Raw genomic sequence first — 71543 nt, 5'->3', positions numbered from 1 at the left:
AAGGCGATCACGACGATGGCGGCGATGATGAGTTTCATGGTTGGAGTTTGGATGAGACCTAGGAAATTAACTGAGCATTAATTTAGAACACAGGTGGCAAAACTATGGCCTGCGGGCCACATGCAGCTCGTCAGGCTTTTTAATCCAGTATTCCAGACGAAAATATTAAAAATATACAGGGATTATATACTGTATAAACAGGGTGTTTCAAAAACTTCAATATTCTTTGAGACTTAAATATCACAGAAAGTACATTGTTAAGACAAATGAAATTAAAAAGCTTAATGCTTAAGATCATAAAATGTATTCTTCCAAATTGAATAAGAAAAATTCAAAAGCATGTAAATTATGCGCACCGCCTGAGACATGACATTCTTTAAGTCGGCAATTTAACTAAGGAATATTTTGGGTAACAGTCTCTAGCATATATATATATATATATACAGTATATATACTTATATATATATATATATATATATATAAAAGTATATATATATATATATATATATATATATTCACAAATCATCTGCTCGTGAGTTAGTACAGGGGAATATATGTATTTATGATGATAATAATTATTCAAATGATTTTAAAAAACTAAACACATTGTATATATAAAATGGTAAAGTACTAGAGAAAACTTTTTTGGGTTTTGTTGCCACTCTTGTTCCCATGTTTGTATTCCCCCCGTAGAAAACACTCATATAGCATGCTACATTTATCTGCACTTATTTTTTTCAAATCATGTATTTTATAAATACATTTTTAAAATTTTATGCATTTTGACTTTTTCAATGCGGTACTTATAATCAAATATTGTGCTTGAAAAGTGGGACATATCATCATATTGTATAACATAATTGGTTTGATTATAAATGTTTCAAAACTAAGTTGATTAAATAGTTTATTTAAATGTACGATTAGATACAAGGTGTTTGATGTCCTTTGAATATTAATAAATAATGATTATAATAAATATAAAGTAAATGTATTTCTCTGTATTAACTCACAAGCAGACCATTTGTATTTAAAAAGAAACAAATAGTTATGTGCTGGAGACTGCTACCCAAGATTAACTTCAGTGTGTTTGGCAGGAACAGGATTGCTGTCTTGTACATTTGTTTCCATGATCCACATGCTTTTTTATTTCTCATACAGATTTGGATGAATATATCATGTATTCTTCAACAGCAATACTTTTAAATTTAATTTACTCTAATAATGTACTTTCTGTGATATTTACATCTCGAAGGGGTATCAACGTTTTGGAAAAAACTTTTAATACATGTACACGCAAATGAGAAGAGTTTTATAGATCTACATGATACTTTTCCCTGAAGTATCGCCGACGTATCGGATCTGAGACTATCGGCAGAAACAGAAAAATCAAATCATTTCTTTCCCTCAGGAAATTTTTTAACCCAATGTGGTCCAGAACGAATTAAGTTTGCCCGCCCATCACTTAGTATAACATAAATACTTCAGTCTTTCGACTTGGACTACGTTAGGATACAATTGAAACTAAACCAGTGCTGCACAATTTGTCAAAAACATGCAAGTGTTTAAATATTTTCACAGTTCAAGGAATAAAATACCCACACCTACCCTCCCAATTGCGTAAATAGCTGTCTCAGCAACATTCATGACAAAATGCATAATGAAACCTACCTTTGTCACAAGAGGATTGGGACCGGATGATGGTGCTTTCTCGGCCGGTTGGGACCCTTCTTATAGCCGCTTTAGCAGGGGCAAGGGTGTGCAATCCGGCTTTCGATTGGAGGAGATAAAGATAAGCAGAGGCGATTGGACAGTTTGCAGTACTGATAAAACATTGTTGTGACCCTTGTTGCTCTGAGTGCCACTTGGCCTATATCAAGCAAAGTCCAAGTACGCGTACGTTTCTGCATGTTTTCGTGTATTTGTGTTGTGTATTTTGTGTGTGCAAAGCGTTCTTATCATGTTGATGAAAGCGATGACTTGTAGGTGGATGATGACGCAGGGGCCAATATGTACATGCGTTTGTGCCAAATCAGCTTTCCCAAAGAAACAGATTGCACCATTTCCGCTTCTGTGTCATGAGGTTTTTTATTTTTCGATTTACATTCATTTAGTTATTATATTCTTCTGGTGTTAAGGCTTTCATAAATGTACTATAGCGAGGATGTTAAACTTCGTTGCGTTCTGGGGCCGGATCCAGACCTTCTGTTCTCAGGCGGGCCAAGCCAGTAAAAGAATGTCCACTCCTAATTTTTAGCTTCATTTTTCAGTATTATGCTTTATAATTCAGCCTACGTGAGTAACCTCCCCTACATATTATAATCATGGATGATGAAGGATCTTTTCTAAACATATTTATTCAAAAACAATGTGGAGAAAAAAAGAGATTTTCATGTTTGGCATTGAATGTGTCAAATGTTTGGTTTGAAAAGTTTAGTAAATGCAGTTTTGACTGCCTGTAAAATATGTTGTTGATACTCAATATCATTATGGCCTGGGAGAGTGGAATGTCGTTCTATGAAAAAAATATGCTGTAATCAACAAAACTAAAAGTGTAGAGTCAATTTTTGGGGCATTTTTCCCACCTAGAGTAACCTATCTGACTGCCTGTGAAAGATGGTCGTCATACTTCGCTACAAGCACCCCTAGGGCATCATGTTCATCTGTTAATAAACAACGGGGTAGACTGCTGGAAGTGTGAATTTCCCTACCGGGATGAATAAAGTATCTATCTATCTATCTATCTATCTATCTATCTATCTATCTATCTATCTATCTATCTATCTATCTATCTATATATTAGCAAACTCCCCTTTTCTTGGGTAAACAGAAAAAAAATAAAAATAAATATATATATATATATATATATATATATATATATATATATATATATATATATATATATATATATATATATATATAGTATATACTTAGAACCCAGACTTAAACATCATCACCAATGTGATAAATGTGAATACATCCATCAATCCATCCATTATCTGCACCGCTTTTCGTCGGTAGGGTTGTGGGGGTGCTGGAGCCCATCTCAGTTGTCCTCGGGCAGTGGGCAGGGGACACCCTGAACTAGTTCCAGCCAGTCACAGGTGAATATGAATACATAATACTGTATATTTTTATAATTGTCAGTATGAGCCATCTGACAGTATATTCCCTGGCACAATCTTCAAATCGTCGTCCTATGTTCATTGTTATACAAAATAATGCTTTTTTTGGTAAGGTTTAGCCATTTTCTTTTGTAATATTGTAATCACAATATAATCTAAAAAATAACATTATTACCCTCCCCGGTATGCGTTCATGGGGCTTCCACACTTTACAAATCAAGTATTGGGGCTGGGGGGAGTGCTGGAAATTGACGTCATGCTTCTCCCCACATGGTTTTTTATTTCTATCTCTCAATGTAGCATGAAAATGGTGAAGGTGGGAAAAGGCCTGCCTCAAGTACATTCCAAATGCCAACCTAAACCCCCAGAAAGATGGAAAAAGTAAAAGTGAAACTGTTCGGGGTAGAGCACATTAGGTTCGAGGAATGGGTGCTGGGGGGGTGCCGGAGAGTAACGTCATGCTTGTCCCCACAGGTTCTTTATTTCTATTTCTCAATGTAGCATGAAAATGGTGAAGGTAAGAAAAGCCTCAAGTAGAGTCCAAACGCCAAGATGGAAAAAGAACAGTTTGTTTGAGCGCATCTAAGAAATGCACGTACTTGCACGTGCATCATGAATGAGCTGACTGATGCTGCAAAGCTAACAGGATGACAAGGTTCCAATTTCTACACTGCACCTTTAAAATGTTAGTGTTAATAAAATGTAATCCATTAAAATAAACAATATTAATTTGATTAAAAAGCAAAAATACGTGAACCATTGTATAAAATCGCATTTGTTTACATACTGGTTGGTCAGGAAATGTGTATTTATTTTATACGAGTCTCAACTAGAGTGCTAAAATATGAAATACCATTGCCCGAAAAGTTGTGGATGTGGATGTAAACCTTCTACCTTTGCTTTCCAGGTGTCCTCTCCGCTCTCTATCTTTACAACTGCTTGTAAAACGTCATTAATTGCCGATGGCCTCACCTTATTTCTCGTATTTTTTTCGACCGCAGCAGCCGACGAGCGATCGTAAATAAAACCTCTGGCGATAAATCGCCTTTGTTCGCTGAGGCTTGGTAATGAAAGCCAGATGTTGGTTGGAATGCACAGCTTTTTATGGTCCAACACTAGCCTAGATGCCTTCATAGACAAAACAGTTGCTGGAATTTGAGTTTGTAACGTGGTTTGTTCGATACAATCGGTCGTGCGGTTTATGCACAGTACAATATTAGCCTGACGCTATTGTTGTTGTGAAGTGTTTTTGTGTTTGAATCCTATTGCCGAAAGTTTTGCTACGTGTGCTATCATCAAGATAGCATAACATCAACATCGTTGTATGTCTACTTTGACAACAGATTCATGCATTTTTGTGCAGAATTGTTCACTGTTGGGAAGGGAGCTGATTTGGCCGCCAACATCTGTTGCTCGTCTCCAACATGTGTTTGCCTCAAATGACATTGGTGTGTTTTCCTCCCCTAATCGGCCATTTTTACGCCAAGGTTGCACGCATCCATGTTAAACAGAATGCAAGCTTTTGCAAAATATAGAATGGCGGCTTTCAACGACAATATCAGCCTTCTTGTCATTGCTTTTGTCAAGACCAGCACGAAGGGTAGACCCAATCGCGTAATGTTTCTCACAAGTTTATTGAGATAAAGAGTAAAGGCGGCGCCCGCGATCTGGCAACATTTTTGAAGGGGCGTTGCTACTTCGTGGTTCCACGTTCGCAGGGTCAGAGCTTCGCAAGTCCAAAAAATAATAATATTAAATTAAATTATTAAAAAAAAAAAAAAAAACATTTTTGAAGGGGCGTCGCTACTTCGCAGATTTTCACTTTTCGCGGGTGGTTTTGGTCCCCATTAACCGCGATAACCCAGGTCCCACTGTATATCCATGAACCAGGGATGTCAAACTCAGTTTGGCTCCAGGGGCAGATCCAGACTTTCTATTCTGAGGCAGGCCAGATGAGTAAAGTAGAGTCAGCTCCAAATTTTTAGTTTTGTTCTTCAGTATTATGCTTTATTGTTCAGCTTACATTAGTAGGTGACCCTACATATTATAATCACGGATGACGAGGGAGATTTTCTAAACACAACACATTCATTCACAAAAAATGGGGGTAAAGGTGTTCATGTTTGGCATTGAAAAAGTTAAGTGGTGTATTTTAACAATTGAGTAAATACAGTTTTACACCTGAACTAGCTCACCATGCTATACAGCAGCAGGAGAGGTTCGTATTTACTTAAAAAAAAATCATAACTTTTGATAAAAATGACCAAGAGCAGGGGTCACCCACCTGCGACCTATGGGGTGTATTGCCTGCCAGATGACGCTGAGAGAAGCATAAGAAAGAAAACAAGCCGCTTCCAGTTAGACAATGAACTGTCATGTTTGATATATCCACTGGATGTCAACAAAGCCACGCGCCACTCCACCCTTTTGTCATTATTACTGATGTGTCTCAGCTGTGCCCGCTTCTTTGGCGCCAACTGCCGTGGGCTCTGATTGGCTCCCAATCAGTATTTACCCAGTCCTGTCGTCCACTTTTGTCAGTCTGTCTGCAAACCTCAGTTTAGGCAAACCTTTTTTGACCCTGACTCCCACCTGTCCCATTTTTTGCTACCGTCTGTCCCCCGGCTTTGACCCGTTTTTGATCCTGACCACGTCTACTCTTCCGTCCCGGCTTTCGACCTATTTTTGTCTCCAACCACATCTTCTTTCCTATTCTGGCTTACGACTCGCTTACGACCCCGACCACGTTTTGGTTCTTCTGTCTCAGCTACTGACCCATTTTTCCGTCCCCGACACTGCCATCGCTCGCCACGGAAGAAAATATATTTCTCATTGAGTTCAAGACCAAAATTCAATAGCATATTTTCTGTAAATGATTTTTTAAATCACTTGTATTTATCAAGATATTAATTTTCATGCAATAAAAGATTTTTGAAGTAACCCTATTGCATTAAGTTTTTCAATGAAAATGATCAATTTTAGTGCTTAAAAAGGGAGAAATTACTTTGCTATTACTCTTGACCAAAGTTTTTATTTGTGAATTAATAGATTTGTGCATTTTCCAAAAATAATTGGATGAAATGGTCCCTTCGTGAACAAAAAGACTGTGTAACGCAACTTTGGCTGGTAAATGTAAAAAAATGGATTCGTTTATTGGATCGATTTTCTTCATGTATCGCTGAGGTATCAGATTTAAAACTCTTTACCGGCATTTACTAAATAGAAGTGCATCAATCATCTATTTCTGTCCACTGTGACACCTGACCTAGAGGCTTGCTTCTTATTTGATAAACTCGGAATTTTTTAGCGGCTGGATTAGTCAGGCCGGATCCAGCCCGTGAGCCGTATGTTTAACATAATTGGCTTGAACGGATACTTCGAGGCCAGGTGACCGATTCTGTGAATATTTGCTGAAATGTATTTTGTTTATCAAATCATGCTTGGTTAAACTTCCTTCCTTTTTATAGGAAACAGTTTTTGGGGGCTGACTTTCCAAAACAGCAAAATAGAAAAAACAAATCGACGATGCGCATTGACATCATCTCAATCGCAATGTGGATCTCTTTAAAACAATGTTCCATCTTTCCTCTTCTGGCCTCCGACCAGACCACAAAAAAATGAACTTTTATACAAGACATGTGGTGGGAGGCGGGTAGGGGCCAAGTCCCATTTCCTTCTGTTTATCCCATCACAAAGTGGGGGGTCCTGGAGAATCAAACATGAGTCGCCATTATCTTTACCACTCATTTTCACGTTTTGATGAAATGTGTTAAATGAAAACAGAATGCATTGTGGAGAGTTTTGGTGGAGAAGCAGGGACATTTGTAGGACGGGGTGGAAGGAACAGGGGGGGCTCGAATTTCTTGGCCTAATATTTCTGACTTTCCAGTGTTGCCTTCGGGTAATATATAAAAGTCGGACAGATTTTAACGTGTTTTTCAATTAAGTTTATTTCTCCTAGAAAATAAGATAATAAAGTAAAAACTAATATTTATCGAGTATTTATTTTTACTTGCGTGTAAAATTACTTAAATTGATAGTAAACAAGTTTATTTGTGACACGTGATTTATGACTGGATCGTTTTGTGAAGTGTCTCTGAAAGCAACTCGGCTAGCAGTCCAAGCAGGCAGTAGTGATGGGAATCTCGGTTCTTTTGAGAGAAACGGCTTTTTCGGCTCAGCTCACTAAGAAATAGGGGGCTCTTTCGGCTCCATTCCCATTTTAATGATGTATGACAAAATTTTTGGTTGATGCAATGCAGTTGTATTTTTTGTGGTGTGAATCTCCCCGCCCCAACTACATATTTTTTCATTTATTCATGAAAATAAAACTTATGCCCCAAACTAACTAGATTGAAAACTGTTTCCGGTGGCAGTGGTTAGCCTATTCGTACAGCAGGCGAAAGGTCCCCAGTTCAAGTGGAAACATTTGTTAGCCTGGGGAGGGATGGGTTCCACGAGGATGTACTTGCCCAAGACACACCACAGGGAATAGTGCCCCTACCACCTTAGTGACAAGGATCCAACCCAGAACGTTACGCAACTTTACTAAAACATCCTTTATTGTTTTAATATACAGTGAACTTTTACAGAATCCAAACTTGAAAATGACAGAAATAGAGAGAGAGATAATAATAGAAAGAGAGGAAAAACAGAGAGAGAATGAGGGAAATAAAGAGAGGGGGTAGAGAGGAAGAAAGACAGTAAAAAAGCAGATAAAGTGAACGATAGTAAGACGGAAAGAGGGAGAAACATGGAGAGAGAGAGAAAGAAAGAAAGAAAGAAAGAAAGAAAGAAAGAAAGAAAGAAAGAAAGAAAGAAAGAAAGAAAGAAAGAAAGAAAGAAAGAAAGAAAGAAAGAAAGAAAGAAAGAAAGAAAGAAAGAAAGAAAGAAAGAAAGAAAGAAAGAAACAGGGGAAAGTTAGCAATAGACAGAATATGATAACGTGAAAAGAAAGAGAGGAAGATAGGGAGAAAGATGGGTTGATGGAAGGAGGGAAGAGGGAGATGGAGAAGAAGAGAGAAAGAGAAAAAAATGATACAGAAAAAAATAACGAAATGCAGAGAAAGAGTGAGAGAAAAAATAGTCAGAGGCAGGGAGAAGGATGGCGAGAGGAAGAGATAAGGGCGAACACAGAAAGTGAGAGAAGGCTTCGGTCGTTCACTCCCGAGAGCCGGCTCATAATGTCGTTACGTTCGCGAACGACACATCACTAGCGTGTAGGCAGGATGCAAACCAGAACAACAGTCAAGTACAGTTCTGGTCCCCGAACGGACAAAACCCCCATATATTCATTCTAATTTCTTTTTATCTTTTTATTTGAACTCCCCAACAAAAACTTTCCTCTAGCACGTACTGATACAACTAAACCCGATTGGGAAGGTCGCGTTTCGGACGATGGAATCTCACATTCTCCCGATCCACATCCGCCCGCAGCGGCTTCAACCTGGCATCGGCTTCGGTTCGGGGCCCACCGTCGGCGGGACGCTCCGCTCCTCCGCCGCCGCTTCGTTGTCCCTCAGGCCCGGCGTGACGGTCCCCGTCCCTCCGCTGTTGCCTTCGCCGCCATCGCTGGCTGCCTGCTCGGGCCCTCCGCCGCCGCCACCGCCTCTTCAGTTCCACAGTCTGTACAGCGGAGGCGGGGGCGTCGCACCCGGCCTGGGGTTCCCCGCCGCCGGCCATTCGAACCCGGGGAACCCGGCGGTGCTGAAAGAAGCGGTGGAGGCCGTTGTTCGCAGTTTCGCCAAACACACTCAAGGTTACGGTCGTGGTAAGTACTTTTACATACGTTTTCGACACGTTTAAAACTTTTGGGGTCCCGAAAAAAATATTCGAACCAACATCAAATTTACCACGTGCCACACTTCAACCCGACATTTCGTTTGACTGGTTCTCAAGTTTGACACTATTTTACACCCATAAAAGAACAAAATAAAGCACTGAAAGGTGGGGCGCATTGTTTGAGTTGTCCATAATAAGTTGAAAGTTTTTATTATTTCTTTTTTAAGGATGTGTCAACGATGTCCACTGCGTCCAAAAGCTTTTTTTACTTTCAGTAGAGCTGTCCGGGGCAGAACACATTAGGTTCGAGGAATGGGTGCTGGGGGTGAGGGCTGGATAGTGACGTCATGCGTGTCCCCACAGGATTTTTAATTATTTTTCTCAATGTAGCATGAAAATGGTAAAGGCCTGCCTCAAGTCCAAACGCCAAGATGGTAAAATAATAGTTTGTTTGAGCGCATCTAAGAAATGCACCTACTTTCACGTGCATCATGAATGAGCTCACAGAGGCTGCAATGGTTACACAAGCCAGGAGACGGGGACAAAGTTCCAATTTGTATACAGCACCTTTAAAAAACATAACTGTACTGTACTTAATATTTTAGAGAAACATTTTATATTATTTAGCACCTCCTTAGTGGTAAAAAAAATAATTCACTAAAATAAGAAATATTCATTTGATTGATGAGCAAAACTACATGAACAATTGTATAAACCTGTATTTGTTTGGATACTGGTTGGTCAAGAAATTTGTATTCATTTTATATGAGGCTCCCGAGAGGGAGCATCTTGCTGCTAAGGGTACCCCTGAAAAACAAAAACCATCCAAAATGGGTGAATTATTTAAAATAAAAATCGTACCTTACTGTAACTTAAGTGTTTCCATAGTTTGTACACTTCCTCGTGTTTGGAAGCACCCGTTTTCGGTTGCACTATACAATACAGCAATATCTAGTAGTCAAATATTACAGTTTTCCTAAACAAATTAAACAGTGGCAACAAAGCTGTGTTTTTCTACTGTCTTTATTGAAGTCCGTAGATATTTTGGATACCACTAGACTAGAGGGAACAATGTACCTACATTTACAGAATTTCATACAAATATTCGTATTGTATTCCAATTGATGTACGTTGGAAAAAAAATGTACCTGCACTTTGTAAAACCTTACTGAAAATGAAATAAATTATACGTTCATTTGAGTAGACAGCAAATGTGCCCTAACCAATTTTTCTTATTTGCCAACACGAATACTTCATTCACATATGATGTTCTTCTAAACTAAACTAATCCACTAAAATGATATTTCACCATACATCTGTAAAGCTGTGCATTTAAAACGTTCAATTTTTGCTAATTCCAGGTTCATTTTTAAGTCCGTGTAACATATGTTCTAATTCATTATCAGATTAACTGCTAAATCCTAAAAAGGGATTACATTTAAGATCAATAAGCTTCTGCAGTCAATTAGGAAAACACAAGCATGGGGGAATCCAAAAATGATATGGTTTCAATTTTATTTTTAGTACTATTTATTACTTAAGTCTGTAATTTAATTGAAGTTGTAAATATTTGTGTTCTTTACTGTGGGTGTGCTACTACTGCGTAAAACCACTGTGCATCATCACTGCAGGTTTACCTAATAAAATTTCCGGCAACAACAGAGAAGAATTTTTTGACATATTGCCACATTGAGGGCTTCAAACTTATAGATAAAATACTCAAGAATTGAAGAATCAACCAAGACACAATTGTGAAAACAAACTACATTTGTTCAAAAATGTATATTGTGCTTACAGATTTAAAATGGAAAAATAGCTGTTGCAAAAAATATTGGCGACATTTGTGTATTAGTTATGTACAACCTCTTTTTGCTGCCATCACAGCCACAAGCTTTTTTGGGTATCTTGAAACTGAAATATTTGCCTATTCTTCTTTACAAAACAGCTCATGTTCCCAAAGGTTTGGTGGTGATTGTTTGTGCACAGCATGTTTTAGGTCATTCCACAAATTTTATATAATATCGAAGTCTGGACTTTGGCTTGGCTGTTCTAACACCTTTTATAGTGTTGATTTAAAAGCTATTGTACATTTTGCCTTATGTTTAGGGTCATTGTACATGTTATATGTGTCTCCCATGTGGTTTCTTGCGAACACCAAACGGGCCTTTTTATGGTATTCTTTCAGAACGGGCTTTCTTCTTGCCACTTAAAGGACAGATTTATGTAGAGTATGACTAATAGTTGTCTTATGCACAGATTGTCCCACCTCAGCGGTGTATGCCTGCAGGTCAACCAGTGTGATCATGGGGCTCTTGGTTGCTTCTCTAATTAGTTTTCTCCTGGTTTGGGGCGAAAGTTTAGAAAGACGTCCAGGTGTTGGTAGGTTTGCAGTGGTTTTATGCGCTCTCCATTTTGATATTATTGCTTGCACAGTGCTCTGTGAGATGTGTAAATGTTGTGAAATATTCTTGTATCTTATTCCTGCTTTGAACTTATCCGGACCTGCCTGGTGTGTTCTTTTGGTCTTCATAATGCTGTCTGTTCTCCAATGTCTGCTTTCACAGACCTCTGCGCCGATTACAGAGCAAATGCATTTGAACTGACACTTGATGACTCAAAGTTGCACACTGTTTGTCATTATTAGTCGTTTAGGTCAACATTGGATCAATCAGAAGTCATCAGGGAACTTCTGGGGTCTGTTGGCTGAGCTGAGAGAACTCAGGGGCAATAATTTTGCAACACCTACTTTTCAGTTTTTTTTCCTTGTAAATATAATATCATAAGTTTGAAATAATTTGGTTTCACTTTATGATTGTGTCTGTCATTTAGTGATTCTTGCAAATATTTGTAATTTTTTTTTTAGCATGAAGTTTAAAGCCTGAAATGTGGCAAAATGACGAAAAAAATTCTCACGGGGCAATACTTTTACTAAGCACTGTAAATGTACAGTAGGTCTTCAACTACTAAATGACAACGACTATAATACCAGGGATACGGATCTTCATTATAAGTTAGTGAGACGTGTTTTGGGCGCCACCGTGATTTACGGTGCGATTCCTCCGATGTCATCCAGCTACCGCTCGATCCTGGAGCCAAAAGGAAGCATACCGCCCACGTTGGCAACACGCCACCGCGCCAACATTAGTCACTTTTGACAGCGCTGTCGTATCATTCTGCTAGGCTCATCCAAAACATTTTTAGGACTGCTTATTTTTGCTGACTTTTGCATACTTTTATGATCATCGAAGATTGGCCTTTTCCTGAGTCCCACCCATTAGATTGTCAGCGGTAGGAATCTACGAAGTGGAGTACCTCTACATTCAAGTTTAAATACCAGTTCCAGGACTGTGCTCGTAGCTCGATTTGCTCGTACAATGAGCTTATTTTTTCCCTGATATTAAATTATATTAAGCTAAAGGCCTCTTCCCGACCTCCTAAAAGGGTCAACGTGAAGCCTAAATCGTTATGAAACACATCATCCTAATAACTAAACACACATTCAAATAACATATAAAAACATATCAAATACAGTAATAAGGTAAATAAGATGATATTAGTGGAAGAAAAGATTATGAGGGAGTCGCCGTAAAGAAGGTGATGCAGAGGTGTGTAGTGACGGCACATGACTTTGATGATAGGTAAGCACTTTCTGTACACTTCAAATTAAAGTTACTACAACTTTAAATGAACGTGAAAACAAAATTTTTGTACAGCAAATTTTTTTTTTTTTTTTTTTTGCCTGTTTTAATTTTTATTCATCACTTTCTTTTGCTCTTTTATATAGACTCTCACCGCTATTACTTTATACATGTCTTTTTGAAAAGAAAGAAAAAATCCGAACTGATTTGTTTCTCCTTTAAAATGTTACAAAGAGAGTTGGTCATCTTTTCAAAAAGAAAAAGCTTGAAGCGTTAACAAACTGTTATCCACATGTACGCTAATCTGACCACACTGCTTCACTACGCCTACACTCGCCCTACGGGGTCGCCCTACACTCTTCAATCGCTAGATACAGGAAGCAAGACTAAGGAGTTGGGGCTGCCTTGATGTGTGGACATAGATAGATCAAAGCCACACCTGCCATCTAATCTTCCGGGCTGTTTTTGTCCAATGAATTCAGCACATCCTCCCACTTAGCAAGCACCTCTCTAATTTCTCTATCTATTTTTTCTAATGTTGTGTTTTCAAGGATTGAAAAGTGCTTCACTTTTGGGTAAAGTGCTTGTAAAGGTTTGAAAAGTTTGAAGTCTGCTTGTAATGATGCGGACATTGCTCTGTGGTGGCTTCGCTTTGTCATTGCATTTTTTCTTCCCTCGTAATGATGGCAGCTGGCATTAGTTTGTATGGCATTGTCCTATGGTCGCACACTTAACTTCTTCTTTTAAGGATACTGTAGAAATAGGTAACTTGGCTTTAAAAGTCCTTAAAAGTGCTTGAATTTGGCCATGAAGAGGCTGTACTAATCCTGTATAAAGAGGTATTCTGTTACAGTGCTTTTAGCAAATGTCTTCTCGTTTAATTTCACATGTAGAAAAATCCCTGAAATCACAACTGTAACAAAATGATAGCGCTTTTACCCCTTTGCTGATGACTTGCTGGTTTGTGTTTTTGTTAGTGAATGTGGTGGAGGCTTTACAGGAGTTCTGGCAAATGAAGTTGAGCCGTGGTGCCGACCTGCGAAACGGAGCACTGGTAGTATATGAGATGGTGGCGTCCAGCAGCCCGCCCTACGTCTGCTATGTCAGCCTCCCGGGGGGCAGCTGTTTTGGAAGTTTCCAAGTACGGAACCCTAGCCCAGATCTTTTTTAGCGAACTTCCTTCGCCAGCAATACCATTTTGATTTGTTTCTTCTCCAGTTCTGTCCGACTAAAGCAGAGGCCCGACGCAGCGCGGCCAAGATCGCCCTCATGAACTCTGTTTTTAACGAACACCCATCAAGACGCATCACCAACGACTTCATTGAGAAGAGCGTCAGCGAGGCCTTGGCTTCCTTCAATGTAAGTCAGTGTGCCAGGGTCAAGATTTGGACAAACACTCCTGAAATAAATGGAAAAAACAGATTTAGTGAGAGTGGATGGGGTGGTAACTTGCAGAACCTTTTGTTTGGAATGGTTCTATTTAAGGAAGAGAAGGAGTAATAAGAAAGAGACTGAGGGGGTTTTGAAGAAGCAGAGTGGTAGAGCCAAGTAAAGAATGTAAATGAACCAAGAAAAGGACCAGTGATGGATCTGTGGGGTACCCCAGATTTGAAAGGTCGAGTGTTTGATTAAACTTTGTATAGACCCAAATACATTTCTAAAGGTCTAGTGTGCTTCCCTGGGTTATTTTGCCTAGTTTGCTACTGTTACTAAATTACTTAAAGTTCTGTGAAAGGGACAGTGTGTAATATTTAGCGCCTATTAGTGGTAAAAATGAAAACAGCTTATTTCATTAAAAAACAAGATTGATCCGAGTAATAATAAAAAAATACACAAATTATCATTTAATATATACATATGTACGTGCATTTTTTAAAAATACTCTTAGGTCGAGAAAATTGTATTTACCTTACATAATATGAGATTCAACAAAAGAGAGATGACATGATTGTCCGCCATCTTGCAGATAAGGCTACACCCATAAAATAAGAGAAGTAAAATGATGCTGTTTTGTCACTTTGAGTCGCCGTAGTTTGTATTCTTCCTTGTGCTTTTAGCACTCTTCGCGGTTGCACTACACAATACAGCTACATCTAGTGCTCAAATATTACTCGTGTCCCTCCAAATATTATTTTCTAAAGATTACTTTGTTGCTAGCTTTATCACACATTCAGTGCTTTTGACGGATATAGATGTCAGATGTTTGAATGATTTTTTTTTTTTATACATTTCTTTTGAACATTTGTAGAAAGAAACCCTCTTTTTTGTAGAAATAAAAAAATAAAGAATAATATTATGACAGCGACAATAACGAATTGGTTCAAAAGCAGGGAAAAAAAATCGTATTTTCAATTACAGAGGAACCTCGGTTCTTGACCATAATCCGTTCCAGAACCCTGTTCGAAAACCGATTTGGTCGATCACCGAAAATAGTTTTTGCCATTAAAAGTAATGTAAAATCGTTTTAATCCGTTCCAACACCCTGAATGCTTACCATGAACGTAAACATGAAGCTAACCCAGGCTAATCGTACGTTCGCGTAATCTTTCGTACGGAAGATTACGCTAACATGAACGTGTACAACTAAAAAAATCAGGTCGTTTACACGTCATTTAGCACCTGGGTCTCCACAAAAAGTGGTGAGCGGTTAAAGGATAAAGAATTATGAATAGGATTTCTTACCTTTGTGAAGGTCTGCAGAAGCCATGCTCTATTCCCTCGAAAGAAGGGAAACTCGCACACCTTCTTCATATTTTGCTATTATTTCTTTCTTAAAAGCAATAGTTGTACGCACTACTTCTTTTTTCACCTGTAGCAACTTTGCTGCATGCATCGACCTTCTTCGGAGGCATAATTAGGGGCTAAAACACTCCGTTCACCGATATCTAAAGCGAAAGCAAAAAGAAGTGCGCGCGCACGTCATAGCAGTTCTTCACGAGGTGTGGGGGCAATCTACACCCGTACGCCGCTCAGCATCGCACCCTAGCGTACCGGCGTTCGAACTCCGATTTTTTGAACGAAAAGCGAAGCAAGAATTTCTCAAAATTTTTGGTTCAGAACCGATTTGTTCGAACTGAGAGGCGTTCGAAAACCGAGGTTCCACTGTATAGGTATTGTTGAGTAGAAAACTTAAGTAAACATAGTTGAGAATAGGATTTTGATCTTTCAAGGAGGACCAGGACAAGAGTTCTCAGATAAGTAAATTCCATTTCTTCCTGAAGCCTTCCTCCGAGCACCCTCTTTTTATAATAAATCTCCAAGGTTACAAAAAACAGATCAGCTTAAAAGGGTGTGGATTTGAAAGAACAGCAACACAATTGTCCGACAGCCACAATATAACGTAAAACAGTGAGTCAAAATAAGGAACTGGTATCCCATGTAATCTTCTTTGCACTCGTCCATTGGTAACAAACTTAGCCGGTGTGCATCTCGTTTTTCCATTTAAGTATGACGTTTTTTACAGCGCACTCCACTTTCTGCAGGGAAATAGAGAAGAAGCCGACAACCCCAACACAGGAATCGGAGCCTTCCGCTTTATGCTGGAATCCAACAAGGGAAAATCGATGCTAGAATTTCAGGTGCGTAACCGACCGATTTGGTGGTGGGAGACGGATGGATTAAGAGCATGAAGCGTTCCCATGTTGATTCCCACTCCGTCAAAGAAAGCTCTGTGTGTCTTTGCATTTCAGGAGCTCATGACGGTCTTCCAGCTCCTCCACTGGAATGGAAGTCTGAAAGCTATGAGGGAGCGGCAGTGTTCTCGTCAGGTAGATGACTTCAGTGATTGTTCTCATTTGCATAGGGTTTGTATGAGTGCTTGAATTTTGATGTTGCATGTTCAGGGTTTTTAAGACTGTTTGTAAATGCTTAAAATTGTTACCGTGGTTCTTGGCAGTCCAACTCGTTAGACCCGTGTTTTTCAACCAGTGCGCCATGAAAATGTTTCTAATGTGCCACAGGAAATTGCCTAATTTTATCTTTGCAAACCAAAAACTATTTTATTGTTTTTTTCCAGTGATCATTTTTGCAGCTCCGGACAATTTTTTGGGGTCCAATATGGCTCTTTCAAGTCAAGTTAAGTCATGTTTATTTGTGACGCCCTTAATCACAAAGCATCTCAAAGGGCTGCACAGACCACAGATTATTGCAAACCACAGACTATTATGACACCATCCCCTGATCTAAAACCTACATGAGGACAAATAATACACAGATATTGTCAACATAAAATAAATGGTAAATGGTCTGCATTTATATAGCTGTTTCAAGTCAATGAAGACCTCCCAAAGCGCTTTACAATGTGCTTCACACTTACCCATTCACACACACACTTACACACCAATAGGGAGTCAGCCATGCAAGGTGCCTACCTGCATTTTGGGGGCATTAGGGATTCAGTGTCTTGCCCAAGGACACTTCGACATATAACACGGAGGAGCAAATATAGGTTATTCATATGCCATAGAACAGTAGTGTATTTTAAGCTTAGATTTAAACATTTCCACTGGGGTTGGGGATCAAATCTCAGGGGGAAGAGCATTCCACAGCACCGGGGCCAGAATGGAGAACGCTCTCGAACCTGCGGATCTCTTCTTGGCTCTTGGGATCACTTTCAAAATGTTTGGGTTACGGACCGGAAAGTTAATGCAGTTTTTCATAACTTCCATGTGATGAGAAGCAACACTAGGAAGTAGGGGATTCCTCGATGTGATGACAAAGATCCGAGCAAAGCCACTCCTGCCATCTCATTGTGATTTAACATACTAAAATCATTCACGTAAGGTTGATACTTATAGGCTTCATACGATGAGCAACGCCGAACCCTTTAAAATAGTTTTTATTAAATAAACCCACCAGAAAATGTATGTTTATGTTTTGGCACTCAGTGACCATGCTTCTGAAAACGTATTCATATGTTGGACCGATTGAGTTAACGTCACCTTCGATTGGTCTCACAGGAAGTTCTGGCCCACTATTCGCACCGGGCCCTGGACGACGACATGCGCACACAGATGGCGGCCGATTGGGTGAACCGTGAGCAGAGCGTGGCGGGCACCGTCTCCCGCGAACTGGCGGCCACCGAACGTGAGCTGGAGGAGGCGAGGCTTGCCGGCCGAGAGTTGCGTTTCTACAAGGAGAAGAAGGACATCCTGATGTTGGCAGTGGGCCAGCTAAACGTTGCAAACGCCGGAACGCTTCCCTCACACTAAGGCTAGGTTCACACTGCAGGGAAATCGGATTTTTGGGATACTAATGCAAACTCTATGCGAACTGTTAAGTCTGTCCAAAAGCCGCGCAAGACCCGGGCCACTTTCAAATGTGGTCCTAAATCCGATACATATCTGACCTTTTGAAATGCGTTTGCTATGTGCACGGTGGAGACACGTCTATGCGTCCTGTACTTTACTATTCTGCCTTCAACAAGGTGGGAGAAAGCGAAGAAATCAACAACCATAGCGGACGAAGACATGGAGAATATTCAATGGAGGGAAAGAGAGGTTTTGGGTTTTTGGGGGTAGCAAAAATACTTTTTTACCGGATACGCTTGGCCGTTAACATCGATAAATACAGTATTTTACAGACCTTAAGTCGCTCTGGAGTATAAGGTTAGGTTCACACTGCAGGGAAATAGATTTTTTTGTATTGGATCTGTTAAAGTGCGCCTGTATGGTACCAGTCAGTTTTTTTTTACTCCAGGCCCAGGCCACAGTCATCTGTGGTCCTCAATCCGATACGTATCTGATCTTTTGAAATGCGACTTCCGTGTGAACGGTCAAGGCGCATTCATGCGACCTGCACGTCACCGAGAGGCCGGAGGAAGCATAAAACTCAATAACCATGGAAACATGAGAATCATTCAATGGAGGGAAAGTATGATTTTGGATTGAATAAATATTTGCGGCGGACAACTCGTTCAGCCTCCAGTAGCACAATAACTTCCAATTGTCTAGATACGCTGTTAGCATCCATGAGTACTTCCGCAAATAATGAGCGTGTTGCGTGTGACGTCACGTGTCCTCTCAGGAGCATGCGGAACACTTGACGCATTCACACAGGAGATGTATAGAAGTCACAGGAGACGCACTCAAGCCACATTTAGTTGGAAATGTGAACAAGCTCACAAAAACATCAGATTTCACAAAAATTCGGAATTGACCACTAAGCTCCACAGTGTGAACCTAGTCTATCGCATCAGCCAAAAACTGCATAATTAAGAAGGAAGAAACATATAAGTGGCACCTGGAGTGTAAGTCACACTTTAGGGGAAACTTATTTGATAAAAATCTGAACACAAAAAATATGCATATCGTCTTGAAAGACAAATACAAGTAAAATGGAGAACAACAGGCTGAAAACGTGTTGGGTATACTCACGTTACGTGATTGACATGTTATTTAGATAACTCTAGTCTAAAGATCATGCTTACTAAACTATCATTTTCACACCAAATCTCACTGCTTTAGTGGCTCCGCAAAGTGGGTAGCAGAATAGAGGAGGGGGAGGAGCAAAGAAAGTCTCAGCTGGATGAGACTTGAAAATCGGTTTGCCGAATAAAAGAAAATATAGATATCTGTCAAATTCCTAAATTACTATGCTGATCATGGGCCCAGCCAATAATAAGTCAACCTCTAGTTTACACAGGCGTTCACGATCACATACAAGTCACATTTAGCTAGAAATGTGAACGATCTCACCAAAACATAGGATTTCACCCAAAAGTCAGAATTGAACAGTAAGATCTGCAGTGTGAATTTAGCCCAAACACGCTCTCCTCGGGTAACGCCACTTCAGGTTTACTATGGAAGCACATATTGGATGTGAAACGAGCATGATCTTGTTACCTTTTGGTGCCTGAGTTTTTCCTTTTTTTTTCATTTAGGACAACAGCTGGCTGGGGTTTACAATTTAAGTCTCGTCTCATGTGCCCTGCCTTTCAATGGTGAACGTACAAGGCTGCATGAACATAGAGAGCAGGGATCGGGAATCTTTTGGAATGAAATTCCTGTGGTACAAAAAAACGGACCTTATTCCTTTCATGCTATAACTGTGATGATATATTTCCCTGCTAATTTGAAGCGCTTCTTGCCCGCAAAAGAATGAAGGAATTTCACGAGGGTAGCCACACAGTCCATTAGCAGCATGTGCTTCCTTCTCGATGTACACATTAGATTAGGAAGGATTTAATCATCCCCATGAGCACTTAGACGCATGTTTAATCCCTACAGTAATTTGACTTGGTGCAAAAAAAAAAACAATAGACCATTCACGTGCGGTAATGCTCACTCAATTAGGCAGCTGAAACACTGCTCGCATTTATATGCCCAGCCTTGCCTTTCACCTAACGTATTAGATAATTGTATTTTTTTAACACATGGACTTCAACATATCAATGTTAACAGGAAAGTATCAAAAATTGGAATATTGTAAGAAAAGTATTTTTTTGTGCAATGAAGTTTAAAAAAACCCAATGTCATGCATTCTGGATTCATTCCAACTCAACTAAAATACTACACCCATCTATTATTTTAATATTGGTGATTATGGCTTACCGCATACTACAACTTCAACTTACTTGTCAAGTATGCTATATGCTCAACATACAACACAGATAAAATTACTACTTGCAAACATGCCGTAAATGAGACGCTTTACAAATAACAGCCAGGTAAAAAAAAAGGAAAGGATGCATTTAAAAATACTACTACGGGCGTTGTAGATGTCCAGGAGGGCCGTGAGGGTATACTTGGATATGTTGTCACGATTTTCTAATATTTGAATATTTTATGATGAGATATTTGAGTTTTGCCATAATCAGCAATATTAAAAGAATACAAAACATGCAATATTTAATTATTTTTTTCATGAATTTGTTTTGTTTTTCGTTTTGCATATAGAAAATAAAAACTTTATCGCATTATTTCTACTTTTCAGAGACAGTCCTGTATGTTACCTTAGCCATTTAAAAAAAAAATTTTTTTGTTTGTGTGTTAAATGCTACAGTCTGTGGATATAACAACTCATGCGCTCCTGTGGAACATAGCTACTGCTATGATTTTTCAATAAAAATGTCAGGAAAAGTCACAGTTTGCCAAATTTCTAGTTGAAGCAGGTTAAAACTTGCATATATGTAACGACAGATTTATTCTCTACAAAAAGGTACAATTTAAACGTCACGTCAAAAGATTTGAAATGACTGAATTTATATCACAGAAAGTTGACACTTGAACAGGAGCATGTGGAAATTATATATCTGCTCTGTATTTTGCCTTTGGTGCATGTTGTTTCAACTAATGTTTTTAACCAAACAGTATTGCTTTGTAAAGGATTTCTCAAAGTCATCTTTGTGTGTTTTGTAAGCACAATTTTGTATTCCCTGTTTATACATTTACTAAATTTATATGAAATAAAGTACACAATGATACATGTGAGACGTCATCATTTATTTATTCATCCAAATGAGCTTAGTGTTTCAGATCAGTCATTATTTTCATAGTTTATCTTATTTTTGAGGGTTATTATGTTCAGGGTTAGTACAGGTGCTTGAAAATTCTGGTATTTTAGTGTTGTGTTTTCAGGTTTTGAAAAGTTGTTGGAATTTTGGGTGAAATTGTTGCCATGTTTCTTAACAAGTCTGGTTAAAAATGACGCTGACACTGCTCCTTGGTGGCTTCGCTTTGTCATTGCACATGATAAACTGCATCTGGTATTGTTATGTACGGTATTGCGCTATAAATGGTCATCGCCCCCAACAGGTCAAGCCCAAGAGGACATGTGCATGCTACACCTAAACAGGGCACTCTAAAATGTGTATTAGGGCAAGAATTATGCACAATTGTTATTTATTTATTCGGTCATGTAAGAAATTGAGGTATTGTTTAACAGTGGTTGATTGTTATGAAAAAGAAGTTCCTAATTACTACTGGAGCAAATTATAAAATTGTCCTTAAAAGTCCTTAAAATGTGCTTGAATTTGGCCATGACAAAAGTGTATGAACGTCAGGGTTGTCAAACAGGCGGCCCGCGGGCTGGATCAGGCCCGCCAAGGGATTGGATCTGGCAACGAGACAACGCTCAGAGAAGTGCAGGACAAAAACGACCTGCAGGTTCAAATATGTCCACTTGATGTTTCCAAAGCCAGGTGCCTCTCACAAAGACGCTCTACTTGTATTTCTTTTGCTCGCTCTCTCTCTCTCTCTCTCCCTCCCTTTTTTCTCTCACTCCTTGTCTCTCTCTCTTTCACTCTCTGCATCTCTCTTTTTCTCTTTCTTTGTTTCTCTTTGTCTCTTTCTCTCTGTGTCTTTTTCCCTTCTTTTGCTCTCCCTTCCTTTTTTTCCTTTTCTCTCATTCTCTCTTGCTTTCCCCTTGTCTCTTTCTATCCTTCTCTTTTATCATCTCTTCTTCTCTTTTCCCTCCTTCTCTCTTTCTATCTTTCGATTTCTCTTGGGATTTTTTCTTTCTCTCTCTCCCCATCTCACTATTTCTCATTTTGTCTCTTTTGTCTCTCATGTTCTCTCTTTTCTTTCTCTCTTTTACACCTTAGGCGACAATAGCTCTGGTGTGTGAGCGTGTGTGAATGGTTAAGTGTAATGCACACTGTAAAGCACTTCTTTGTCCACACTCTCTCTCTCTCTCTCTTTCTCTTTCTCTTTCTCTTTCTCTTTCTCTCTCTCTCTAATCTACTAGTCAGGCCCCGAGAGAATGTTTAATCTATGGTGGGGGCCCCGAGTTAAACATATCAAAGAGCTTTCTTTTCAGTTTACATAAAATATATTTTAGAATATCAACCATCACTATACATTTTTACATCCATTTTAACAAGATACTTTTAACAAGAGATCGTATAGTGTTTTTTTAACGTTTACAATGAATTCAACATATTTTTCTTTAGTCTGAATTTCAACCAACATCATCCTTTTTTATATATGAGAAAAAAGAACTTATAACAATAATGAGTATAAAAACGGGTACAATTTACCTGCAAATGAATGAGTCGCAACACAACACGTAGTAGGCTTCTCTGCTGGCCTTGATCTCTATAAGGGGAATTAGCATTTTAGCACAACATGCAACGTCCGGCAAAACTAACATAAAAGGCGACAGAAACAAAACGAAAATAAATCCAGACAGCTTGACGACATCAATCACATCACTGTGCATGTTGAGAGATTTGTCAGCTGTGGTTTTAATGTTTAAGCTTGTTGTAGACTGCCAAAAAAACCACCTTCCTGTTGCAAAGTCTAAAGCCAAACCGAACCTTACCACATACCAGCAGGTGGCACTGTTGGACTCATTATTGCAGGACACTTATACAGAAACTACACAACATATTTCAGCAGGAATTTCAATGAAACAAAAGTTATTATTACACCCGTTAAATAAACTGTGATGCGTGTTTACCAACCGAAATATTACAAAGCTAAATAAAAAATACTGTGTGTAATATTTGACCACTAGATGTCTCTGCATGTTGGTGTGCAACCCAAAATGAGTAATAAATGCACAAGGAAGAATACAAACTACAGAGACTCAAAGTGACCAAAACACAACAGAGTTTTCCCCTCATTTTTTTGCCTAGCCTTTCACGAAGAACAAAAAAGGAGAGAAGAGTAAGACAAAATAAAGGGAAAAGAGAGTACAACTAAAAGAAAACGACCAGAAAAAAATGTAAAAGGAAAAAGAGATAAAAGAATAATGTGGAGAAAAAAGGGAAAAGAGGAAAAAGGGCATGAAAAATAATACTTAAAATCAGCAAAATGTATCTTCCCGTGGAACCATTTATTAATGGTTCTAAATTATTATTATCGTGTTAAAATAAAATTGTGTGCAAAAAGACAGAAAGGAAATAAAAATAGGGTAGCCTTAGCAGCAAGATGGTCGCCGATCATGTCAGCTCCCCCTAGGTGAGGACCATCTTGTGCCAATTACAGTAAATGTTAATTTATTGACCACCAAGTATTTAAAAAAATGCATCTTTACACGATAGTTCATGTACGTTTGCTTATTGTTTAAACCAATATCGTTTTTGTTTTTTTTAAATGATGTTTTTTCCACCACAGGAGGCGCTGAATAATCCACACTGTCCCTTTAAAGAAATAAAAACGCATTTTGGAGGAAACTAGCGAGTATAGCACGCAAATATTGATAAAATAAGCATAATTCTATTATAGGGAAATACTTTTGATAAAACCCCAAAAGAAAAAAAAATGGATGAGTTATGAACTTCCTGATACGTACCCGGAATAGGCGGATCTTACATCAAGCGGGTCCTCACCGTTGTTGAATCAACATGGCAGCGGGACCAATTTCCGAACGAAATCAAGGTTATTCTGTTACAATATTACCATCTGTTTGAACTTTATGACATTGTTATACACGAGGCATTTGTCAACGACTTTTCGTCCATTGCAAATTCCCCTTCCGGTTTTTCCTATTTGAGTTTCTATTGTTGCTAGCAAGCATGTGCTATAGTCGTTAGCTCCACTGTGTGCTATTTCGCCGGTCTTATTCGGTGTAATGTCGTCATGAACTTTAGGGTGTGTTATATGAATGAATGGGGTAATGCATAATAACTTTATGCTCGTTTCTTAGCGTAAGTGAGGAAAATACATGACGGTGGATGTAGGAGCTAGCCTAGCAGGCTAGTAAGCCATCAAGTAGGTTGAATGAAGTACGGCAGCCAAAGTGGTCCAATTTGGAGAGTGTATCAGTACAGGAGTGTCAAACACATTTTAGATTGGGGGCCACACCGTAAATGATCTGCATTTATAGAGCGCTTTTCAAGTCACTGGAGCCCTCCCGAAGCACCTTACAGTTTGCTTTACACTTACCCATTCTAGGTCTACTGCCGCCTAAGGTGGTAAAATAACACGAAATGATGAAGGGGAGAAAAGACTCTCACAGGGGGACCAACTTGTCAGTTCAATACAAAGAGTGCCTTAGCGTTAGGGCTGGTGACATTTTTGGAGGCTCACAATTAAATTACAATAATGAGTCAGGGGTGCAAGATTTGAAAATAAACGACCATAGTTATTTTTCTTGTTCACTAAAACTGATTGTCCTGTAGTGTTATCAGCTCTGCATTTGTAATAAAAACACACAGATTATTCATATTATTGATTTAACGATTTATACTTTGTTTTCTACTTTTGCTTTATATTTTGTGAAAAAAAATATTGACCATAATTTGAAATGGACTGTTAGATTTCTTATCTAAAGTAATAGGAGTTAGAGCTCCTTTCAACTTCTACAAAGACACCCAGATGTTTTTTTTAATGTTGTATTTTTAATGACTGATTATTTTCAATATGTGAGCATCAAAAGAATAGTTTTGTAGCAAATGTTGAAGCTAAGGGAGATTTCCAACGGTATTGTCTTGAACAATGCGTCCGTGATTACTATTTTAGGTAGAATAACATCAGGATGAGTGTTTCCTCAAATATTCTCTGGTTGATAAATGGCAGTCGTCATATACAGCTACAGTGGGTTGTTTGTTGTGGCAAATGTCTTTTGGCAGCATCCAGTAGACGAATTTCTAACTGTAGGTGATTGTTGCTGGTTTTTCACTTGTGAATCTTTCAGCAATGTCTCTGGGAATAGATTCAATATGTTGGCAGGCTTGATACGGCCTGCGGGACATATTACTTTTGACACAGTAGTTTAATGAATATCTTTGAATTGGACATTTTTACTCCTCTTTTTACATCATAGTAAGTTGTGTTTTACGAATGTTGTTCTTTGTTAATGTTACAGATGCCACAGTGTATGTGGGTGGCCTGGATGAAAAAGTGTCTGAGCCATTACTATGGGAGCTTTTTCTGCAGGCTGGTCCTGTTGTCAACACACACATGCCAAAGGACAGGGTGACGGGCCAACACCAAGGTAAGTGTTGAAATGGAAAAGGATATTATTTTATAGGTATTTAATAGAGCTGAACTATTTAAGAACTGTAAGTCATGTTTATTTGCCTAGCCTTTAATCACAAGAAGTCTCAAATGGCTGCTCAGACTACAACTAAAACCTATATGAGAGGAACCGTAACCAAAAAGGGCCTTTGACTTTTTGACTTCTGAATTATTAAAACTTTCACATGTAACAAGAGCCTCATTTCGACCAGGTATTCTGGAAATCTGATCAGTAGCAATTAAATTTGATTAAAGTAACATTTTTTTCTGAGAATTGTGCTTTAACAAATTGTACTTGTTTTCTTTTGTAAATTATTGCCTGATGCTATTTTTCTGCTGTGCCTAGATAAAAACCCACCAACAAACAAATGTGCATCAAATTAATTCTTATTGCTTCAAACACTACATTTTCTGTAGGCCTTCAAAACTGAGTCAAAATGGCAAAATTGGCTGTAAAATTGAAATGAATTAAAAATATAAAGTCACCACACAGGCCACAATGACACGATCATCTGATCTGAAACCAACATGCCAAATGTTATGGCTTTTACAAACTTCTTTGAAAACTTTCTATGCAATCTGTATAAAAAAGTACAATAACGGTCCTTAAAATGAAAACACTGGGGTTAATCATGTGGAGATCTTTTAAACTGAAGACAACAGCGCTCTCTTCTGGGGAGATTTATTATGGTTGCTGTGTGCACACACAAGGCTCAAACCGCAGTGTTTTGCGACTATTCAACAGCGTTACGTTACATCGCGATAACCTTTAGATTTCGGTTAATCGTGCAGCCCTAGTCTTTCATTGTAATTTTAGTTCAATGCAGGGAGTTGCTACTGGAAGGGGGATTACCTCATTTGCTACCCCTTCTCAAGGTTTCTTGTTGTCCTCATTCTTGGGTTTTGGAGTTTTTCCTTGCCCACTAATAAATGTTTCAGATTAAGGGATGTTTTAACTGTGGCCTGTGCAGCCATTTGAGACTCTCTAGATAAGGGCTATACAGTGGTACCTCTCTATACAAGCACCTCTACACAAACTTCAAATTTCGGTATATGAGCTTTATCTGCTACAAAAATCTTGTTTGCTACACTGAGGTAAATCCTGTTCATGAGCAGTCCCAGAGCATCTCGTGACTGCTTACCACCAGTGTCAGCTTGTCCAGTTTTCCCATGCAAACTACTACAAGCAAAAATTAAATACACTGTCAATTTTTGTGTGTTGGTTCATTTAAAGTCAAAGTAACCTTTATTTTAAGTGCACTGTAATTGCTTTTGTATTATTATGGGTCCCCCGATCTTATACCTGTCAATTTCCGTCAATCACTACCCTTGAATGATTGCAAATCCTCCTTATTATGCGATATTAAACCGTACAAACCTAACGCTGCAGACTATGTAGATTACCGCAACAATTTTTGCAGTATACGATGACGTTATTTATTTATTCTGCTACCAGTGACAGAGATCAAATGGATTAAAGCCGAGATGGGCAAGACGAGATCCTGTAAGAATGCTTTATAAAAATTAATGAGGCAGTGCACAAGTTGAAATGATCAAAAAGTGTATAAAATTCGGAGGAAATATAGAGGTTGACAGGTATGCGATCTTTGCGCCTTAAAACCCCCTTCCTTTGCATCAAATGCACACATTCGTTAGGGCGCTTATAATAAACTATCATTTCATTTTGGTAATATCCTCTAATTTATCTTATTGCTGTATTGTTTATTGGATTTTTTTTGTGATTAGGAAGATGTGTTTCATAGCTTTATTGGGGTCCACTTGGATGCTTTTGGGTGGTTGTGAACTGACCAATTACTTTTTTTTTTTTATCATTTGATACGAGGAAAATTCACTCTTTCCACGAGCAATTAAAGCTACAGACATGATCCTGGAATGATTTAAGCCCTTATGAAGAGGTAGCACTGGACAAATGAGTGTGACGTGACTTGACACGAGTGGATTTATGCTGCCCCTTTTAGGATACGGCTTTGTGGAGTTCCTTAGCGAAGAAGACGCCGATTACGCCATCAAAATCATGAACATGATCAAACTGTACGGCAAGCCCATCCGTGTCAACAAAGCATCGGCGCACAACAAGAACCTGGACGTGGGTGCAAACATCTTCATCGGGAACCTGGACTCCGAGATCGACGAGAAGCTGCTCTACGACACCTTCAGCGCTTTCGGGGTCATCCTGCAGACGCCCAAAATCATGCGGGATCCCGACACGGGCAACTCAAAAGGCTACGCTTTCATCAACTTCGCTAGCTTCGATGCGTCCGACGCCGCCATCGAGGCCATGAACGGCCAATACCTTTGCAACCGGCCCATCACAGTCTCGTACGCGTTCAAGAAGGACTCGAAGGGGGAGCGACACGGATCGGCAGCCGAGCGATTGCTAGCCGCGCAAAATCCGCTTTCGCAAGCCGACAGGCCCCATCAACTGTTTGCGGACGCGCCGCCACCGCAAGCCGTGCCCCCGCCCGTGCTCACCTCCATGGGGCATGCGGCGCTGGGTATGCCGGGTGGTATGCCGCCCCCTGGGGTTTTCCCTCCCATGCCCCCGCCGGGCGCCATGGCCGGCATGCCACCCGGGATGACCATGCATCACAACCATCAGGTGCAAGTGGGCCACCCTGGAGGCCCACCACCCTTCCCTGGTGCCATGCATGGTGCGTCTCTATTCTTTTTTTGTCTTTTTTTTCTTTGTCCATTCTCGTTTTCCATTATTTCCCCTCTCACTTTACATTTGGTTCTTATTCTTTTTCTCGAGTCTTTTTTGACAGCTAGGTGGCATTGTTATGTCTAATCCGAACGAAAACCAGTGCCATGGAACACGCCATAGTGGCAAAATGCCAGACAAACATGGTGGTTATTACTAAGTAGGGATTCCACCATGTAAGAGATACAAATTTCTACCTATATTTTTTAAAATAAAAATGAACATGTTTTTTTTTTTTTTTTTTTTTTTTTTTGCTTAGTGTTCAAAACTACTTTTTTAACCGAATTAAAGTTTTTTGTAACTCTTTGGAGGCATTTAAGATTACACACTGTCCTTTTAAGTTTCTTTAAGAAATCCCCAACTGAATATAAGAGCTTTTATGCTTTAGGAAAGCTGTTTGGGGCAGAACACATTAGTTAGGAGGAGCAGGGTGTGTGGAAAGTGACATCATGCGCATCCCTGAGGGTTTTTTTTCTATTTGCTAGCGTGGCATCAAAATGGCGAAAATAATTCCGTCCAGCTCCGTTAACAGGGTTTTCACTCCTTTCTTGCTGTCCAAGTCCATGCTGGTATCAATTGAATCGATGTTTAAATTTTGAACATCAATGTATTCATATTGAAAATATTTCTGAGGTATTAATGGAGCTAAAAAAATCGAGCCTCTCCTAGACCCACTGATACTAAAGCCCAAATTGAGCCCGACCAATTAACATGAGTTGCAGGACCGAGCCAGAAGAAAACCCGAAATTTCATTTGTGAGGACTTGGGAGAAGGAGTGGTGATTTATGATAACAAATTAAAGCCTGTCTTTTGTCACAAAATCCATGTTTATTAAGGCTGTATAAACATTTCTTTCTTTCATGTTTAGTGTGTCTGAGGAAGTTACATTAACCGACAATTGAGTTGAGGGAAACTAGTTAAGGCCATCAGCCATAAACCGCAGGAGCAGTACATCCATGGGAATCTAGTGGGGCACTTGAAGAGGGAAAGATTTAGTGAGACAAAGTAAAACAATGACTGGTGTCAATAATTGAAAAGTCAGTAAGAAGGAATCTCAGCCCTACCCAAACCTCACGATTGACAATTTAGGCCTGACCCATTTTAAAATTCCACTCTGGCTTGGGCTTAAGACTTGCCTCTGAAATATTTCTTTTCAATTGATCAACTCAATTCAAATGTGTATGTTTGTGTCTTAAGCTATGCCTCAGATGCCCATGCCCCCTCCGGCGCCTCCCGGCATGGTTCCTCCACCTCCTGCACCCCCGGGTTCAAACCAAGCCCGAGCGCCGCTCCCTCCCGGGATGCCGCCCCCTCCGCCCATGGGGATGCCACCTCGAGCCCCTTACGGACCTCCAATGGGTAATTATAAAAAACCCCGCACGCTTATTGTCGTCTTCAGGCATGGAAATCTTATGGTTACCAAGGCGATGATGTCTTGTATGGTTTCGGGTAGTTTAAGGGTAATTCAAGAAGTTACGGATAATGCTATAATACGGACTGGTTTGACAGGTGAGCCACAAATTTTTGAAATCGTTTGAATAATCACCTCCAAAATTAATGCAGAGAAGGGTTTGTGTATGCGCTTGAAATCCTTGAAAATGCTTGAATTTCAATGTTGTGTTTTCAAGAATTTAAAAGTGCTTGAATTCTGCGTGACGTGCTTGTAAATGCTTGAAATGGTTGCCATGTTTTTCAACAAGTCTGCTTAAATGCTTAAAAATGATGTAGACACTGCTCTCTGGTGGCTTTGCCTTGCCATTGCATTTCTTCAACTCCCCTTTTCACTTTTTTAACCCCTGACTCATTTTTCTGCATCCTCCCTCAGGTCACCCTGTGCCACCCGGTATGAGAGGGCCCCCACCCCCTCCGATGCCCCCACCAGGCTACGGAGCCGCCCCACCTCGCCCTCCTCCCTTCGGCTTCCAGAGAGCGCCCCCTATGCCGCCCAGGCCACCAGTCATACCACCTCAGGTTCCCTTAAGGGCACCCATGCCACCGTGATACCTTATTTTTTTTTAAATGTCATCTTTTTGCTTTCTTTTTTTTCTCAATTTTTAAAGAAGAAATGCGAGTTTGTACGTTTATTTTAATAGCTTTGTATTATTTGAGGTCATTGTAAAAATGGAAGACCCCTGTTGAATAAAACCTTTGGTATATGTCAGTGGTCCGTAACCTTTTCCGTACCACCGACCAGTTTCATGTCTGACAATATTTGTGCCGTCCGGTCCAATACAATTGAGAATATCCATCCATTATCTGCCCTACTTATCCCCAGTGGTCGCGGGGTGCTGGAGCCCAATCCAGTTATCTTTGGGTAGTGGGCAGGGGACACCTTGAACTGGTTGCCAGCTAGTTGTAGGGCACATAGAGACAGACAACCCCCTTGCTCTTTCACACCCAGGGACAATTTGGACCGGTCAATTAACCTGACATGCATGGAGGAAACCCACAGGAAGAACATGCAAACTACACAGGAGGATTCGATCCCATGAACTCAGAAATTTGCCGCGGACGCGCTAACCACTCAGCCCCTGTCCCGCCATATTAGCACTAATAATAATAATAGGGGTTTTTAAGGGTTATTGTTATATCTTCGTTATTCATTATCCATTATCCGCTATCGGTCAGTTCATTATACGCTACAAAGCCTAGGAGCCGGGACACTTACTCTCAGCCAAAAGGCTAAGCTAAGGTCCTAGCCCTAAAGCCTTGTTGCGATCATTGCGAATGCACCGTTCCCGGAGGTACTGCAATACCGGGCCGATGCGTGGAGTGTGTAATCACTTGGGATGTAAATGGCATGTGAAAAAACATCAGATGTTATCTCATCATCATCGCAGTATTTTTACTCATGGTACCAGAGATAAATGTTATAGAAGGGAGAAATCTAAGTCCTAAAAAATATAAACGCAAAAAAGTATGATGATAGTATCAACTCTTATGTGTATCTGATGACAAATCAGACTTTGAAGTACATGAAATACATTGTAAATATTTAGTGTTTCACTGGGGATGAAAACGCATACGATTAATACAAAAAGGTCTAACAATTCCAAACACATCTTCAAATATACTTAAACAGTTGTCAAAAAAGAAAGTTTGCTAAGGTTTATCAAACATATTTGTCTGTTGTATGGCAGAGGCTCCACCAAACCCCTGAGATTGTCTCCCCGAACCCCTGGGGGTCAATCGAACCACTAGTGTAGAAGTTGTAGGGCAGAGGACTCAAAACACATCCTTGAGGTGTGCCAGTGTTAATGATCATTGACGTGTGGTGTGCCACTCTCACCTTTTGAGTGTGATCAGGCAAGAAGCTGTTATTCCAGGTTCAGGTAGGGTGAGGAATACACAGGTCCTTTTTATTGAACAGCTTGTGGGGTATAATGGTGTTGAATTTAAGACCCCTGCGTTAGAAGAATGTTGATCTTTTAAGCAGCACCGCCACCTGCTGTCGATTTGAGTTGACTTCAGTTATGCATGGCTCACCTGCTGTCGACTTTGGGACAACTGGTATTTCTATAATAGTATTTTTGCTGTATTTCTGTTGTGTATTTTGTAGTGTTTCTGTCGTAAAATGTTTGTAGTATTTCTGTAGTAGTGTTTTTTTCCCCCAGTATTTATGTAGTAGTTTTTTTTTCGTTTCTGAATGAAAGCAAAATCATCTTTTTGGTCTGTGTTTTAATCACTAAATTTGATATTTTTGTCGTATTACTGGAGTTTTATTTTTTAGTGTTTAGAAGAATCTAGTAACATTTTGTAGTATTTCAATAGTAGTTTTTTGTAGTATTTCTGTTGTTATCTAGTAGTATTTTTGTAGATGTATTTTTGTTGTAACATTTTTGTTGTATTTAGTATTTTTGTAGTACTTCTGTATTGCTTTGTAATGTTTCTGTCGTAATTTTGCAGTATTTCCGTATTGGTATTGCTGTAGTAGTGTTTTTGTAGTATCTATGTAGTATTAATGCGGTATTTTTGTAGTATTTCTAAAGTAGCATTTATGTACGATTTAAGTAATGTTATGCATTTAAGTCATGTTTATTTGGGATGCCCTTGATCACAAGGAGTCTCAAAGGAATGCACAGACTATTATGACACCACCCCCTGTTCTAAAACCTACATGAGGGCAAGGAACTCAAAACCTCAACTTGAGGAAAATGAAGATACCTTGAGAAGGGACTTCACATGAGGTAATCCCCCTTCCAGGATGACCAGGCTGCAATGGATGTTGCAATGACAAATAATACGCAGATAATGTCAACATAAAATATAGATTATTCATAAGCTATAGAATAGAAGTGTGTTTTAAGCTTAGATTTAAACATTTCCACTGAGGTTGCAGATCCAATCTCAGGGGGAAGAGCATTCTACCGCACCGAGGCCCGAATGGAGAACGCTCTTGAACCTGGGGTTCTCTTCTTGGCTCTTGGGATCACTCTTAGACCAGCATTTTCAGAGGGAAGGCTTCGGACGGGAACATAGGGGGAAATCATATCTGAAAAATATGAGGGAGCAAGTCCTTGCATGATTTTGTATATTATCAACAGAGCCTTAAAAATCACATCTTAAGCTAAGAGGGAGCCAATGCAGGTTTGCTAAAATCGGGGTAATGCGATCAAACTTTCTTGTCTTAGTTAAAAGCCTCGCTGCAGCATTTTGTACCAACTGAAGGGTCTTGATTTTGGACTTCGGGAGACCGGAGAGTACTGCATTGCTGTCGTAGTATGTTTGTAGTATTTATTTAGAATTGTTGTAGTATATCCGTGTTATAGTATATCTGTATCATAGTATTACTGCAGTAGTATTTATGTAGTATCAATGCAGTATGTATGTAGGATTTTCTTCGTATTTCTGAAGTAACATTTTTGTAGTATTTCTGTAGTACTGTGCATGTAGTATAGTATGTCTGTAGTACTTTTATATCAGAAATTGTATATCTGTAGTAGTATTCCTGTATTATAGTATTTCTGTATTAGTATTTTTGTCGTATTTATTATGTTGTTTTGTATTTCTCTAGTATTTTTGTAGTATTTCTATAGAATTTTTTATGAAGCGTTACTCCCGTGCAACTGTGTTTTTGCATGCAAATGTAGGGGAGCTCTTCAAAGGGGGCGTGGTTTTGTTCGCGTAGGCGTGGGCTCCACTCGGCTCCACTGAGCATCACCGAGCATCAGCACCACAGCAACAGTCTCCTCCTTCCTCCTCTTCCTTCTCCGGAGACCCAAAGGCGCGGTAAGTCTTTCTCGTACGCACAGGAAAAAAACCTCACCTTTATTCCCATTTACTCGTTATTTTTGGGTGTGCTCTCGCTGCAGCAGTCGCGACAGGCGTTTTGGACTGCATGCAACAATTCCCCTTTTCCTCCCTCTTTTTTCCCTATAAGGAGTGTTTGAGGGTGGGGGGGATATGCAGGTCGTGACGAGCTTGCAGCGTGGGGGATTTGCTGTCTCTCAGTGTAATAAATCACATAATTGGCCGTTGGATGTACGTTTTGATCCCCTTCTGATTTGATCGGCGTTTTGGTTTTTTTTTCTCTCGGTGCGACGAAAGCAAGGCCTTCCTTTTCTTTGCTTTCCTCCCCCGCCTTCCCTTTGCTCCCTTCTCCATTATGAATGCACCGGAGGCTTCATTTGCACAATTGCACCTGCGAGAGGCAAATAGGAAGCACACAATATCAGCAAGCGTGTAGGCAAATATTGTGAACTTAAGCTTTTATTACTATGTTTATTTGCAGTCCAAATGGAGGCCATACAATGGAAAGATGTTTTAATGTAATGGGGCGTGAAGAAAAATGTATTTTTTTTCTTGTACATGTGTCCATTCACTGACTAGTTTATTGTATATGTTGCTAATTACGTGTATAAATTCAATTTATGACATTTTTAATCAGTTTTGAGCCTTGATAGCATACGCTGACCTCAAAAGTGAAATATATAAATCCCTGTTCCGACAGAAACAGTGGGGAATCTCAGCTGTACCATCCACGACTGAGTGATTGCTTTTATGGGTTCCTGTTGCAATACTAACATGTTGCCTTCAGGGATGATATGAAATCTCTTTTGTGGAATGTATGTGTTTGGTCTACCAATCATTGAATGAGTTGATGGATTTTTCATAGAATAGCTTAAGAGATAGTAGAGAATAAAGTTCTCATGGATTAGCTAAAAACATAGTACCTACCAACAGTACCTGCCTGCCTACCTGTCTATCTATTAAATTAGCCATCTACTCTTTCACTTTTTAGCTATTTTAGCTGTAGCTTTACAATATTTAGCTTATTGAACTATCTTTTGAAATATGTAGCAAGGTACTGAACTATCAATTGAGCTATGTGTTTTTTTTGTCTAGCTATTTTGCAAATTAGATATGAACTGTATTAACTATTTCTGCCATGTTTCTAACTACGTAGCAAGCAAGATATGTATCCGGTTCCATATAAGTAATCTAGCAAATTTGTAACCGTCAAGCCCTCTATTGAGCTATTCATCTTTTTGATTTTGCTAGCTAACTATTGCGCTATATTATCTATATTTTTATTATTATTTCACCATAACTTTCTAGCTCTCGACATCTATCTTTTCTTTTTTGGATTGTGACGAGATTTATCTACTAGAAGAGGGAGTCATGCACAAATTGTCTCTGTGTCTGTCTGTCTGCAGAGCTAGCTATAGAGTTCTCTATAGAGCTAGATTTGGAGCTGTAGGACTATCTATCGAGCTATCTATCGAGCTCTAGAGCTATCTATAGAGCTATAGATCTATCTATAGACCTCCAGAGCTATTTAAAGCTATCTATAGGGTTATCTATAGCGCTATTTAAAGATCTATCTATCTATCTATCTATCTATCTATCTATCTATCTATCTATCTATCTATCTATCTATCTATCTATCTATCTATCTATCTATCTATCTATCTATCTATCTATCTATCTATCTATCTATCTATCTATCTTTTGACATCACAAATATATGTACTGTTCTTTTTTTGTGTGTGTATTCTTCTAACTCATTTTTTTAAACAAAAACATTCTTTTTTTTTGCCCTTTTAGGGTTTAGCTTACCTATTATTTTTACCGGTCTTGTATCACTAACCATAGCTCAAAACGCTTGCGCTGGAGGCTCTATTTTCTTGTTTTCCCCATCACCACAAACACAAAACGACAAGTTGTTTTATGGGCGACACACACACACAGACCCACAAACACATCCTCTTGCGCTTACCTTTTTAAAAATTTTTTTTTATCATGTACAGCCTCTCCTAAAGACCAATTTAAGAGAAAACACCTACCGGTGTTGTACAAAGATGGATATGTGCTATTCAAAAAAAGCAGGATGAAAAAAGTGGCAATGTTGGGTACGATTGGGTCGACTTTGACGAACACTCAATTTCAAGGCTGGCTTGTTTTTAGGGCCTGGCTCCACAGACGATATGGCCATTTGTTAATTTTTTTTTTCCATTATTTGAGCCACCCGGGAGATATGTGTTAGTTATACATAGCCGTGGTGTTAAATCTTGTGAAATTATAGCAGATAAAGGTAATCCAAATTAAAACGGGGAATGTGAATACAGTAATCCCGCGCTGTGTCGTGGTGTACTTTTTATGGCCTTGCCATAAATTGTGTTTTACATAAGGATTGGCTAAACAGTCGCCCCGCCCCTTTTATGCCTTAGTCTACCAGTGCGTCAATAACGTTGCGGTCTGAGTTGTATTGAAAACAGCTTGACCAACTAACATGGAAATTGAATTTTTCAATTGTGAGTTTCTCTGTCAACAAAAAGCTCTGAAAAGCAAAAAAGGTGAGGTAGACACTTTCTATCACCAACAAATATGGACTTCTCGACATGCTAAAGGAACATAAAAGCATTTTACGACACATTTTTGTTTTCCCTTAACGTCTTAATGATGGGGACAAAATATCATCTGAAGTAAAAAATTGCATCGTGCCGTGAATAATATGACAGCTAGATTATGTTTGAGATTATAATTTTACAGTACAGAGGTTATTTGATAAAAAACGTTTATAATGTACAGTACTTTTGTTTGTTAAACAAATGCTTGAGCCTGTGAATAATGTTTGTTCTTTGGTTTTTATGTATAGTAGAGTATTTAAGTCAAGTCAAGTCAAGCCATTTTTATTTGTATAGCCCTTAATCACAAAGAGTCTCAAAGCGCTTCACAGGTTATTACACAGACTTTTTTTTCCCGACTATTATTACACCATCCCCTGATCTGGAACCAACATGAGGGCAAGGAAAAACTCAAAAAACCTCAACATGAGGAAAATGAATTTAATTTTAATTTAATAAATGAACAAACAAATAAGGGTTTCTACTTCACTGGTTTTGTCTATCACTGGTCCTTTTTGGAACCTAACCCCCGTGAAAAATAAGGGATTACTGTATTCTGCTTTTAATCATTAAAATAGTTTTTTTGTGCAAAATGATTTTCTTTTTAGGGGACTTAACTGTCACATGTTTAATACTCGTCTAATCATTGCCTCCCATCAATGACAATAAATATCAAAGATCCATTTTTAGTGCGCCTTTTAGGCCTAAAAATACGGTAAATACAATTGGAAATGCATAATTACAATTAAATTCTACTTTATTCGGTAACCATTTTTTGTAGTGGTGAAAAAATATTTCATAATGTTCTATGAAATAAGTTTGAATAATTTTCTGATGTTTTATCCCCTCTATTTTAAATTAGTGGAATAAAATAATTGATATGTGTCCAATGGTGTACAGAGGTTTGAATTTGATATATGTTTACTGGGTTCGGTTAATCCTAAAAGCATTCTAGGTGGGTATATTGGCTAACATCAGCCACTCATTGATACCAATGTATGTTAAGCTTAAATACTGGAACTATCTTAACATCACAGTAGTTTTAAATCTATGCACCTTTAAAAAAAATTACATGAGACTATTTTTAAAGGTGCGCCTAATAGTCCAGAAAACCCGGTACTTTTATTATCAGTGGATTAATTCTTCTTTTTTACAACTCTTCCAGTCTGAGAACTTCTCCCGCCAAAGCCAAGTGTCCCCTACAATATGGAGGACGGCTACCAGAACCGGACAGCCTTCATCAAAGGCGCCAAAGACATCGCCAAGGAAGTCAAACGGCAGGCCTCCAAGAAGGTCGCCCGCAGCGTGGACCGCGTCAACGACGAGTACAGTCGGCGTTCCTATAGCCGCTTTGAAGAAGACGAGGACGACGACTACCCGGTGCAGGACGGCGGAGGAGGAGGCTACTACCGAGGAGACAGCCAGGCGGCCAACGAGGACGATGAGGCCGGGCACAGCGACTCCACCGAGGGACACGACGAAGACGACGAGATCTACGAAGGGGAGTACCAGGGCATACCCCGGGCGGAATCGGGTAAAGGCAGCCTGGCCGGCGGGCCGGGCTCCGTCCCGCAGCAGTTCCGGGACGTGGCGGCATCTGAGACGGAGAGGCGCAAAGACCAGGAGGAACTGGCGCAACAGTACGAGAGCATCTTACAGGAATGTGGCCATGGAAAGTTCCAGTGGACGCTCTACTTCGTGCTGGGCTTGGCCCTCATGGCTGACGGCGTAGAGATCTTTGTGGTGGGCTTTGTCCTGCCCAGCGCCGAGCGGGACATGTGTCTGTCCGAGCCCAATAAAAGCATGCTGGGTATGTATGTGCTTTCAATAAATACAAATCTGAAGGGTGGAATTTAAAAGCGGTTGCTTTAGATAAACTAACGTTCAAAATATTAGGGTCACCGCCACAGTTTTGTGTTTTACAAGAAATCGTCACATTTTATTTATCAAATGACTTGTCCAATTTCTGTGTTGCTCATACTTACTTTTGTTGGCCAGTCTCAGATATGGATTTTTTTTTGGCACTCAGCATCTCATTTACAATGTCGACAAAGGGGTTTTTCAGGTACTATTTAACCAAACTGCTAGTTAAGGACCTGTTTACAGTTCACAGATCCCGTTTTTTGTTTCACCATTCTGAAATAACAAAATGATTACTTTCTGAGTCTGCCTTTTTTATCTAGAAGTATATCTTAATGATATACTTCTAGATAAATTCTCTTTCTACTCTAGTTAGAGCTTGATTGTGCTGTTTTCTGAATGGGCTTGTACACACCACATAAGATATCTTTGGTTTCTTGCCCATTTTTCATGTGGAATAGCCTTGATTTCTTAGAACAAGACTGTAAAGTTTCATTAAGAAATTATTTTTTCCCAAAAATGTGATTCAAGTACTTGACCAGCTCAATGGAAGATCAGTTTTATAGATTTTCTAACCACCTCAACTGGTTTCAGCTGTGTTAATAAAACTGCCCAAGGGTTTTCCATCCATCGATGAGACTTTGAACGCAATTAGCTAATACAATGTGTCATGAGAAGACTGGAGTCTAGGATGCTAGAAAGGGCCTCTTTGGATATTGCATTAAAAAGCAGACATTTGCTGCTAAAACATTTATGTTACGCATTAACAATATATGGACACCATATATTGTTAATGCGATATTTCTGATTGGTTTAATGTTATCTTCATCGGAAAAAAAAACTTTCAAAAATAAGGAAATTTCTAAGCGACCTCAAACTTTTGAACGGTAGTGTACTTAGCAACACAACAGGTACATGCTTCCTCGCCTATTTACTTTAAGCTTAGTTCTCTGATCAGGTGAAACGCATCTTTGTGAGTTCATTTAATAAATATGTGCACAATTGTGGGGGTCTCCAATGTGGTGCCTACTGGCACCAGGTAGGAAATTTGATTTCTAACTGGCACTATGTTGAACAGTTGACTGAGCCTATTACAACCTGGTAATAACATAGCAACAACATATTAATAACATGTTATTCTAGATATTAATATCCAACGGGTAGCTTTTCGATCTACAGTAGGACCTCGGTTATCGCGGTTAATGGGGACCAAAACCACCCGCGATAAGTGAAAATCCGCGAAGTAGCAGCGCACCTTCAAAAAAATAAAAATAAAATAATAATAATTAAAATAAAATAAGATTAAAAAATTTTTTTTAACCATTACAGACTGCGAAGCTCTGAAGCCGCGAACGTCGAACCGCGAAGTAGCGAGGTCCCACTGTAATCTGTAACATCAAAAGCATTTCTCAGTTTAAAAAAGGTTGGTGACCCCTGAACTAATGTGACATTTTATGTTTGGCCCCTACAGGTCTGATTGTATATTTCGGAATGATGGTGGGGGCCTTCCTATGGGGAGCCCTGGCCGACCGAATCGGTCGCCGTCAATCGCTCCTCATCTCGCTGTCCATCAACAGCATCTTCTCCTTCTTCTCCTCCTTCGTCCAGGGATACAGCACTTTTCTTTTCTGCAGGCTCCTCTCGGGCGTCGGGTAAGCCTACTCCCCCAAAAATAGAAAAGTCGACTAGTGGTTAGCACATTCGCCTAACACGCAAAAGGTCCCTGATTCGAGACCGGGTAGAAACATTTGTTGGCCTGGAGAGGGATGGGCTTGCCCAAAACACACCAAAGATAATTGTGCTCCTACCACTCTAGTGGTTAAGGGATCCAACCAACCACTCACAGACTATTGAAAAAAATCAGTCAAATAATTGAATTATTGTGATTTTTTTTCTGAAATTTAACACAAAGTTGATTAAATTATGTGGAAAATGGTTATAAACAGAAGAATCATGGGTACAATGAAAAACACAACTTAAATTGCACGTACCACAGATTTGTACCAAACTTCCATTTCTGGATCTTCATGCTACTGATCGATGCAGAGACGCTATTCCACATGAACGACTCTCAGCAGAGATTATATTTATGTCGAGATGTCACATCGTGTTTGGAAAAACGTTCTGCCGACAATATATAGAATATTTCTATTATTGAGTTTTGTCGACCATTTTGACTAATCGCTGCAGTCCTACATTAAAGGTGGAATAGCAAAAAATGAAAAAAAAAAAATTGTCATGATTACCGATATGCTTGACCTGTGCCTGCTCCTTTGGCGCCAACTGCTTCGGACTCTGATTGGCTCTCTGTCCCTATTTAAACACACTCCTATCTGTCCCCTGTTGTCATTCCATCTGCGAACCTCAGTTTACACTAGGCAAGCCTTTTTTCGACCCTTACTCCAACCTGTTTTTTGCTCCTGTCTGTCCCCCGGCTCCCTGTCTGTCCCCCGGCTCCCCCCGTTTTTTATCCTGACCACATCTACTCTCCGGCTTAGAGACCTTTTTTGTCCCTGACCACGTCTACACTTCTTTCTTGGCTTACGACTCGCTTCCGACCCGACCACGTTTTTGCTCTCCTGTCCCGGCTACTGACTCGTTTTTCCGCTCCCGACACCGGTCGCCACGTAAGTCCTACTTCTGCATTCAGAGCGACCTGCCTCCTGCGCCCAGCGATCACCGGATTGTGGGGGCAACCCTTTCCTCTCTTACAATAAAACTGAGAGAAACGTAACGCAAGTGGGTCCTGTCTCCGTTCTGTTCCTGACGAAATTTGCTTTTGTGACAGGATTGGAGGCTCCATTCCTATCGTGTTTTCCTACTACTCGGAGTTTCTATCCCAGGAGAAGCGAGGCGAGCATCTCAGCTGGCTCTGCATGTTCTGGATGATTGGGGGCATCTACGCATCGGCCATGGCTTGGGCCATCATCCCACATTATGGTGAGGTGCCATGACTCTGATTCTTACATTGGAATTGAAGTCAATTATCTTGACTATCATTGATATCAACGTTGTAAAACACTGTATGCAATGAGATTAGACATGGCACGCCAGGGTAAACATGAAGTAAAGACTTAAAAGAGAAAAAAATGATAAAAGATTAAAGACTATCAGGATAGTGAGGCAAACACATTTTAAAGTAGTGCTTGGAGACTGTTCTAACAATCTTACCAGTGGTGCAATGAAGGGTAGTGCAATAACCTTTAGCAGTCAAAAAATATATATTTTCAAAGTTTTGCATGCCTGTCTAGGGTGGTGATGGCCCTGGGCAAGAAACTGTCTCTGTAAGTCCTTGTTTAAAGGGATCTGTAGCGCCTACCAGAAGACAATGGTTTAAGGAGGTGGTGGCCGGGGTGAAAAGAATCTTTTATGATGTTGATGGCTCTGCTGTCGTATCACAAGCCAGCAATGTCCTCCAACTGGGCAGAGAGCAGCCACTGATCTTTTGGGCTGTGTTGTAGGTTTTCTCTGTCCGCTGCCAATAAGAGATGTGAGCGAGTTTACATTATTTACACGACTTATTCTATATTTGATGGTGTTTTCGTTTTGTTGGAAAAGAAAGGTGTTTAGTAAAAATAAATATAATTTTCTTTTGGCAAACCGCAGAAGCTCCTCCTTAAAGGGACAGTGTGTTGCCGCCTCTTAGTGGTACAAAAACTTTATTCGTTAGAAAGCAAACACATTATTGATTTAAAAAATGAGCAAAAATGTATCTATAAACCTGCATTAAAAAAAAATACTTATAAATAAAGAAATTAAAGAAAAAAAGAGCTTCATATAGAAGGAGATAATACTGTATAATTTTCCACCATCTTGTTGCTACAGGTACCCAAAAACTAAAAAAAGGCTGGGCAAAAAAGATGACAAGTAAATTGGTGCGTTTTGGTGACTTGAATATCTGTAGTTTGTATTCTTTCTCGCTCTTGTTGCATTACACCAGGTGTCACCAATCTTTTTGAAGCTAAAAACTACTTTTTATTACTGGTTAGCGCGAAGGGCTATCAATTTGATTTGCATTTTTGAAATAATATGTCATTACTATGCTTTTACTATCTTATTGCTATATTGTTACCAGGTTTTAATCATAAGAGGTTAAATAGACTCAGTCAACCACTAAATACAATGCCAGTTAGAAATCAAATTAGCAATACTGTACTATTTTCCCTCAGCTTGATCCAACATTTTTTTCTTAGTTCAACGACCCAATCTGTATTATTTGACCACTAGATGGCACTGTGTTGTCTGGTACGAGCGAGGGCCAGTGATACACGGCACAGTGTGGCAGCAGGATGACAGATGAATATGGCGCAGACCTAAGTGAGGATTTCACAGGATAAAATAAATACACATTTCTTGACCTATACATTTTTTGTAAAAATGAAAGTTGGGATGCGTGATTTGAAAACTTAAGCCTGCAATGATTACTTTAAGCCAGGAGAAGGCAGCAGAGTAACACATGATTTGTGTGCAAGTACATGGCATTTCTTAGACACGCTTAAAGAAACTCTTCTTTTCCATCTTTTTAGAGGTTTGTTCCGCCCAGAACAGGCCTGATAAAAGTAAGATAAAAGCAAATCGGTGCAACGGAAAATAAAGCACAAGGGCTCTTTGATCTCGGTGGGGCTAGTTAACACATACGTAATAGGGAAAATATTTTACTTCCAACTTTTTAAGAACACCTCAAACTACGAACCCCACCGTTACTAGTTCACGTAGTTCATTAATTTGGGCCTAGTATTCAAATCAATGTTTTTTTTTTTTACTGAATGAAAGGTTTTTTTGTATCATAGCAGGCACTAAATATTATACACTGGCCTTTTAAGTGTACATTTTCTTAGTTCACAAGAAAAAAACAAGATGAAGTGTGGGATCTGAGGGAGGGAGGATTTTACATTTTTATCTGTGAACCATAGAGAAGAACTGAGGGTGGAAAGGTTTATACTTCTCTTTATTTGTATTACGGTCTGGTCTAAGGCAAATTTTCCAAATTCATGTTGTTTACCCTGTGATCTCAGGATGGAGCTTCCAGATGGGTTCGGCATACCAGTTTCATAGCTGGCGTGTCTTCGTGCTGGTCTGTGCCTTTCCTTCGGTCGCCGCCATTGCTGCCCTCAGCGCCATGCCCGAGAGTCCACGCTTCTACTTGGAGGTCGGTCTGTTGACCAGGCGGTCAGTCGGTTGATCGGTCAATCGACCGGTCAAACGTTAGCATTTCTTTTGGAACAGAACGGCAAACACGACGAAGGCTGGATGATCCTCAAGCAAGTCCATGACACCAACATGCGGGCCAAAGGACACCCGGAGAAAGTCTTTTCTGTGAGTAGATTAATATTCATATTATTTATTACCTTTATTTTTACGCTCTATGTGAGGACTTTGCAGACCACTTCAGAAGTAAAATTACTAAAATCAGGTCCAGCCTTCTAGCCCATCAGAATGTAAGATCTACAATTGTTGATTTACCTGAGGAAACACTGAAAGATTTTGGGCTTTGTTGATGCAAGGACTCTTGGTGGAGTTGTCTCCCAAGTCAACCTAAAAACCAGCCTTTTAGATCCAATTCCCACATCTCTTTTAAGGACATTTTGTGGATTCTTCGAGGAACAGATTTTATGTAGTCAACTGCTCTCTCCAGACGGACGTTTTACCTGCCGCCTTTAAAACGGCGGTGGTGAGGACCCATCTGAAGAAGAGCAATTTAGACTCAAGTATTTGTAATAATTACTATCCAGGGTCCAACCTACTGTTTTAAGCAAAGTTTTAGAAAAAATGGTTTTTACTCAGATGAATTATTTCTTTTGAGAAATGTCGGTCTAATAAACACTCAGTTCTGGGGCTACTGGATCTCAGTGCCGCCTTTGACACAGGAAATCACCACATTTTATTTAACAGAATTAAAAACGTAGTGGGCATCTCTGGTACTGTTTTAAACAGGTTTTGTTCCTATCTCACAGAACGACATTTCTTTGTGTGGGTATGGATGCACTTTCCTCCAGAACCCATGAAGTTACATATGGTCACTGACATTACTGTAAAACACTAATTAGTTGAATTTACTGATGACTTCATTTAAAAAGTAGCTTAGTTACCCCCTGAGATCACTGACACCAAAAAGTATTAAATTAGTTACAAATTACCGCATATACCCACACAGAATCCGACCTACTGAAACTGTTTTAAAATAGCCACATAACAAAAGAAGTAGAAGAACAGGCACACTAACTGGTGGAAGCAGAGAAGCCTTCATATTTAATGGCCTGGGAGAGCTTGCAAAACAAACACATAGCTGAGACACTCCATATACATTTTGTCCCGGGGCTTTAAACCACTCCAAGATCTCCTTCACTATTTCTGGCTACTGTCCAATACATCAACTTCCTCTCTTCAGGTATGTTGTACAACAAAAATTATTTAACAAATAGAAAGAAAAAATTCTGCACATTTTTATTGTAAAATCTGTGCTCACATTTGCCCCTTTTATTTCTCATTGCTTTGTTGTTCCTGTATAAGCCACACACCCTTCCCCACACGCTGCCTATCATCCGCTATGGGTGACACGAAACCAAATATGCGCATATAAGTTGACCCCCAGATTAAGATATTTTATTTGTAAATTTGCCTTGGAGGGGAGTATATGCGTTAGGGAGAATATCTCCATGAGCAGAATTTCTGCATCCTCATACTGTTTTCAGCTGTACTTTGCAGCAAAATATGAGCATGCCCATTCTTAAAATGAAGTAACACATCATGTAGTAACGATAGTAAATTTGCAATTCATTTTTAAGGATGGCTTACATTATTGCGAAAAACGTGTTAGTCCCAACACTTTTCTTAACATGTTTCAATTATTTGACTATGCAAGGTGACCACCATCAAGACAGTGAAGCAGATTGATGAGCTGGCGGAGGGCGGCACCGACACACCCGTTTGGCAGCGCTATCGCCTTAAAATTATGAGCCTCTCCCAACAGGTGAGATGAAAAAATGAAAGATTCCCGGAAAACTTTTCACCACTCACAATATGATACTCTTGAAACAATATTTTAAGTTTTAAAGGGAGAGTGTGTAATGAAGAGCCTCCTAGTGGTAAAAATAACATTATAAAAAACCCATCGAGGCTGCAGCCTTGCTATTGTTTTCTCTCCCGCTACCGCCTTAGTCCCATCCCAGACCCGATAGCAATCCCTGGAGCACCTGGTGGTGATCAGCATTTCTTTACACTCTTTTTACTTTCCTCAGAGTCCAATTGAATTGAATTTCTTTTCAATGTCACGAGCCGCTAAAATACTAGCAGTCGCTGTGCTTCGCAGTTTGTTTCGGTGGTCACATTAACTAGTGCGCCTACCTCGTTGTTTGACTGACAGCATACACCAGCCCATCACAGTAGCGCGGAGACAGTCAAGCCCACCAAACACACAAAGCCCTTCCCAACCTGCCTCTGTGATAACATTTGATGTGTGTTGTCTGCTGCAGATCACAATGCATGATATGTTGATATATCAACGAGAAAGACGATTCTATTAAACTCAAAATATGCTAAGTATCGGTACCGCAAAAAAGTCAACCGCGATACAGTGAGAAATAACCCTAATACAAATTGAGGATTGATGTAAATTTCAATATATTTGAACACCAAAATGTTCACCTTATTGGTTTGTAAGCATATTATGCTGAATCTCATGGTGTTGGCCAGTCCCTGTTAACTTGAAATGGTTTACAACTAGGGGGTGGTGGATCTATCCAAATTCAATTCTATTGATGCTAAGTACTTGGGTCGGATTGATACTATTGTCCTGGGATCAATACGACTCCACGCATTACTTCTCTTTGAAGATAGCGTAACCCTTCTCTCTCTCACCCACCACCCTTGGCAACACTTTGTGCCCTGTTGTATGACTGACAAACTTTTAGCACCTGGCCTGTTGCTGCATCCTGCCTGCCAAGCAGAAGAGAGGGCCACTCCTACCAGAACCTAAAAATGACAGGGGCAAATCGAAGGCTTAGCGTGGTGTGGACATTTTTTCTCAAAACTTCAGAAAAGGACCATGTCAGGTGCCATTCGTGTGGTAAACTAGTCTGCTACTGTGGCAACATCACACAATGACATAAACACATGGAAAAATCTCACCCTGCAGAGAGCAACAGGCTGCAACCAAAAATGTAAACATGTTTTACTGTTCCTGAACAAAAATCGGTTAACCCTTTGTCTCTGAGGCAACAGAACCAATGAGAGACAATTGATTATTGGGTACTTTTTTTTCAAATTATTATGCATTCTAAGGTACTTTAGTTGTCTTGTTGACAATGTTATACAATATTTGTATTTTCGTTACATTGCTGATTTTTTAGTTTGACTCTCTTGGCTTTTGTTCTAAAACAGTTGTAATAGAACTATTTCTATTTGTTTATTATACTTTTAAAGTTTTAAATATAGTTATTTAAAGAAAACTAAACATTTTTAGTGCCTGAATCTTTGTGTTTATCGAAAATATAAACCAAGTCAAGGGGTTCAATTATTCAATGATCACGACATTTCTGAGCAAAAGCTATCACTATCTGTATCGATCAATATTACCCTGTATATACTTTGATCGGATTGATACCAAAATTGCCAGTATCACCCACCCCTCTTCACAGCATGTCACTTCACATGTTCTTATTAGAATTTTGTTTTTGCGGGAGCTCCCTAACTGATGTCAATTAAATGCAGATCCGGAATAACATTCTTGCCTGCTTCAGCCTGGAATTTAAGCGGACCACGTTCATGCTTATGGCTGTTTGGTTCAGCATGTCTTTCAGGTACACACTTAGCTCGCGATTTCACAAAATGACATATTGAACACATGTTTTTTTTCTTCGTGTTTGTGTAGCTACTATGGCTTGACCGTATGGTTCCCCGACATGATCAAGTACATCCAGAAGCAAGAGTATGAGTCGCGTACCAAGACCTTCAGCAAGGAACGCGTGGAGCACGTCACCTTCAACTTCACGTTGGAGAACCAAGTGCACCGCCAGGGTTACTACTTTAACGACAAGTGAGTATCTCTTTGCAGGTATAAATCAGGGCTGTCGAACTCTTTTCAGCTCGTGTGCTACATGGTTTGAAAATAAACACACCACCAGGGTCAGACTAGTATATTAACAGCATACCAAGTGTGCCTTTTTCACATAATGTCAGACAGACCCAAATGCAGGACACAAGGAGGCCATTCAACTCTAACAGGGGGCGTTTATTCAATAACAAAATGAGACTCACTACTGTAAATGGAGAGCGGGAACGGGCTGCAGAAGAGGGGGATTTGCGAAGAGAAACCTGAAGAGGTGGTCTAGGAGGGTGAAAGTCTAGAAAGGAATATTTGAGGAATATCTTAAAGATAATAACTAGAGAAGAAAGTTTTGGGATGAGGAGCTTGTCGTCTTGGCGAAGCAATATCTTGAAATAAGTACAAAGACAAATCAGCAACATTGAGTGGGAGACCAGAGTATTTATATCTGAGGGTGGCTAATGATGATTGGGAGCACCTGGACAGGGGGTGGAGAGGGAGACTGGAAAATGGGGCAAGACTGCCATCTCTTGGAAGCGGGGAGCAGGTACCGAATCATGACAGTCTTAGCTCTAGGGCCTGGGATCCTGTAAAGGCTCACAATTGGATTATTCGACTAGAAAATGATTGTTGAGGTTCTTCATTCATGAAAATTGATTTTTCTTCACTAAGATTTAATTTCTTGTCCTTTTCTGAATTTGGGAGAATAAATGTCCACACTATGCCTTCTATTTGCCCCTGTCATTTTTAGCTTTTGGTAGGAGTGGCACATAGGGTCTCTTCTGCTTGGCAGGCAAGATGCAGCAGCAGGCCAGGTTCTAAAAGTGTGTCTTTTCAGTCATACACCTGGGCTTAAAGTGTTGCCAAGGGTGCTGGGTGAGAGAGAGGAGGGTTGCGTTATCTTTGAAGAGAAGTAGTGCTTTGAGGAAATGAGTGGAGAAGTATTGATCCCAAGACAGTAGTATAAATCTAATCCAATTCAATGTGTTTATGTCAATGTGTGGTATTGCCACAGTAGCATTAACCACACAGCTTACACCTGTCATTGTCTTTTTCTGTAGTTGGACAAAAATCAGCACCACGCTGTGCTTTACATTTGCCTCTGTCATATTTAGCTGTTGATAAGTAATTCGTTTTCACCCTCTCTTCTGCCTGGCAGGAAAGATGCAGCAGCAGGGCAGGTAGGGAGAGATGCTAAAAGTGTGTCAGTCACTCATACAGAAATAAATAAGAGAGTGCTCGTGGGTGTGGGGCAATAGAGAGAAGAACTAAGTCACATGTAAATATTTATATAGAAGCGGAGCTTTAAGGGAATTGGAAGTATCAATCCCTGGACAATAGTATCAATCCGATCCAAGTACTTAGGATTGATAATATTGATATTTGGATTGATCCACCTCCCTGGCATGAGTAGTCTCATGGCAGGTTTTTCTTGTATCTCACAGGTTCCTCAACTTAAAAATGAAGTCGATGGTGTTCGAGGACTCCGTGTTCGAGGAATGCTACTTCGAAGACATCACGTCCACGCACACAGTCTTCCGAAACTGCACCTTCATTGCCAGCTTGTTTTATAACACGGGTACGCCACAGAGACGGGTGTGTTAAACAGACGGGTGCGGCATACAGACGGGTACGGCACACAGACGGGGACAACACACAAACGGGCACGGCACAAAGACGTGAGACCAGAGCCTGCTAGCTCCCTACATCACAGCCATGTTGTCGGTAGCCCCGAGCGACGCTGTTGCCAGGGTGTTGCCATGGCCACTGCAGCGGAGACGCTTTTAAATCAGTCTGTGGATTGCTGGTTGTGTACGGATGCTTGAAATCCTTGAATTTTAATGTTGTGTTCTCAAAGATTGAAAAGTCCTTGAATTTTAGGTGAAGTGATTGTAAATGCTTGAAATTTTTGCAATGACATTCAACAAGTCTGCCTAAAAATGACGCCAACACTGTTCTCTAGTGGCTTTGCTTTGCTATTGCATTTCTTCTTCCCTCGTGATTAACAGAGGCTGGAATTAGTTGGTATGGCATTTTCTATTCCTTTTACTATTTTCTTCCTTTTCCTTTTTTTAATTTTCCATTTTGTTTTTTTTTTTGTTTTGTTTTTCATTTTCTTTTCTGTTTTTCATGTTTCTTTCATTTTCTATTTTTTTCCCTTTTTTTCCTGTTTTTTTACCTTCTCTTCTCATTCATTCCAAAAGGCTGGGAGAAAAAAAAAAGAAGGAAAAACGGTGGATTTTGGTCACTTTTAGTCTCTTTAGTTTGTATTTTTCCTCGTCCTCATTTTTTCTGTATTACCACACAATAGAGCGACATCTAGTGGTCAAATATAAACACTGTCCCTTGAATTTGGCCATAAAAAGAAGGTACGAACCCCAGGATCAGCAAATGTGCTTTTAGTGGTTGGAGACGTCATCTTTTGCTCTCTGCGTTCTCAGATTTGTTCAAGTACAGGCTGGTGGACTCCAAGCTGGTCAACAGCACCTTCCTGCACAACAAGGAAGGCTGCATGCTGGATTTTAGCGACGATTTCAACAACGCTTACATGATTTACTTCGTCAACTTCTTGGGAACGCTGGCCGTGTTGCCCGGCAACATTGTTTCGGCTCTGCTCATGGACAAAATTGGCCGTTTGAGGATGCTCGGTAAGAAGTTGGCTAGCTTCCTTACTACCTTATTTTCTGGACCACAAGGCGCACCTGAAAACCCCAAATATGTAAATACATTGGAAATGCACCTTATAACACAGCATTAAAGCAATGCTAAAGGCATTAATGCTAATCTCCTTGTGATTGAGTGAGAGCAGACAAAGCATGCTTAAGTGGAAGGCTGAGTGATTAGCGGTTACCATAACATTAGTTCGTCAATCTAGCTCTAAAACAGGAGTGCCCACACTTTTCCATTCGCCTGCTGTCTTGAAATGTCCATGTTCTTTTAGTTTTAAGCTAATTTGCTCAAGGACGAAATTGGCCATTTGAAGATGCTTTGTAAGAAGTCAACTAGCTTCATGCTAACAAGGCATTTTTAAGAACATTTTGTAACCCTACCGTCCTTACTACCGTCTTTTCCGGACCATAAGGCGCACCTAAAAAAACACAAATATGTAAATACATTGGAAATGCACCTTATAACACAGCATTAAAGCTAATTAAAGCTAAAGACATTAAAACTAATCTCCTTGTGATTGAGAAAGAGCAGACAAAGCATATTCAAGTGGAAGGCTGAGCAATTAGCTGTTACCATAACATTAGTCATTAGTTCATCAATCTGGCTCTAAAACGGGAGTGCCTCCACTATTCCATTCGCCAACTTCATTAAAATTTGCATGCACTTTTTGTTTTAAGTCCATTCAAGTCATGTTTGTTGTATTGACATTTTAATTAATTTATTGTAAAAAAAAAAATCAGGGAGCTAAGTTTTTATGTACCTCTATACATTTTGCTGCTTCGCCTAATTTTTTAAATATTTTGATATAAGTAAAAGATTACTCAGGTTACTTGAGCTGAAATTCTATTGTATTTACTTTAATAGGTTTTCGAAAGCTATCAAAGTTTTCATTCTTCGTTTCTTTTTCATTATTAAAAAATTCATAAGCCGATTTAATATTGTCTATATATATGAGTTATCGGCCTCTTCTTAATAGTAATAATCGGTATCGGCCCTGAAAATCCATATCGGTCGATCCCTTGAACAATGCCAAACCTCATAGCCCGACGAGGGAGATTAGCACCAATGTAGTGATAACCTTTCAAACCGTCTTCGATGTCTTTTCCAGCGGGTTCCAGTGTCATTTCCTGCGTCAGCTGCTTCTTCCTAATGTTTGGCAATAGCGAGTCGGGCATGATCGCCCTCTTGTGTCTCTTTGGTGGCATCAGCATCGCCTCCTGGAACGCTCTCGACGTCATCACCGTGGAACTCTACCCGTCCGATAAAAGGTCAACTCGCTTACTTCTTGGATCTATGATTGCTACAAGATTTTCATTGTATCTAAAGAAGTCCAGCACTAAAGTCGAGTGCCAATCCCTGAGCATCTTCTTTCGCTATCTCATTCTCTCACTTTCCTGCTCCTTCTCTCTTTCCCTCCCATTATTTGTCTTTGTCTCTCATTCTTTCTTTTTTTCTTTCTTTCTCTCTTTCTTTCTCTCTTTCTTTCTCTCTTTCTTTCTTTCAAGCAAAATTAAATTATACACCCCCGGTTCATGCTTTTAATTAATTATAACTCATTCTGGGAATCCCTTACCTCTAATAATTGTTTCATCCAATAGACTGCTACACCCATTGAATGATGTTCCTGGTTTTGTGTTCAGGACCACGGCTTTCGGCTTCCTGAATGCCCTTTGCAAGCTAGCAGCTGTACTTGGGATCAGCATCTTCCAATCCTTCGTTGGCATCACTAAAGCCGTCCCCATTTTGTTTGCTGCCGGCGCGCTAGCTGCAGGGAGCTTCCTCGCTACAAAGTTGCCCGAAACCCGGGGCCAAGTTCTGCAGTAGGGACCGGTAGGCAGCGAAGAAGCCGGGCAGCGGACGAGAGCCGCCTCTAAGAAACTCTGCTTCGTCATTTAATTTGGGGAGGGAGCCCCAAATGCCCCTCAATGTGAATAGCATCATATAATTTGAAGGGGATTAGGAGTGATCCTTGGGGGACTCCCATTTGTTTCATAGTGCGGGCGGCTCTGTGTGTGTTGCATGTTTATGTGCGAGTATGGTAAACTTGCGTCATTCCACGATTCACTCGGAATACGGCCGATTGGTTCTAAAAAACAGAATGTACCGAGAGTAGGGAGTTTACATCATTTCGGGGAAAAAAAACAAAAACTCTACCCTTGTTCTAAAATGTCAGTTATTACCCGGTTGAATCACAATTGTTTTTTTCAAATATAACCAGGCTAAAGTTTGTCGTAGTTCATGTGCAGGTTAAATGAATCCTGACAAATTTTACCAAGTAGTTTCCCAACTGACTGTACATGCCTTCTACTAATTCTCTATTGGATTTCATGCCAAAAGCACAAACAGGACTAAAAGAAAACATTGCTGCGTTAGAGTAATTGCTTACATAAACAAGGCACAAAATGCTATTTTTTGAAAATACCACATTATCAGATAATTAACAAAATGAACATCCAGTTAACATCCAGTTTGTGTGCGGACAATCAACTGAGGATTTTTGTGTGCCCATAAAGGATACTCCTATTCCTTTTTTTTTTTGGTCTTAGCATAAACACAGAAAAAGTTACTGAACACAAAAGTGACGTTCATGTTTACATTTTTACAAGATTTTTCAAGTATATGCCATTCATATCAAAACGTTGACTGTTAGCCATGATTCTTTTGGTCTTTCCAAGCTAACATTCAAATTGATAACATACTAAAACTTTATGTGGGAATAAGCAACAACTTAAAATCTTAAAATGATAATACTTTGATGTGCCTGTTTTCCCGAAAAAGAAAACCATAATAAGCCTCCTATTATAATGTTACGCTAGCTGTTACTTTTTCGTTTTATGCTAACAACGCTAAAAGAGTAGCTTAACATTCCCACCCTTTTAAAAGCCATTTTGTTAATGTTTGCGCCAAAGTATGTGTGTGTGTGTGTGTTTTAAGTTATTAATCAGGAAATTGAGGGAAAACCTAGTTCATTGTAGCGACCAGTGTTCCCTCTAAGCTGCGCGCGTTCGCAATTGCGCACTGCTCGCACATTCTCAGCGCACAAGAAAATCTAGCCAGCGCACTAAAATGAGGGCTCAAAATTACTAATTAAAAGCGACTCAAGTCAAAGTTACAGTGCATGAAGGTAAAAATACACGGGTTCCCCTGACGTTGTGTCCTAAATGCAGTATTTTGAAGTTGAGTCGAAGGAGAACGAAGTTGAGTAAAGTTAGTAGAGTTTGTCGGGGAACCGGCTTCTTCGGTTTGGCTCACTAAAAGGAACCGGCTCTTTTGGGTCCTAAACGGCTCTTCGGGTTGTTTTTGCTTCTTTGATCCCAACATGACCAAATATTATGTAAAATTATGCACAAAATGACTTAAAAGAAGGGGGGAATAGAACAAAAAAGAAAAAAATACCAAAATGAAAAAGTAGTGAAAAGCTGAGAAAAAAAGAAACAAAAGGAAGAGAAAAAAGAAGGAAAAATTTAGAAAAAAAGCCTGAAAAAAAGAAAAGAAAGAAATGTAGGAAAAAAAGTAAATAGAGAACAAAAAAAAGGAGGAGCTCGGAAAAAATAAACACAATGAGATTATTTTTAAAGGAATTTAAAAAAAGTAGAAAAAAACACAGAAAAAAGAAGAAAAGGTTTGTGTTGCATTCAAATAATTTCCAATTATATCAAGTGAATCCTGTTGCCAACATTGTATTTCCACTAAAAAAATGTGATCAAGTACATATCTGTATCTTACAACCGACTAAATAAGCCCCCCAAAATGTTAATATTGTGCGACAAAATATATCAGGAAATAAAAAGAAATGGATATCTTGTGAAAGAATTGTAAGAACAAACGACGTTTGTAGGCCGTACAACCTTTGCAATAGTACATGAGTCCATTCATTCAAAAGAGAAAAATAATTTTGCATTGCCGGAAACTCAGCAAAATGTAACTTGATGTTCAAGTTTTGGACATGTTTGATAATTAATTATATTGCCACACTTAGGATTGCCGTTGCTCACTGTTGTTTCAAGCGCTGCTCACCGACTGTGTGAACGCTTAGACCCGCGGGAAAATTAGAGGGAACATTGGTAGCGACCCCACTTTTGCCTGACATTTGAAAATAAAACCCCCAAAAATATAAATCACCCCAGCTCAAGAATTTCTAATACAGTACATGATAACAAACAATTTGACCTGTCATTTTTTCCTGATAATAAATGAACGAATGTCTTTTTTTGTCAATATACAACCATCCAAAAATAGAGGACTTTGGCTTTCAGTGCGAGTAAAACACATTTAAAAAGTTAAAATTTGCAAAAGGATAAAACATTTAAAAAAAAAACCAATATAAATCCTTTATGCACATTTTTACAATATAAGAGAAGACTATTTCCTTCCACATATTTGAAAGAAAAACAAACATTTTTGTCCAAAGAAAGTGTGTTTACCATATTAAAGTGCAACTGAGAAGTTAGCTTAGCATAGCCAAGACCATATTACTATGAGCCTTTAGGTAAAAATTAAGACCTCACCAGAAACACTTTTGCCACCATTCAATCTTCTATGCTGCTTTTCTTTTAACATGATTGACTTTAAACTAATGGCAGGCCGTGCATTTCACAACCAGTCCTTCAGTAGTGCTACGTCTGAATCAACCCCATCCTCAAGAACTATTTTATGGCTTTAAAACATTTACTGCATCTACAGCTGCTAACACACATAAAAAAACATAATAATAATTGTTTGATTTTATGTTTGGATCCCTTGACTACTAGGGGTCGTAGAGACACCATTTACTGTGGCATGTCTTGGGCAAGTACAACCTGGTGGCGCCCATCCCTCTCCAGATGTTTGCACCCAGTCTCGAACTGGGGACTTTATCCACATAAAATTGCAGAAGCATTTTGGAATGTTGCCAAATTGTACTCACCAAAATTTAATTTGTGCACAAAATCCATCCTCCTTTCTTTCCTCTAAAGGAATTCAATTTGTACATTTCAGTTCCATTAAGAAGTTCTTTTCAATCGCCATCAGAGCAAATGCTGAAAAGTCGGGCCTGTCCTGTTGTATTTCCGCCATAACATTTTATGCGATTTAGGGCTGAAATTCGCAACAAAAGCAGTAGACACGGGATTTTTTTTTCCTCACGTTTTTGTTGGAAAAATTCCATTAACGCCCCCTGGCCAATCATATTTCCCGAGGCCTTCTGGCAGGCACTGGCTTGCCGACTCTGAATCTGATTGGCTTAACCAACAACTTTATCATCACTTATTTTATCCCTCAGGGCCTCCAGAACTGATTATGAAGGCCTCCAAGTAGATTTCTAAACCTGACAACAAGTAATGGCTAAAATGTGATTGGTTAAATACTTAAATATGAAAGCAGACAACTGGAAGCAGCGCAACCAAGCGAAAGCAACGAAAGAAGGCTGACGGACAATTTGGAATGATATATTAAGTATTTATGGACCAAATATAATTAACATCACATGATTTAGACATTTTACAGGCCAGCGGCGAAGGCTTTTGCACCACTGCTTGAAACATCCAAGATAGCTAATTTTCCCATTTGGAGTTTTCTTTGCTAAGCTAACAAAATGAATGAGAAAGTTTTCACCCACTAAAAGCCTGTCCGAAATTCTTAGAGATTAATGTACCTGGGTGCTCTTTTTGCTAGTAAATGTTTTTATTTCTTGATGACTTTTAAGAAAATAAAAATAATGGGCGAGTCTATTTGCCGAGGGGTCCTGACGCATGTTTGTGTTGTGTTGTCTGACTTTTTGGAGTGTCTTTCATGTGTCGGGGTTTGTGTCTTTCAAAACGCAACAAATTGCGTTTTATTTTCATTTGATTTCATTTTTCTCCGTTGTTCAACAATGACATTGGCGATGCTGTCGGTTTGTTGCTTGCGGTGATTGTTCTTGATCCAAGTGGATTTTTACATTGGTAAAATGTTCGTGTTTGGAAAGTGATCCCCCTTGACCTGGTTAATTTATTTTTTTAAAGACAGAATATTATAAAATATACATGATAAAATATTGAAAATGGGGTTTAAATGTATGAACAATATTTAAAATGTGTCTTAAATACATTTTATTTAGATGATTGCCCTTTATAAATATATTTTAAATGTTTTATATACATATATATCTACATATGTACACTAAAATATATTAAGAATTAATATGCAACGTTTTGAATATGAACATATTCAAAAACTATGTTAAATATATATGTATTGAATGTATAAAACATTTCAAATGTATTTATGCATTCAGAATACATTTTCATTATGTCTGATCTGGGTTTATACTATATATATATATATATATATATATATATATATACACGAAAACATCCTTGAAAAGGATGTTATTGTCAGCTATCGGGTGAGGGCAATATATGTAAAATTACAGCCTGTGCAGGACAGCCATTTTTGAGTGGGGCAAGTGAAGCCTTTCCTGCCCAAATCCATCCAAAGAGTGCCCTAATGTATGTGTAGACTTCTATAAAATAAAAAGTACATAATGTACCTGTACATTTAAATGTATACCATCTGGATTCCTATAGATCAGGCATGTCAGACATACGGCCCGCTGACTGGATCCGGCCTGTTAGATGATTTAATCCGGCCCGCAATCAATTTCTGGGTATGTCAAAAAAAGAAGCGAGTATCCAGATCCTCTCTATCAAATCATTTTTATGATTTTTTTTTATAAAATAAGTGTAAACCAAACGCTCTCTCTGAATGCTAGAGAGCAGTGTTGGGTTTTCAATAGCGCAGTGAATTGGTCCAGGTGTATGACTACATTCACTTGACTGGTCAACTCATTCGATGCCAAACATGAAAACATTTTTTCCTATAATCTGTAAACAAATGTGTTGTGTATAAAAAAGATCCCCTTTCATCTGTGATTATAATAAGTAGGGTATGTTTCTAGTGTAGGCTAAATAATAAAGCATAATATAAAAAACAAAGGTACAAATTTGGAGTTGACATTCTTTTATTAGAACGGAAACAGAACAGAAAGTCCGGATCCGCCACCAGAGCCAAAATGAGTTTGACATCCCTGCTATAGATTCAATAAAGCTTTTCTAATTCTACTAAAATTTAGGAGTAATCAGATGACATTATTTCCCCTTCAAAAGATTACACATCCCAGGTAAAGAAATACAGTTGGATGTTTGTTTGCCTTGTTATGAACCAAAACAACTATAAATGGAAGTTCAATTCAGACGATGTACTGAGTGTTGAAAATATATCGATGTTTGTACTCTGTGCAAGTATGGAATTTGTGCAACATTTGTTTCGGGAGGACAACTGTGTACAAAATTTTACGGTGTGTTGTATGTTTTGTAAATGACAAATGATTTTTGTGATTTCAGTATTTGGATCTGAATATATTGGTGATGCTGAACTTAAAATAAGGTGTCGTTCTTTTAATGTTAAAAAGGTCGTCATAATAAAGCACAAAAAAGTACGCTAAGTTATAATAATTTACACTATAAGTACCACAGTCAAGACATTTGACTTTCCTACATAGAATGCCCAAAGGAAAGCCAACTGACTGGATTTGCAAATGGGGCAAACTCTGGTTTAAACAACTCAGTAATGACCCTCCCTATGCATATGTGAAGAAAAGAATGTTTGGCGGGGGCGTATCTATCCTGAGTTTTTGTCGTATTACTCCAGGTGTATTTTTGTAGTATTTCTGCAGTCTAATTTTTGTAGTATTTTAATAGTATTGGTTGGGTTGGTTGGTTGGTTTGTTGGATTCCTTAACCACACAGGTTGTAGGGGCACCATATCCTGTGGTGTGCCTTGGGCAAGTACATCCTGGTGGCGCCCGTCCCTCTCCAGGCCAAAAAACTTAAAAAAAAAATAATCAAATATCTTCTAAACTTTCAAGAAGCATCTAAAATGTGTTTTTGTTAAAGAGCCTTTGTTAATGACCCTTTTATATGTCACAAAAGCAAGGGATTTAACATGACATCATTGTTTTTGAACAAAATTATGAAAGCCACAAGTAGTACTCTAAATTTCAGAATAAAATCGTTTTTTTCGCAGTGATTTAGAATCAAGTATCTGTATTGACACCTGCCGCCTGTCAATGCCGAAGTCCAGCTCCTCCCTGAAGACCAGGATGCCACTTCACAACGGAAAAAGGCGGCGACCAGACATCGAAAGTGCTGTATCGGAGTCCGATCAGAATGCTTCTCCTGCTATTGGTAACCATGGAAACCATTACTCTCTGTTTCTTGTAACGGAGCAAATTCCTACTTGGAAAAAAGCCTGTTGAGGGATGAGCACAAAAGTGGAAAAAAATAGGTAAAAAAATTTTTAAAAATCCATGCCAATATTTGGAAAACTTTGAAAAATACAATTGAATAACTATGAAATTAGTCAGATAATAGTGTGTCAGACCCATGGGCCCTGCAATGGAAAATCCAAAGCAAGGATAAACAACATTTTGAATTCACGGCAATGTATATGGTGATGAGTCAAATCCATTTTTGGTGCAGTAAATATAGAAAGTGTTATCTTGGTGTTGCACGATTTGCCCTGGCGACGCCCAAAGGTGGCCACTGTCTCCCACTGAGTTTGATAATCAAATGTAATAAACACAGATGCCTTATTTTTTTCATGATATAATTGACACTGGCCAGAAACTACTATGTCCCTATATTAACACAAATTTGCCATACTAATGGGATGGTTGAAGAGAAGAATGAAAATTTGTCAACCGGAGGATGACACGACCAAGTCTTTTTTAAAAACGAGGCTGGAAATTCGCTTAGCACCTGAACACAACAGTCTAGGGGTCTAGTCTGAAATGAATGCCATTTTTGTATATTACCCCTGGAGGCAAAGACGCTATTGCGCATGAGCGACTCTCAACAGAGATTGTAATCAATTTGGATGCCTCACTCTGTTGGGAAATCGTGTTTAGCCAAAATTGACGACAGTAGAATTCATCTGCGACTAATTCCATTATCGATTTCGTTGGATAACGTTGATTAAGTGTTGTATTCATTCATTATTGAAGCCTAACTGTAGCTGCATTTTTTTCTCTCTCTCGCTCTTTTTTTCTGTCTTTCTGTTTCCCACTTTGTCACTCTCGCTCTCTCCCTCCCTCTTTGTCTCTATTTCTGTCATTCTTATCCAGCTCTCTTTTTTCTCTGTTTCTCTTTCTCTGACTCTCTTTCTTTTTCTCTCTTTCTCCCTTTGTCTCTCTTTCTCTTTGTCTCTGTCTCTGTCTCTCTCTCTCTCCTTCACTTTTTCTCTTCCTCTAATTTTGTACCCGCTAATTTCCTGATTAAGACTTGATTATGGCTTGACTTGACTTAAAGGGACAGTGTGTATTGTGTAGTGCCTCCAATCGAAAAAAAAACCTAATCAGTTGTAAAAGTACATTTTAAATTACTCATAGGTTAAGGAATTCGAATTTATTTTACATCACATGAGCCTCTCCCAAAGGGAGCTGACCTACAGTAATTGTACACCATCTTGCTGCTACAGGTACACTCAAAAACCTCAAAAAGGCCAGGCAAAAATAGAAAGTAACATGGGGGTTTTTGGTTACTTTGGGTGTCCAAGATTTGTATTTTTCCTTGTGCTTTTTAGCACTTGTTTTCGGTTGCACTGCACCATTCAGCAATATCTGGTGATCAAATAAAACATACTGTCTGTTTAGAGGTAGGGTATGCAGTTTAAGGTGTCCTTAATAAGTTGAAAGTTATTTTTTTTCTCGATTAAGTATGCGTCAACAATGCCCAGCCGAGTTCAAATAGCCCTCATGCTTTATTTTTCAATTGCGCCTATCTGCTTTTATCTTACTTTTGTCAGGTCTGTTCGGGGCAGAACAAACCCCCCCAAAAGATGAAAAGAGTAGAGTTAATTTACTCGCGTCTTAGAAATGGATGGAAATCATGTCTTACTCTGTCGCCATCTCTTGGCTGAAAGTCATGACTGCAGCCTCAATTTTTTCAAACGCAGCATCCGGGAAACTCTTTATTTAATAATTTCATTTACAATATTTCTCAGAATTTAATTGTATTTTACTTTCAAGACTTAATACCACGTGTTTATAAATTAAACATTTTAATGGCCACAATAATTAAAACGTTATCATGAAAATGTGACGCCTAGAAATATGTGTGGTCACAAATTTCGAATTTATTATTTTTTAAGGGTCACAATTAGATTTATATATATAATTAGTATTGTGATTCGATATAATTGATGATTGTGATTTATTTATTAAAAAAACAAGCAAATTAAATTATACACTTTTGGGACAATAAACCATGTATAATGTTCAAACAATGCACATCATGTGATATGTTTATGCCATAAAAGATGTGGGCAAACTATGGCCCGGGGCCACATGCAGTCCGACAGGCTTTTTCATTCGGCAGGCAACAAAACTTGCAGACAGTTTTGGTCATGTCTAGTCCTGGCTCCTAGGAACCTGTATAAATTCCAAAATGTGTCCATACTTTGGATTTAAAATGTAAGGCAGCCGGCCTTTTGGCCATTTTCTATCTACGTTTGCTATCCCGCATTTTTACGCACAAGCTATGACGTCACAAGAATTGATTCCGGGGTTAAACGTCCATTTTGAAAATTACGATTTGAACACAAATCCATTTTTAATCCAACCACTATTATTTTTGTGTTGTTGGTATGAGAGACGAGCCCTTTTGGTGTGTTTTCTTTTTAGTATCAGAGTGTAGGTCGCAAATTTGACCACAAGAGGGAGTATCCCCCCCTTCCTCGCGCGCATGGTATCCTCAGACCGCGATCAGCTGTCATTGCAAATACGACGTCACTCTTAACTCTTCTTTATCCTGCAAAAAAACAGGTTAGTAAAGTGTTTCACACAGGGGAATTTAAGTTACAAACACTCATAAAAAAAGTCAAATACCTAAATTAGGTTTTGGACGTGAAAATTGCAAGGTGAACAGTGTGAAGTGAAAAAGAAGTCTCTTTGTAATAGAAAGCAACACAAAATGGCAGTTTGGCGATTTCTTTAGGTTTTGTAAGGCTCCTAGGCATTTTATTTTATTTCTGTTTTGTGTCTAAATTTACGTTTGAAAAGCTGTAAGAAATAAATTAACGTTTAAGTGTAATGTGAGTTATGTCTTTTTGTTTTTGAGCTCATGTTTATGCTAACTACTGATATCCATGTTTCATTTGTGTAAATGTGTTCAGATGGGCTGTATTATTAAAAAATAAATGCAAATGTCCCCAACTACGAATATTTAAAAAAATGCCTCTTTATATATTAGTTCGTGTATTTTGATTGTACGGTAATTGCAGTAAATATCCGTTTTGAAAGAAAGACGTTTATTTAGCACTGAGCGGCGATAAATAATACACACTATCCCTTTAATTTAAAAAACGACAATGCACTCTTCGTATGCGCTGTTGGCGGGCACCAAGCAATGACAACATTCTCAATGCAGTCTCTACCCACAGCTGTAGTACCGCAAGTGTCCTGCTGATGTCTCTATGGTGTTCGTCATCTATCAGACATGTCATTTTCTTATTTTAAACAAAATTGCAGTATTTGGTTGAAAGGGGAAAAATTTAATTGAGATTGAAGACATAATTTGTTATGACTTGTTATAACATGACTTGTTAACCTGACTGCCCATCTTGCACATCTGGTTAGCGTCTCTTCTTGCACTATCGGCACTATGGTAAATAACACAATACAGCTTTATTTATATCTGTACACTGAAGGACACTGAGGGAAACTGTGGGAGTCAGATCCATCGACATTTCGTTCTGTATACACGTGTACTAGAATGACAATAAAGTAGATCTGAATCTGAATCTGAATCTGAATAATTGCTTAACATTTGAGATTGCAAGTAATGTATCAGCTCCAAAAAATGTCGACGCCCAACGTGGGGCTCGAACCCACGACCCTGAGATTAAGAGTCTCATGCTCTACCGACTGAGCTAGCCGGGCGATGTGGTAAGACGTCTCAACAGCTTACTTCATCGCAAAACCCCTGTGCCGTTGTTGACAATTTTTGGTGTAAAAAGGATTTGAAAAAACTAATACACCATTTCTTTCTCTCCTCTGTTTCTTTCTTTTCCCTTGCTTCTTTTCTTTCTCTTTTTTTCCCTCTTCTCTCTTTTTTTGATTTTGTTTTATCTTTCTCATCTTTTCTATACAGTGGGACCTCGCTACTTCGCGGTTCGACGTTCGTGGATTCAGAGCTTCGTGGTCTGCAATGGTAAAAAAAAAAAAAAAATTCCAATTTTTTATTTTATTTATTATTTCCCCCTCGGCCGACCACCCTAGCGCGGCGCACCGTTCTCGTTTCCCGGTGTTGTGCCCAAATCCGACTCCCGTACAGAATCCTCCCCCCCTCGCGTGAACGCGCATTCTGCTGCGCTTCCGACAAAAGCGATCGTATTCTATATAATACGCTTATTCAAACCATAAAGCGAGCTAATTAAAATAATTGGGCGATCATAGTCTATATAATGCGTTTATTTAAACAATAAAGCGCGATCGTATTCTACAAAATGCGTTTGTTAACGCGGATGAAAAAGTCACCAACGTCACGTCTCCCGTTCGGGCCGCGATGGCTCTACATGGCGCTACACGGCCCTCGATGGGGGGGAAATGGGTAGGGGGGACCTGTGGGGGTTAGGGGGCGGTGAAGCGGAAGTCGCGTGGACCCAGCAGTGGCAGCCGTGGGCTACCAGTACACTCAGTACGGCCAGAGTAAGTCGAGAGCCTTCCCGGCTTAGCATGGTGCTCGTGGCGCACGTTAAAGCTCGTGTTTGCTGACGGGATCTCAAAGACTATTATGCATTACGGCGGTGAAGCGGAAGCCGCACCAAAACCGCGCGCTCGGTGTTGTGCCCAAATCCGACTCCCGTAAAAAATCCTCCCCCCTTCGCGTGAACGCGTATTCTGCTGCGCTTCCGACAGGACGTCGCGGTGTCGTGCGTATCGCGCCCGAAAGTACCCGCACCGCGGGCTAGGGGCTCGCTCGCGAATAATAAGGATATTCGGTGCAGATAAAGAGATGAGATGAGATTTTTTTTTTAAAGGGGCGTCGCTACTTCGCAGATTTTCCATTTTTCCGGTGGTTTTGCTCCCCATTAATCGGGTCTAAAAAATAATAATTAAAAAAAAAAAAATAAGAATTTTTTTTTGAAGGTGCGCCGCTACTTCGCGGATTTTCACTTATCGCGGGTGGTTTTGGTCCCCATTAACCGCGATAACCGAGGTCTTACTGTATCTCCTTTTGTCTTTCTCGATCTGAGAAAACTAATGCACCATTTCGCTCAATATTCATCGAACAAACTGCTTTGTTTTCATTGTTTTCCATTCACAGTAGCCAATCAAACTATTCTGTGCCATCATTTGAATTCCAGCTTATTTTGTTATTATTTTGAACGTCAAAGATGTCATATTTAGTGATAATGTACTTTATATGATATAGTGGTTTTAACTTTTACAATGAATTCAACTTGACGTATTTGAAATCTGAATTTCAACCAAAATCATCCTTTTTATATATATATGTGAAAATAGAAATAGTTACAATAACGAGTGAAAAAAAAAGGGAACAATTTACCTGCAATGAGCAACAAAACATACACACACCATGCGATTAGCACCTCAGCTGGTTCTCAACATTTATGAGGGAAATTAGCATTTCAGTAGAGTACAACGTACGGCAAAAGTAACATAAATGGCGACAGAAACAAAACAAAAATAAATCCAAGCAGATTGACAACATCAACGACATTACTGTGTATGTTGCGAGATCATTGAACTTTTTGCGTAGCACCAAAAGATCGTGGCTTAATGTTAGCAGCGGGCTGGAGACTGCTAACAATATCTGCATTCCGGTCATAAAATCAGAGGCTAAACTAAACCTTACCCCATACCAGCAGGTGGCACTGTTGCACTCGTCATTGCAGGACACTTATACACAAACTATACAAACATATTTCAGCAGGAATTTCAACAAAACAAAAGTTATTATTACACCCGTTACACTGATAATGACAATAAACTCAAAAATGAAGGCTACTTAGTTTGTTGATCGTTTTTTTTCCATAATCACCTTTATTATCATTGTGTTGCTACAATGAAATTAGAGTTTCATTCCACTTGGCAAAATATACAAATATGAAATAAAATAAATATAAAGTATTCACCTTTAATGTAAAAGTTGTATACGTAGCCATAATACAATACAACTTTTACTTATATCTGTACATTCGAGGAAACTGTGCGGGTCAGATGTATCGACATTTCGTTCTGTATACACGTGTACTAGAATGACAATAAAGTAGATCTGAATCTGAATCTGAATCTGAAAATATTCACATCTCAAATAAAAATTATACACAACCAGGACCCAGCACTTAAAACTGTGTTCAACGTGTCCTATGTGTGCTTGTGGGTTAGTATGTTGATAACTTTGGGGAAGAACCTATCGCTAATTCTGTTTGTTCCGGCCTTGTGGGATGGGAAATGTTCGAATAAGCGGTGTAAGCAATCCTTCAGGATGTCTTTAGCTCTGCAGAATTGTTGGGAATTAATATCCAAATGTACCGTTTACCAAATTGTTCAAATTAGTTATCTGACTCCATTAACCAAACACAACCCACATTCACCCAACAATTTATGCGCGCTCGTTTCTTGAGGGAAAAGATGAACAAGAAAGCCGACATTTTCACACGGGGGCAGATCTAATTTCATTAACAATTTAACTAAATGTACTCCATCGAAAACGGACGAATTTGTGTCGTTGGCGTCTGTGGGAAGCCTTTTTCTCAAGTCCTTTAGCTCTCTCCTATTGGCCATCTTCTCTCCGCATAATGGTGTGCCGACTCCTCCCTTGGGCATGTCAAGGAAGCGCCCCCTGTGCTTCACCATCTCGTCGAAGAGCGTCGCGGTGTCTGGAATACTCAAAACAACACCGAGCGTTTCTACGTCATCAGGGCCTTTCTGCGTCTGGATGTGCTGATTATCTTATCAACCTTACGTGCCGTTCTCGCCGTTCCTGTCAACAACATTTCCCACCAGGGTGCCCTGACATCGCACCACAGCCCAGCCAGTGAATATATTTTGCATTAAATGTAATCTGTATTCGATCGTATAAAATCCTTTATGGTCAAATGTATACGATCCTTCAAGAGGTAGCGAGAGTTTTCAATTTCCTCCAGTCCGGGCATGGGGCAGCCGCTGATCTCTTGTGGTGTGTTTATGATCCTCTGCAGGGCTTTCCTGTCCGCTGAAGAGCATCCTGCATACCACGGCATGATGCAGTATGTTAGGATGCTCTCTATGGTAGTCTATTTCATGTTGTCAAGAGATGATGAAATACATCGGCAATGTAAACTACTGTATACCGGAACAACCACTAATTCCTCATATTTATATTCTCACATGACTTTTTCAAACTGCTGAACTGACCCGTCCGTCAAACGTGAGAGAGTTGCATATAAACAAACACCCCGGCGACAATATTCTAATCACTGCTGTGTTTGTCTGGTGCTCTCCTTGAGGCATTAACATCTGAAAGACACTCCATCCTGTGAACTTATTTGAACTCTGACCCTTTCCTCTGTGTGTTGCAGACAAAAAGGAGTAGAGACAGAAGGAGAAAGAGAGGGAGAGAGAGAGAGAGAGAAAGAGAGCGATAGAAAGAGAGTGCAACAGCAGCTGGCATTGATGGAGCACTCCCAGTCTGTTTTCACCACCTAGACCAGTATCAGGAGCTGGCGACTCTGGTCCACGTCGAGCTGTTGCGTCTGCTCACAAACGACAGAGAGAGTGGGACTAAGTAGTCATTACAAGTGTTTTCCCCTAAATTATGCACAGTTCTACGCCCCTCGTCGCACACTAGGCCTATTTTAAACGCATTACAGGAGCAGACACATTAAAACTGCAGACAATCAAATAACAGTTATTATAATAAATCGTTAAGATGTGACACAAATTTAGAATTCCTGAGATTTAGTTTTGGATACACTTTTGGCGTTATTCTTAATCCCTATGAAACTTTCGGAAAACAGTGATAATTTGCTACCATACTGAAGGACTTTACTATTTATTAACACATTTGCCAACTTTGAAAAAAGAATTACTATTTGATCACTTTTCTCCGTTTTATTTCTTATAATTGTTTTTATACACACCAGTTAAGCTTAAATGAATTGGCTTCTGGATAAATGTGCCTAAAAAACTGCTGGTTCTTATTATTATTATTGAGGGATAGTTTTGATATCTGAAAACCAGAAATAAAGTTAATGACTTATCTGTACCAAATTTTATGGACTATAAGGCGCACCCAGAAACCCCAAATTGGCCTGAAATTTGAAAGTGCGCCTTTATAAACCGGAAAATACGGTGCATACAATTGGAAATGCATAATTAGAATTAAATGATACTGCATAAGGTAATTATTTATAATTGGAATAATTCATTTTAATTGTGAAACCAGATGTCATAATGTTATTGTTTGTTTTTTCTATGAAGCAAATTATTTCAATTGAAATGTATGTATTTTTTTCATGCAACCCTAGCTCCTACTGTAGTTATAATCTCATGGGCCCTACAGTCTGGTGTGCTTAATATCTGAAAAAAGTATCACTAGAGGCTACTTTGGAGGGATGCGACTTATAATCCGGTGCGCCTTTAAGAGTGGAAAATATGTTACTTGATGTTTGATGAAAAGTAATTTCTACAAAACTAATGTGTTAAACTGAATTTACTACTATTCCTTTAATATTTTTCCATATGAGAAAAAAAAGTGTGTGATGTAGTACGTTTTACGGTCATATATCATTACTGCTAATTTTTTACAATGCAGTTGTTTTTGTGTGTTTTCTAACGTAACCGATCCGTAAAGGTAAATGGTTTTCAGTCGATGTAACCAAATCCTGCATGAAAGAACACACATTTATATGGGAGGTCGTTTGGGAAGTAAATCATACTTGCTCTCACATATAAAATCATACTCTCATACAGGAACGACTATATATATATATATATATATATATATATATATATATATATATATATATATATATATATATATATATATATATATATATATATATATATATATATATATATATATATATATATATATATATATATATATCTGAGAACCAGAAATAAAGTTAATGACTTAATGATCCTGCATGAAAGAACACACATTTATATGGGAGGTCGTTTGAGAAGTAAATCATACTTGCTCTGACATATAAAACGCACAAAAACATATATATATATATATATATATATATATATATATATATATATATATATATATATATATATATATATATATATATATATATATCTCATCTCATCTCATCAGCCGTACCGCTTATCCTCATTAGGGTCGTGGGGGTGCTGGAGCCCATCCCAGCCATCTCCGGGCAGTGGGGACACCCTCAACTGGTTGCCAGCCAATCGCAGGGCACACAGGGACAGACAACTCATTCGCTCATTCACACTTAGGGACAATTTGGACCGGCCAATCCACCTAAAATGTATGTCTTTGTAATGCGGGAGGAAACCAGAGTGCCCGGAGGAAACCCACGCAAGCGCGGGGAGAACAGACAAACTCCGCATTGGAAGTCTGGAGCTGGATTTGAACCCACACAGGAGGTTCCAATGACATGAACTGTGCCGCACAAGCGCTAACCACTGCGCCGCCGTGCTGCCCTATGTTTCCCTATATACAGTAGGTTTTGGGTAAAAATGACAGTAATATGTATTGTAGCTTACATTTTCAGTAGCAGGCAGATTTTTCATTAAAATTTACCACAGGTAAACACCACCTTACCTTCTTTGCATGGCTCATAACAAATGTCCATGATTGATATGTAATCCTTGCACTCATATACATTTCATTAGTGCCCTATTCAGGTGTAGCATACGCCTGTCGACTTGGGCGCAACCCATAGGGGGCGATGACCTTTCATAGGACAATGTCATAAAAACTGAAGCCAGCTTAAGATAATGACGAGGGAATAAGAAATGCAATAGCAAAGTGAAGGCACCAGAGAGCAGTCTCGGCGTCATTTTTAAGCACACTTGTTGAGAAACATGGCAACAGTTTCAAGCATTTACACACACTTTACCCGAAATTCAAGCACTTTACATTCCTCAAAAACACACCACCAAAATTCAAGCATTTTCGAGGATTTCAAGCACCTCTATGGACCTTGTGTATGAGAGACTATAGTAGTGTTTGTGACAATATATTAGTATGTATGAGAGAGTTCATTTGTGTCTATGCATGGGTGTGACTGTGTCCTTATGAGAGTACAGTATAGTTGCGCATGTGAGAGAGCAAGTATGATTTATTTCTCAAACGACCTCCCATATGTGTTCCAGACACAGTTCACGCGTTCTCACAGCACGACCCAGACACAACTGGCACACACTCTCTCACACACTTTCTCATGCACAAATCCACAGAATGCTGCAGACAATTTGAAGGGCCTCATCTCGCCCGCCTTTTCTTCGGCTGTCTACGCCGTCTGACCCAGGCTCTTTATATGTCTAATTAAGTAGTCCGACCCTCCAGCGTGCCGTGACACACTCACGCTTGATTTCTGCCCCGTGTTTTGTACCCCCACATCGTTTTTTTTTTCACACCGCCCAAGCCATGCCATTTTGTTTTGTTGTCGTTTCACCCACAAAGGTCTGGGAACGCTGGCACTAAAACAGGGCGCCAGACAGTTGTTGAGTGACTGTGCCGAGAATCGGAGATGCATTGCACAGAATAGATGGCTTTTGTTGGAAAATCGAAAATTCCCATGGTTTAGAGAGTGCTTTTTTTACAGTTAGCCCTTAAAGGGTGTGGTGCTTTGTTTGAGGTGTCTGTAAAAGTTTGAATTTTTAAAATATTTTTTCTATTAGGTATGTGTTAAAAATACCCAACTTAGTTCAAAAAGCCCTTGTAGTAGGTTTCCACCGTGCCTATCTGCTTTTATCTTACTCTTAGCAATGCTGTTTAGACTGAAGAACACATTCGGAGGATAAAGAGGGACTTCATGCTCGTCACTGCAGTTTTGTTAGTGTAGCATGAAAAGGGTGGAGGTAAGAAAAGGTCTGTTTCAAGTACAGTACAAATTGTAACCCAAACCTCAAAAATAATAATAAAAAATGCACGTACCGTGTTTTTTATAGTTTGGCGGGTGGTGCGACTTAAACTCCAGTGTGACTTTTATATGACATTATTGACACATGAACTATATCATTGAGTTTTAAATGTTTATCACGGGTACTGTATATCACCTCACATGTTATTTTAACACTAAACCACAAGAGGGCACACCAGGCCTATGTTTATAAGTTCAACCTGGACCAAGAACTAAAAGCAGAAAGAAGAAGCAGGCGCATAGTTCATCTTCATTAGGAACTTGACAGAGGCTTCATTAATAACACAAGCCAGGAGATGGCAGCGGGGTAGAAACGTTCCAAATTCCTGTTTGAAGGGCCGAAATTGGACTTGACATGGAGGGATGTGACCTCAGGGCCAGATGGACAATGGTCACTTCCTCCCTAATTCGCAACCATACAATACATAATTGACCTGCTTGCATGCTTGTATGTGTGTGTGAATCCAGAGGGAGGTGCCTAAGCTTGACCCTCTCAGATGGCCTTTCAAACTCAAGTTTATTGACCTCTGACCTGTGTTGCAGTCACTTCCACATTAAGAGGATTGTCTGTCAGGGAAAACTGCACCCTCCATTGCTCGCTTCTGGCGCCAAAACTGTGTTATTGATTTTTTATATTAATGAGTGTTTTGTGTTTATTGGCTGGGAGAAATCACATGGCTTAGATCAGTAATTTTCAACTTGTCTGTCTTGAGGACCCACTATTCCACCCTAAAGGCACACTGGTACCAAATCAAGAAAAAAACATCCACTTACCAAATTTTATGATATGAAAGGATTGTGCAGTTTAAAGCAGAGATGAAATAATATATTCATCTTTTCCCTCAAAAAGCAAAATGACAAGCAAAACCACCTCAAGAACTGTATACACTTGCCTATAAGCCTACTGTACATCACATATACAGCAATGATCAAGTCCCTGGAAATGATTTCAGTATGACAAATCACCATTAGATGGCAGGAGTGGCTTTGATCAGAACTTTGTCCATACATTGAGTAAACCCAACTTCCTAGTCTTGCTTCCTGTATCAAGTGATTGAAGTATGTAGGTTGCCCCCTGTGTTAATTATAGGCGTAGTGGAGCAGTGTGGTCAGAGTCGCGAAAACATGTATAAGTACAGACTGTTTGCATTTCAACAGAGCTTTTTTCTTTCTAAAAAAAGAAAGTCCCATCGTCATCGCCTGGTCAAAAAGGGATGACGTTTCCGTGCATGTATGCAGGAACGCGATGGCCATAGTGACAGAAATCGTGTGATCACACCAACGATACATTCTTCTTGCAATGTTCATGCATAAGTCTAGTTTTCCTGCAAGAAAATCTATATTTTTTTGCAAGCAAAGCACCCCTGTGTTTATGGAAAGCATTGTTTAGATATTGGAAGTATGACAAATGCAAAAAAAATGCACGAAGTGAAAGTTCTACTTGAGTTCCTTTCCTTTTCTTAAATTTTCTGTAGGCCTACAAAAATGAATCAAAATGGCAAAAAATGGCTGGCATCGGCTCTTCTCATTCGAGAGAAACATCTGGCATTGAATGAGTTAAATATAGATTGCATTATCATTTTTTAGACCATTTTCTTTTCACGGTCACACAGTTGTCTTCATCTGCCAGCATTTGCTCTTGAACTTGAACTTGTTTGTTTCCCTCTCGCCGCCTAATTTCACAGCTTCCAGGCCCTCCCTCATTCGTCCCTCACGTCCCCTCCCTGAGGACCATGTCTGTCTTTGTGAAGCTGTCTTCTTTGACTTCCCACATCTCTGGTCTGGCCCTCTGCAACCTCACCGTCTCCCCACCCTAGAATCTCCCACAAAGCCATTCTTCTTGAAGGGATCCTGCCCGCCCCCCTATGGATACTCGCTAGGCAGCATGCTAATCAGGCTCTTGGCGGCACTTCCCACGATATTTCCCTCCCAGACGCCAGCTTTTGTCTTGTCATTGATCCCATTTTAATCAGAATGTTCCCGTAACTTTTGTTCCTGTCTGGATCAGCGGGCCTACCTTTTTTATGGCCCTCCTCATTCATCGAAGCGCTGGGTCTCGTTAATAAGTCACAGTTGAGGATACTCGAGTTTACATGATCTGAAGTAGTGCTCCAAAATGGAATTACAAGGGGATTTAGAAAAAGTAAGCTGCTGTTTTAAGGGGGTGGATACTATTGCAACCCCCCTAAGAACTTTTTGTCATATTGCCACATTTCAGGCTTTAAACCTAAAGTCCCAATGTGTAATACTTAACCACTAGATGGCACTGTGTTGTCTGATACAAGCGAGGGCCAGTGATACATGGCACAGCCTGGAAGCAGGATGCCGGACAAACATAGCGCCAGGATTCCGCAGTGTAAAAGAAATACAAATATCTCAGCCTATGATTATTATTTTTTATATAAAAATGAACATTGGTATGATAGTTCATGTATTTTTGCCTAATATGCAAATCAATGTTACCTGGTGAAGGTGTTTAGTGCCTTCCACCAAATATTGCACACCGTCCCTTTTTATATCTTAAAAAACTAAGGTGGAACACATTTCTTTCCACATTTTATCTTAGGGTTTGCAATATTGGATCCAAGCGCAGACACAAGCGTAAGATTGTGAGTTTTAACAGGGAAAGGGGAACAAACATAAGGCACCCCGAAGAGAAAGGAGGAAGGAAGCGAGTAATGAAAACACAGTCCATTCAAAAACGAGGCTGATAATAATGCAAAGTCTTACATACAACTTAAGGCGTAGCTGGTATTTCTTGGACGGGAATTACATAACACCATCAGAGACTGACTGTCTGTGACAGCTGCCC

General features: G+C 39.4%; 4 protein-coding genes, 1 long non-coding RNA gene and 1 other non-coding gene across 7 annotated transcripts in view; 4 read left to right on the top strand and 2 right to left on the bottom strand.

Moving 5' to 3' along the window:
- Positions 1–1767, bottom strand: part of LOC148371294 (type-4 ice-structuring protein-like) — a 2549-nt gene extending 782 nt beyond the window's left edge. The window contains exons 1-2 of the mRNA XM_088329301.1: positions 1669–1767; positions 1–58 (exon numbers count right to left, since the gene is read on the bottom strand). The exon at positions 1–58 is cut by the window's left edge and continues 8 nt beyond it. Of these exons, the coding sequence (XP_088185427.1) occupies positions 1–38 (38 nt within the window). The 5' untranslated portion in view covers positions 39–58; positions 1669–1767. The remainder of the gene's footprint in view (positions 59–1668) is intronic.
- Positions 1768–8332: 6565 nt separating this feature from the next.
- On the top strand, positions 8333–18992 carry lix1l (limb and CNS expressed 1 like). The gene is made up of 6 exons (XM_088329300.1): positions 8333–8892; positions 13519–13682; positions 13760–13900; positions 16024–16119; positions 16231–16308; positions 17500–18992. The coding sequence occupies exons 1-6, from the start codon at positions 8520–8522 to the stop codon at positions 17749–17751; spliced, it is 1104 nt and encodes a 367-aa protein (XP_088185426.1). The 5' UTR covers positions 8333–8519; the 3' UTR covers positions 17752–18992.
- Positions 18993–23747: 4755 nt separating this feature from the next.
- Positions 23748–30326, top strand: sf3b4 (splicing factor 3b, subunit 4). Its single transcript, XM_088327838.1, has 5 exons — positions 23748–23862; positions 25292–25420; positions 27423–28115; positions 29363–29524; positions 29991–30326. The coding sequence occupies exons 1-5, from the start codon at positions 23829–23831 to the stop codon at positions 30164–30166; spliced, it is 1194 nt and encodes a 397-aa protein (XP_088183964.1). The 5' UTR covers positions 23748–23828; the 3' UTR covers positions 30167–30326.
- A 2968-nt stretch (positions 30327–33294) lies between these two features.
- LOC148371291 (synaptic vesicle glycoprotein 2A-like) lies at positions 33295–56988 on the top strand. 2 transcript variants are annotated; one of them, XM_088329298.1, is made up of 13 exons: positions 33295–33394; positions 37178–37822; positions 39344–39524; positions 40661–40812; positions 42888–43021; positions 43099–43188; positions 44735–44842; positions 46582–46670; positions 46742–46906; positions 48361–48494; positions 49357–49563; positions 50694–50853; positions 51226–56988. In XM_088329298.1, exons 2-13 carry the CDS (start codon positions 37219–37221, stop codon positions 51407–51409), a joined length of 2208 nt encoding a protein of 735 aa, XP_088185424.1. In that variant the 5' UTR covers positions 33295–33394; positions 37178–37218; the 3' UTR covers positions 51410–56988. The 2 variants fall into 2 exon arrangements, with proteins under 2 accessions (XP_088185424.1, XP_088185425.1); XM_088329299.1 differs by lacking the exon at positions 33295–33394 and adding an exon at positions 33682–33847.
- Positions 56989–57593: 605 nt separating this feature from the next.
- LOC148371289 (uncharacterized) lies at positions 57594–65934 on the top strand. The gene is made up of 3 exons (XR_015849793.1): positions 57594–57789; positions 61753–61812; positions 65189–65934. It is a non-coding gene; the product is annotated as an uncharacterized LOC148371289 (long non-coding RNA).
- trnak-cuu (transfer RNA lysine (anticodon CUU)) lies at positions 61469–61541 on the bottom strand. Its single transcript has one exon. It is a non-coding gene; the product is annotated as a tRNA-Lys (tRNA).
- Positions 65935–71543: the final 5609 nt, after the last annotated feature.

Source organism: Urocampus carinirostris, chromosome 2, assembly GCF_059441175.1.
Source record: "Urocampus carinirostris isolate Australia breed hairy pipefish chromosome 2, RoL_Ucar_1.0, whole genome shotgun sequence".
NCBI lineage: Eukaryota > Metazoa > Chordata > Actinopteri > Syngnathiformes > Syngnathidae > Urocampus > Urocampus carinirostris.
This window is presented reverse-complemented; position numbering and strand designations above follow the sequence as displayed.

Bases quoted from the DNA above. Each gene is read 5' to 3' on its own strand.
- lix1l (XM_088329300.1), top strand. From the start codon at position 8,520: ATGGAATCTCACATTCTCCCGATCCACATCCGCCCGCAGCGGCTTCAA. The intron at 13,683-13,759 runs GTACGGAACCCT...TTTCTTCTCCAG, and splicing joins GCTGTTTTGGAAGTTTCCAA to TTCTGTCCGACTAAAGCAGA. The intron at 16,120-16,230 runs GTGCGTAACCGA...TTTGCATTTCAG, and splicing joins AATCGATGCTAGAATTTCAG to GAGCTCATGACGGTCTTCCA.
- sf3b4 (XM_088327838.1), top strand. From the start codon at position 23,829: ATGGCAGCGGGACCAATTTCCGAACGAAATCAAG. The intron at 23,863-25,291 runs GTTATTCTGTTA...TTAATGTTACAG, and splicing joins AATTTCCGAACGAAATCAAG to ATGCCACAGTGTATGTGGGT. The intron at 28,116-29,362 runs GTGCGTCTCTAT...TTGTGTCTTAAG, and splicing joins CTTCCCTGGTGCCATGCATG to CTATGCCTCAGATGCCCATG.
- LOC148371291 (XM_088329298.1), top strand. From the start codon at position 37,219: ATGGAGGACGGCTACCAGAACCGGACAGCCTTCATCAAAGGCGCCAAA. The intron at 40,813-42,887 runs GTGAGGTGCCAT...CTGTGATCTCAG, and splicing joins GGCCATCATCCCACATTATG to GATGGAGCTTCCAGATGGGT. The intron at 46,907-48,360 runs GTGAGTATCTCT...TGTATCTCACAG, and splicing joins GGTTACTACTTTAACGACAA to GTTCCTCAACTTAAAAATGA.